Here is a 56,850-nt window from a genome sequence, read left to right as displayed (position 1 = left end):
TGGAATGTAGAAATTTCAACATCGCTTGAAAAAACTGCCAGCTAGCAACATCCCTCTCACTGGTAGGCGAAGTTATTTTTAGCCAATTACACGTTGAACCTGGTAGTTGGGGTTGTTAGCCAAGTTACCGTCATTAAGAAGCGACACAACTAATGTGTCTATGCTAGTTAATTTGCAATGTGTACCACTGGCCCGGCCATTTATTTTTTAATGCACCTTCTCAGATTAATTCACTGCATGTCGTGCCCAGGGCTGGACTGGGACAAATAAAAATCAGCCTGGGCATTTTGACTACAGACCAGCCCCCCAGGTATTGCAGGGAAAATCATAAAGCCTTTTAATGAAAATAAACACTGTTGTGACAGTGATGTACACCGTCTTGTTGGTATGATTTCTATACATTTTACATCAGATAAAAACTTAAAGCGAGGCATTTTTAATGAGAATAAGAAAGAAAAGTATGTGTCCCCTTTCCCTGTTAATGCCCTGCCTGGCCTCCTGGCAAAACTTTGCTAGACATGCCCCTGCACAGTTACCAGGTGTCAGGTGCTTAGAAAAGTATCCTGGTGTTATTTCTCTGTCAGAAACAGTTCATAACTTCAACTGAGCTATTTTTACACATTGGCCAGCACCTGGCCAATACACCACCTTTCATTGTTTATACCGTTACAAAAACTAAAACAAACAAAAAAACATTGGCCCATAAAAACAAAATTCACTATTGGCCCACCGGGCAAATGCCCGATATGCCCGATGGCCAGTCCAGCTATGGTTGTGCCATCAGTTAACCCTTAGCTTGCCAGCTGTGGCACGCGTGCCCAGGGTTGCCGACCCTGGTTGGGGTCCAAACTAGGTGTGATGCAGTCCTTTATGTGCTTTAAGACCAGCTTCTTGAAGAACTTTGCGACCACTGGAGCACTGATGGTGGTGGACTCGGAACTATTGTTGCTGATTTCAGGCAATGAGGGGCAGTGGCATGTGACAGGGAGAGGTCCAATAGTCTGGTGAAAACAGGAGCCAGCTGGTCGGCACAGGCTTTGAAGATACTCCCAGGTATTCCATCTCGGCCAGCAGCTTTTCTCTGGTACTGCTCTGCAAACCTAGTTTTCTTGAAGAGTAAATGTGTGAGGGCTGTGCTCAGAGAAGGCTGTGGCAGAGCGGTGTGCATGGTAGGTGTGTCTACAGTTCTCTCAAAGCGGCTAAAGAAGTGGTTAAGTTCCTCTGCTAATGAGATGTCCATGTTATCCGTATTTGTCCCATTGCCTTTGTAGTTGGTGATGTGTTTCAGGCCCTCCCATACCTTCTTGGAGTTGTTGTCTGAGAGGTGATCCGATAGTTTATTTGAATCGTCCGGTTTTGCTGCTCTGATGCCTTTTTTAAGGTCTGCTCTTTCTCTGATATACATATCGTGCTCCCCAGATTTGTATGCAGAGTTGTGTGCTTTTAACAATTCCTGAACTTTACTCGTCATCCAGGTTTCACAGTTGGGGCTGACCTGGACCTACTTTTCCGTGGTGACAGTGTCCATGCAGTGCATAACTCACCACTGCAGATGTGTGGGTCTATAGGTCGCCATGTTCGAAGACATGCCACTCTGTGAGGGCAAAAGAGTCCTGCAGCTGAGCCAGAGCTTCCTTAGAAAAGGTGTTAATGTTTCTGATGGTGGGCTTTGTCCTTTTCCTGAGTGGTGTGTATGCCGCGACAACGAGCAGGGAGAGGTGGTCGGGCATACTCAGGTGGGGGAGGGGAACAGATCTGTAGGCTTGCTTAATATTTGAGTAAACATGGCCCAAGGTGTTATTCCCTCTCATGTGGCATTTCACATGTTGTACAAATTTAGGCAGCACAGTTTTTAAGCATGCTTTGTTAAAGTCCCCTGCGATGATGTGTACTTCCTCTGGATATGTCCGTAGCTGTTCGGAGATCGTGTCGTTCAGGTAGGCAAGGGCTGTGCTAGCATTAGCGTCTGGTGGTATGTAGACTGCTGTTATTAGCACCGCAGGCAGTTCTCTGGGATGTTGTTGATCCACTGATAATCGCTGGTAACGGGGTTCTGGCTGTCATAACTGATGTTGTATAATTCCCAATGACTTAAGGTGAATTTGGCTACACAATAAGGGAAACAAAAGAAAAAGAAAAGGAAACAAAAAGAAAAAGAAGATCACCTAATTGGGGGCCCTTAAACAACTGCGACTATGTGCACCGCCATGTTGTACTAAAATCTACAAGATATTAAAAATTTATTTAAAATCATCTGCAATAGTTGACATAGAATTGTCAGTTGAATACTCCTTTTAGTTACCTTCTTTACATGTCTCGCAACTTTTCTCACAAAATGCTGCATCTATCTATCTATCTTAAAGAACTCCATTCACTTTCTTTCCAAGCTCTGTGTCAGGTGGCTTGTCATCTGTTACACACCCGAGAAGAAGATGATGGATCAGCAGAAGAAGAAGGCGATGGAGGAGGAATTGTAGAAGACCTTCCTCCTAGCAGTGGGAAAGTGAGTTCAGCCTCATAGAGGAAATAATTCAGTGCAGGCAAGAAGTACCCAGGTGCAGGGTCAGAGCATCGCCGACCAATCATGTTGGGTAAACAGCGACACTGTCCATCCTCTGGAGAACACCTGACGGGACAGGAAATCCCCCCAAAAGACAGGAAGTGACACACTGGAGGCTCTATGGTGTCAGTTATTAAGAGTCTAATTACTGCTTTTATGATGAATTTCCAGCTCACAACAGCGTGCCATACCTATAAGGTAATAAACTGTTTTTTCTGATTATTTTACTGGTATTCAGTTGGTGCTTCCTGTTAATTTTTCTTCTTTCTCAAACTAACCTGTGATTCAGATCAAACTGACTGTTGATCTTTATTCAATACTTTTTATTATGTTTCACACAAAATAAAGACAGAAAGAAAACATACGTGCTGCCGTGAGCTCCGCCAATATCACAGTTACAAGGTGAGCATCTGAACACAGAGTTTCCCAAACCCCAGAAATCTGGCTGAACACAAACACATTAAAAGACATTAAAATCAGACTTTTCTTTCACTCAGACTGGCTAAAATGTTGTGATATTTGCTTTAGAATCACTGTGTCCAGGCAATCATTTCAAACTAAGGACAAAATATAGTTTACTTAAACACTGTTTTATGCTTTAAAACTCATTCATCATTTATTTTGAAAATTCAGACAATGCTTGCAGAGTTTGAATGAGTTTTTATGTGCCTTCAAATCATACAGTTTTTGTTCTTCTTCTTCTTGCTGCTTCAGGAATGACCACAGCATTATATTTATTAGATAGTTTTAATGTGATTCAGATATTTTGATTTTCCATTGTTATCACTACCTACATCCGTGTTACCACATCCGGGATGGAAAATGCTCTCACTACATGACAGTAACTGATGTTATTAGTACTTCAGTATCTTCTTAGATGAAATTTGAGATTTTATTACTTGTGTTGTGGAACTGATGAGGAAACTAAATACTGGGTTTAATATTGTATACAAAAAAATTTGTGCAGTCTTTAACTGCCAGCGCTCTTAAGCCTGTTGATGCTGTGTATCACAGTTCTCTTTTTTATGACTAGGGGCAGTTTCAACAGCAACCACTCTATTTTCTATGACTGCCATCTCCAAGTCCCAGAAAATCCCATGGGGTCCACGAACTATAGAAATGTTTTCAGTGGGAGACACATTTCGTCATCATCATGTGACTTCTCAGTCTCAGCTGATTGCAGGTTTCCAACCTTATGAGCAGTTCATCTGCACAATGATTAAAACTAAAACCACTGAAGGAACAATGGGCTGTGAGCTCAGTTTTGTAAATGGCCTCCTTGACTCCATGCTCAAACCAGCATTCCTCCCTGTCCACGATACATCCTCACCATTGAAAGAGTGTCCACTGGCCTGTAGGTGTAAATAGACTGCAGCGTCCTGGCCTAACCAGGTAGTTCCTCTGTGTTGTGGCATCTGCTTAGCCAGAGGTTGTTTGGTTGTAAAAATCAGCACTTAACAGTGTACAGGGGTAGGCAACGCCAGGCCTCAAGTGACAATGTCCTTCAGGTTTTAGATCTCATCCTGGTCAACACACCTGAATCAAATGATTAGTTCATTACCAGGCCTCTGGAGAACTTCAAGACATGCTGAAGAAGTCATTTAGCCATTTAAATCAGCTGTGTTGGATCCATGGCACATCTAAAGCAGGCAGGACACAGGCACTTGAATCCTGGCATTACCTATCTGTGTACATTATATTCCTTAGGTTGGGATTATTATTTGTTTGAATTATTTCCCAGCTCTATTATCAATTAAATTTAATGAGGATGAAAGGAAGCTAAAGAGTAAATTACTTATTTTACAGATGTGGCCTACCAGACACCGATCACACAGCGGTCCACTTGCCATTGGGTCACATTCACAAGTTCCTGTTAGCTGATCACATGACCCAACACTCCCCAAAGGATGACACCTGCACGCTGAAACACACACACACACACACAGTCAGCCTGAAAGTTTCTGTCATGCTCATACCTTCAGCTCGTTGAAATCATCATATACACACAAGCAGGAGCTCCTTTGTTGAGAATGACAACAGGACAAATAAAGTTGTTTGGTCACCCTGACAACCCGTGGGGTCATCCTGCCTCAGGCTGAAGAAGCCATGTTTGCAGCGATCACAACGTTGACCCTCCACATTTTCTTTGCATACGCACTGACCGCTCAGAGCGTCACACTGACCGCCGCCACGTGAACCAGCTGGATCGCAGTTACATGCTGAAACACATCACCATTACATGGTATGACATCATCATCCCAAAGCTGTTACGTCATTTCACTCAATGTAGATTTATTTCTAAAGGACCAGATCAAAACAACATTATAAATTAAAGACCATACAATAATCATCATCTTGTTATGAGACAGCTTCCCTGAGAAACAAGGGGCTGATCTGTGTTGGGTAATCACCCTCCTCCTGAGGCTACAGTCATATCAACATAAACAGTGCTCTCGTTATTGTGCCATCAACTACAGATAGACAGTCTGCTACTAGTGTGATTGAAATTGGCAATTACACACATTCTGTTTGCGACAAAAGTTATGCATGATACCATAGCTGTGATAAACTGAAAAAAACACTACACCCAAATCTACTGCCATCTTGATCAGAAATGTAGTGCTATACTGGAGCCAGGAGTGGACTTATCGGTCCACTGGGACACCGGCCTAAGCGTCATTATGGGCTGTGGTGAGGAGCCCATTTGATGAGAAAACAGCTTATGGACCAAGTCAAATTCATGGACCAAGCACGACTCCATCAGCCACAAACTTGCTGAGATTTAATTACCAGAACAACTGTCTGTGAAGGTTCTCAGTCATCCAGGTCATTGTAGTCTAAGGATCTTGGAAAGAAAAGCGTCTGGACTTCTTTAAGTTGCTTGAAGATGTTTCACCTCTCATCTGAGAAGCTTCTTCAGTTCTAAGGTCAAATGGTTGAACTCTGGGATTCTCCACCTAGAATTGAAGAAGCTTCTCGGATGAGAGGTGAAATGTCTTCAAGCAACTTAACGAATATCTGAATACCTGTACCATAAACATATTTTACTATCAGCTTTCACTGAGTTAATGGAGACTGTTACTGCACCATGTTGGTAAAAGTCATAAAGCACTGGGTTTGACATTCAGACATTACTGTTAACATAGAAAATATCCCATAAAGAGCTGCATTCTGACAAACATCCAGCCGCACCACTTCAGCAATGAAAGAAAATAATAGAAACAGAAAAAGGTGAGACTCATTTCTACAGGAACAGTGAGAGCATGAATATTCAAAAAGTAAAATAACAATAAAAGCTTACGTATGCAGGCTTGTGGGTCATCCTTCGCTCTCTGCGGATCCTGATACAAAAAAGGTTGACACTGTTCACACTGAGGCCCCATCCTGTTGTTGCCGCAGTCATCACACACACCGCCGCTCACACCTCCAGTCGCTTCGTAACGAGCTGCATCAAAGTGACACGAGTCCGAGTGACTGTGGCAATTACATGCTAAGAAAGACAGAAAACAGCATTTTAAAGTATAAAAGTTATGGAAAAAAATAATCATGTCAACAAACAAGATACAGAGGTGTTTAAGATTATCAAACAAATTTAAGTATAAAACAAAGATAACAAAACGGAACACAAAACGCAGTTTCTAAATGAAGTGGTTTATTATTGGGGGGGGGCAATTCCAAACCATCATGGCCCTGTGTGATTAAGTGATTGCCCCCTGAACCTAATAACTGGTTGGACCACCCTTAGCAGCAACAACTGCAATCAAGCATTTGTATTAACTGGCAATGACACTTTTACAGCCGTGGAGGAACTTTGGCCCACTCATCCTTGCAGAATTGTTGTAATTCAGCCACACTGGAGGTTTTTGGAGTATGAACTGCCTTTTTAAGGTGATGCCACAGCATCTCAATTGGATTAAGGTCAGGACTTTAACTAGGCCACTCCAAAGTGTTTTTTAAGCCATTCAGAGGTGGACTTGCTGCTGGGTTTTGATTATTGTCCTGCTACAGAAACCAAGTGCGCTTCAGCTTGAAGTCATGAACAGATGGCCTGCTATTCTCCTTCAGGATGTCTTGGTAGATGGCAAATTTCATGGTTACACTTACCACAGCAAGTTTTCCAGGTGCTGAGAAGGCAAAACAGCCCCAAACTATCACACTATCACCACCATATTTTAATGAAGCTATAATGTTGCTTTTCTAAAATGCTGTTAGTTTTATGCCAGATGTAATGGGGTGCACACCTTTCAAAAAGTTTAACTTTTGTCTTGTCAGTCCCCAGAGTATTTTCCCTAAAATTCTTGGGGATCATCAAGATGTTTTCTGGCCAAACTGATACAATCCTTTATTGTTCCTTTTGCCCAGCCACCTCTTTGCTGTAAGAACAGGAAGTGCTGTTTAACATTCACATTTTAACCTTGTAGACAATAATGGTCAGAGGTTTATAATTTTAAACTCCAAAAATTCTGCCAGAAAATGAGATTGGAGTGTAAAATTTTACTGAATTTTATTCCTCCTATTCCTATTTTTAATTTGTATTAATTTATGTTGATAAATAATGTCAAAGGTCCAGCTGGTTTATTTCTAATGGGAGAGAAAAGGCAGAAAGCTAATTTCACTCAGAGATGGAGACAGATAAGAAAGAAGGAGAGAAAGGAGAGAGGTTAGAATTAAAGGAAGGATCCTCATTTAAAGCTCACATGGAAGTAGGGCTGCCACGGTTAGTCGACTAGTCACGACTACGTCGACTATCAAAATCGTCAACGACTGATTTAATAGTTGACGCGTCGTTTGAAGCTTTGTAAGATCCCAAAAGACGCAGGAATAAGTAGCAGGATTTAAGAGTGTAATAACGGACTGAAACAGAAGATGGCAGCACTGCATGTACAAGGATGCCAGCTGCCGTTAAACCCCGAAGAAGAAAAAGTAGCTCTGACCCAGAATTCATAGCGCAGCCCAGCTTAGTTTCCAACAATGGCGGCAGCTAGTTAGTTTTAATGTTACTCTTATTATTCTTTCTGGGTCACAAAATAAACGTTTAACATATTTTCAGGCGAGAATGTAGCTGTGTAAACCTCAAATATCTGCTCAGTTTATCAGGACACCACATATTTTCAAAAGCGCTCCGACGTTTTTGGAGACATCTGTTACCCACTAGCTCGATAGCTAGCCGGGGGCGAGGCTCACTAGAGCCCGTGAGAACACCGGCAAATCATTTTCAAACCCACCGCCGTCTTTCGCTACTCAGGTTAAACACGATATATGAGTCACTTAGATAACTTAAAAATGTTGTTGTTTGGCTTTTTTTTTTTTAGTGTTTTATTTGTTCCTGAGTAAATCGGTTTGTCTGAGATTAAAGTTATAGTTTTTACACAGCTGAATAAACATCAAGCAGACAGCTGATTATCAGAAGTGTGAGATGCTCCAGAATTTACTCCAGTGTCCTGTTATATTTTAGATAGCAAGGAGTTTATTAAACTTCACCGAAACAATCTGCAAATTTCATTAAAATTTAATAAACTATCATCTTGTCTTTATTTTTAGTTAGCACAGACCTTAAACACTTACAGCTGTAAGCTAATGATAGTTATATAAGAGCAGATGCTGCTGGTGCAATAAGCTGTATGTTTTACGTCCAATGGGTGATGATCTGATTAGTCGACTAATCGCAAAAATAATCGTTTGTGGCAGCCCTACATGGAAGTCCTCATGTCTCTGAATCTGTACGTGACACATGATGTTTGTTCATAAAGTTGCTGCTAAACAAACTGAGGCAGACTGTGTTATTTAAAGGCTGCAGGTTAGTGCAGGATGAACAGGAGAGTTTACTGCACTGTGATGGGTTCAAAGTAAAGAACAGTGTGACTGCTGCACAGTGGCTGTGGGATCATGGTCACAGTTAGCTTCCATCAATTGCAGCAGAGACTCACTGACTGAATTCATACCAACTCTATAGTGTAATATAAATACAGCATAAACAGGGTACTGTCAGGGTAGAGGATGGACTCAGCCAGGACAGGTCAGGAAACATCTGCTCACATCTGGTTGAATTCAGCTGTGTAAGAAAATGGACTGAAGCTCTCAGCAGAAATGGTTGTGATTGTTTTCCCCACACTGAGACATTACAGCTGATTTTATGTTCCCTACCTGCTGAATCCGCGCTGACCTCTTCCCTGCTTATTTCCTGTTTAAAGTCCCCCTCTACAATCGAGGCAACAGGAAACAGAGCTATTTTATTTTACTTCTTTTTCGCTGCTCATGTTCTACTTTTCTGATTCAAGGTGAACACATTTATTAGAATTAAAATGATTTGAATAAAAATTTAGACTGAAATAATGTATTATAATTTACTAATATTATTTTATTATAACATTAATAAAAAAAATAGGTGGTAGAAAGTCTAAATCATGCTTAAATTGTGCAAGGTTGTTCTATGACCACACACAGAACCATTTATTGTTACTGAAAAGTGCTGATATTCAATTTTAAAATGGGACAAAAAGCCATCAAATGCATCACCTGAGCTTCTAGTTTTGTGTCTTTCATCTATTTTAATTTAACCTTTGTCTGGATCTAAAATAGATCAGAACAAAATAAATAATTCAGTCATTAAAGTGGACATATACTTTTGACTTTTAACCAGACAGCAAAATTTCATTTCACATCAAAGGAATGTGTTTAAGAATGATTGAAAATCCCTAATAATCATATGCTATCCACAAATGTAAGCAATTCTACTTACTACTTACTCTAGTTGTAATTTGATATCATGTGAGGTATTCTGATATCTAAAATGAATCTGTAATACAGATGTAGGTTCTACAGAAGGAAGTTGACCTTCTGCTGCCTCAGCAAAAGTTCTTTGAAAGGGAAAACTGATTTCTTATTTTTTTATACGTTCAGGCTTTGCAAATATGCAAACATTTTGCAAACATCAGTTTGACAACTGAATCACAATGACATTTGTGTATTAGCCAAAAACCTAAAAATATTTTTGATAATGTTTCCAACAATCTCTTTTTTTTTAAATAAAACATTAAAAAGTGATACATTTATGTCAATTTGAGTTACCTCGGCAGATGTCTGCTGCACCCTCTCCTCCAGGCTTCCAGGGGGAGTCGTTGTGAAAATCCTGACATCTCTCACAGTTTTCTCCAGCTGTATTGTGCTTACAAACACATTGTCTGTGAACCTGAAATCAGAAAATATCTTTACCTGCTGAGCTCAACTGCAGTTTCAGGTGTAGTGTGATGTCGAGGGAAAAATGATGCATACACACATTTGATTAAAAATGTGCAGAGGTTATATTAGGACTCCATCTATTTTCCCCTGCTGGCCAGAACACCAGTTTTACCCAAAGACCACTGATTTGTGGATAGCAGAGGTCACACATGCATGATGACTTTTTCTAATTCTTAAGCCACAGCTGCCCAAATACATATAATCTTTTCTCTCAATTTTTGCCTTCATCTTTAATTTCTTTTTACTGACTTTCAAGTTCTTGATTCGCCTTTCAAAGCTGTTTGTTAAAAACAAAAAACCCAGCACGTTAACATTGATTAAATCACAATACAATACAATTTTATTTATATAGCACATTTAAAACCAAAGTGCTTCACAATAATGCAATAAGTCATTGTTATAAAATATTAACAAAGTACAAAAACAAGTACTAGTACTAATCCTAACAGATGGGAAGCACTAATCACTTTAAATAATCAAGTTAATCACTGAAGGACGAATAATTTCAGACCGGCTCTACTCCATACCATGCCAGGCTGGGTGAAAACGTCCCTGTGGACTCCAGCCATGGGCACACACTGGCTGGCGTGTCCGTTACAGAAACAGCTTCCTTGAACCACCATGTTGTAAACAGAATAGTAATATTTGTCCTGAGGGTTCCTGCGTTTTCGACTCAGCAGTGTGTCACCAAGTGTGAAAAGACGTGTGAAGTTCACCCGAATGTTTGTCACGGTGGTCAGATCTGAGGATGATGATCAGAACAATATTCAGTTTTACACGTTTCCCCTATTCCCATTAAAATGTTCCATTTGACAGACACATTAAAAGTGTCAGGGCTGCTGAGCGCCATTTGTTAGGGTCTATCTTCAGTCTGTCGCTGGGAAGTTTTTCCCAATGATGAATATGCAGAGAACATAATTGGAGATACATTTTCTGAATTTCAGGAGGGGGACTACGCCTCTAAACACGCCCCTTCCAGCTCTTATCTATATATAACCATTTATATATATATTTATATATATATATATATATACATTTCTACAAGCTCTTTTGTCTCATTTTCGTGCACCACTCTCCCTCTCCTTTTTCAAGTCTTTCACTTCTTCACTTCACATTAGTACATGAGGGATCTGCCAGGCCTAGGAGACGCCTCCAGTTCAACTCCAAACTGCAGTTCAATTCATGTTTAAGCCATTCACTATTATCTATTCAAAAAAAGCTGTTAAACCTCAAATAACGACGTGGGCCCAGCTAGTGAATGATACATTTATTGGAGGCTCATTAGACATCTATTGTACCTCTTGTTAAAGAGCGTAAACCCCTGAGGCAAAAAAATGGGTGAAAGACTAAAACCTGCAGTTCCTCTAATGTTCGCAGCACATTGGTCCCCTTAGGCTATGTTCACACTGCAGGTCTTAATGCTTAATTCCGATTTTTTGATCAAATCAGATTTTTTTGGTCTGCTCGTTCACACTACAAATAAAATGTGACAGCAAACACGCTCTAGTGTGAACCCTCAAAGCGGCCCGCATGCGCAAAGAGATGTCACACACAACGCGCTCCGTTTAGACCCAGAGCAAGCAATATTGTTTGACTGATGGACCTTAATATAAAGACTTGTTTCAGACCTTATGTTTCCCAATTTTGCTTTAAGTTATAAAGTTATTTTGTTATTTACATATGGCCTAGTAATTATCCTTATTGCTGTTTTAGAGAGGAGCGGTGCTTTAAAGGATAGCTGCAGATTTCTGTCAGAATCTGCAGATTATACAGTACAAATAAAATGTTCACGTTTCTCCAACGTTGTCTTCCCAACAGTTTTACTAACATCTACACTTGCTGGCCAGGAAGTGTCCACGATGTCTTCTCGTGCACTTCTCCGGTGCTAATAATTGGCGTCTGTCCTGTGTCAGTGATGTAAAAGACGGATTTAATGCGACATGATCATTCAAACTGCAGTCGCTTTCTAAAACATCATATATGTATCAGATTCAGCACCACATACGAAAGTGACCCAGATCGGATCTGTTCACACTGTCATACCATGATCGGATATGGGTCGCATAGGGTCAAAAAGGTCAGATTTGATGCACTTTCGCCTGCAGTGTGAATGTAGCCTTAGACTCCCATGTTAAAACGTTATAAAAGAAATAAGCCTGACCCCCCCCGCAGTTTGCCCCAGGGCAACTATGGTTTGCCTCCACCAGTGTGTGAATGTGAGAGTGAATGTATAGTGGAATTGTAAAGCACTTTGAGTGTCTAGAAAAGCGCTATATAAATGCAATCCATTATTATTATTATTACATATAAACACAGTGACAGCTATTTAGGAAAACCTCACCGTGGATGTTCGGTGCATGAGGGTTTTCTGTTTTAAAGACAGGATCAAGAGCTTTCAGGACCACCTAGAGGACAAATATAAGAAATACAAACATATTTACTTACACAGAACCAGTATAAAAAAGCATCATTAATGCTTTGCTGTTATATTACTTCATCATTTTATCATTCCTGTGAATTAGTTTCAGTTTTGTCTCAATGAATTCTTAAGACAAAGTCCAGAATGACTGAAGCCCAGGGGAGCTATAGAAAAAAGCTCATGTTCACACTGGCTGTAGTTACAATTGTTACCTCTCCAACTAAGGATGGTTCTGATCCAGAGTATCTGCTGTCACAGACAACGTCATCGATGCTCCTGGCGGGCGCAGTCGACACTGAAGGGAAATGAAGAGAACAGTCTTCTGCAAAGTAACGGACAACTGTCCAACTTCGCCCAAAATCCCTTGATCGTTCCACCAACATGGCTGCTGGCCGAAAACTCTGCACAGAGCAGATTAGCATTATTTTAATGTTTGATTAGGCAAATGTTAAAGGTGTAGGCTCTTTTCTATTCATACGACTTTTTGACTAACATTAAGTTAATTCCCTAAAAACATTAAATTCAGTACGCTTTAGAGGTATACCTTGAACCTGAGGACCAGGTGACTGAACTGGAACATAGTCTCCAGATTTAACTGGATGCTGACATTATGAACTCCTGCACAGAAGGCAAACACAGAGCAGACTTACAGTGTTGCAGATTATTTGTGATAGCATATTTTAACTGTAACGTTCCACAAACAGTAAGTCGTGTTTCTTTGTCACACACAGAGCAGTAGGGGTAGAGTTGCACAGCTAAGTGCTTTCTCTTACCCAAACACATTCTGCCACCTAAACAAAATGTTTTTTGTAACTAATATATTGATTTCACATAGTTTTCCTTCTCCCTCTGATTGGACAGTTTGTTGTTGCAGAAATACTCAAACTTACCAGTCTCCGACTGCCACCACTTCAGCTTTCTCTCGAGGTCAAAATTTGTGATGACATTCTCAATACGATGGCTGTTTGGGCTGTTGTAGCGATGATATGGTAGCCGAGAGTCACATGTGAAACATTTCTGCCCCTCCTATGAATAAACATAAACCAGCCTGATCAATGATTACCTCTGGGTTTATAATACTACAAGTAAACTACATGAAATATCATTACTTTAGTAGTAATGATATTTCATGTAGTTTATTGTAGTTAATTTCATTTATTAAGTATTTCAATCACCATAAAGGAGGTAATGCTTATTTCTTCATTATACCAACGCCTACAAATCATGGAACAGGCTATTAGCCCAGGCAAAAATAGCATCTTCCATGATATAACAAATTTATTTTGTTATTGATCAATGCAGAAGACAGAGTCATGCTTTAAGCTGTGCTTGAAGAGCCTGAACATACAATTTAAAACTGGATCATTGCCAAGTTGTCTGTTATTTTTACTTGTTCATCCTTTGAGCCTTTTCATGCTCGGGTGATTCACCAGTCAGAAGAACTTTGAATGCTGGAGAAATAATGCAAAGATTGACGATACATCAGAAGGAAAAGAAAATAAAGAGAAAAGCATACACGACGGGAGAGGTGGAAATGATCCTCAGGGTGAAGAGAACAGCGTCAGATAATAAAGACACAGATCTGAACATGCTTCAGTATGAAGACCAGCCAGAAACATCAATCAAAGAGAAAATGAGTTCAGCTGTAGTTTATTCACACACAGGCTGACATATCTTGCTTCACTTAACACACACACACACACACACACACACTTTGTGTGTATGAATTTTCTATTTGACCTCCAGATATCCGATGATGCAGTAATTTTGTGGTCCATCCAGACCACAAGTGGATGACGCTGAGAGCTGAGCAGCACGACCAACCAACAGGTCACCCAGCTGGGGGTTACAGGAGCTGATGGGGCATGGGTCCTGGAAGTCCTTGTAGTCCTGAAGGTGAACTGCTGGAAGGAAAGCTGCAGAGAGACAAACTGACCAAAGACATTTGAGGTATTGGACATTTCTTCCAGACTCGGGAAAGTAGGTCTTTTAACAGACATAAAAATAAAATAGTTGTCTGCAGTTTAAATATTTCAGCATATCGTTAAATCGATCCTTTTTTCCAAAGCGTCACAGTGAAGTGTTTTTTTTCTAAATTATAGCTTTCTAGAAGGAGAAAGGTGTTCACATTTTTGTTTTTACAAGAGTTATGATGAGAACTAAAAATAAGTTTAAATTTAATAGATTGGGAAGAAAAACACGTGACAACAAGAGGAAAACCTTCAACAAGTGATTGCATGTCTGCAAATCTTCAGCTAAAATACCTTGAACAGCACACCTGATCAACCTGACAACTGCTCCCTGCCCTGGCCATAACAACTTGGACTTTTCCTCAAAGAGGAGGTGCACCTGCAGGTGTTGGACATCACATCTCACAACATGAGAACTGCAATGTCACTTTCTTTACAGGAAGTTTTATTCATTGTTAGATTAAACATTGAATTCTAATGTTTTGTTATCCAGGTCATGGTAAAGAGTTTGAAAAGAAAGTGATTGGAATTGTCATGGTTTGCGTGAGTGCTGGGTTTTTTTCACAATCCTGGCATTTCCACCTCTGGGCAGAGCTGCCGCATCACTGCTGAAAGGCTGCACCTAAGCCGGCAGCCCAGATTGTCTGCTAGCCCTCATTAGTCGCGGTTATAGTTATTCCTAAATTTGACTTTCTTCTCACAGAAAATCTCCGGATGTTGCTGAGACTCACTGCCATAGCCTGCCTTGGTTCAATCGCTTCAACTCGCAGTTTCTCCAACTATGCTCACCTGCCTTGCTCCCCACCCAGCACTCTGACTTTAACAGATCACTCATTGGATTACCTTTGCACCTCACCCTGACCACCTACCCCTCTATGCTTCACCTGCGCCTGTGAAAAGACTTTGCAATTCACAACTTACACCTTGGATCAGCATCTGAAACCCATTCTAACACCTGTTTCCCTCATTTCAGTGAGTGAGAATACCACCACACCCTTTCCCTCTGTCCCACACCCCAGGGGTCCTGCACTGGAAGTGTCCAACTGTTTGCCATCTATAATCCAGTTTTGAGATCCTTCCCAGGCCCTCTTTTGGGATCACTCCTACTAGGGTTTAAATACCCAGGGCTCTCCACCATTTCATTTTATAACTGGAGACGCTTCTTGGATGCGAGGTGAACTGTCTTCAGGAAACTTAAAGAAGTCCAGGTGCTTTGTTTCCAAGCTCTAGTGATTTTAATGGTCCTTCCTTCACTGAGTGAAAGTTCAGAAAACATATGGCAGTGATTAGAAACTGAACTTACCGATGAAAAAGTGAAAGATCATGTTGTGCTGAGGCTGGTCAGGTAGATTCCACAGATCTCTAGCAAATTCTTCTTACTCTGAGCACAAAAACATGTAAACATCTTCATCACATTTATTGCTAAATTACTCATTTCGTGATTGCTAATCTAAGGTCAGTTTTATCTGCATAAACAATAAAATGTATATTTAACAAAACCAAACACATTTAAGGGAAACAAACAAAAATCACACCGATAATTTTTCATGTTCTTATCAATAAACAGTTCAATTCTGTTTTATTGATAGAGCAGTTCACAACAATAATCACTTCTGAATTGACTCTTATCCAGCCTCTTAACATTTCATTTGCTGTTGGCTGCTCTGTTAACTGAGTCTCTATCTTTACACTGTGGAGTCCCCTGGAAAAGTTGAAACAGATATTGTATTTTAATTGTGTTATGAGACAAACAATTCTAGTAAGCACATGACAAATATGTCATCATTAATGTCACCATATATGACAAAATAAAGAAAAAGTGATTTGTAAATAAGATAGTAATCTCATGTACTATAACTAGAAAATGGTTATGAAAAATCTGCTAACCTTCGATTAAATGCTAGTTCTTTCTTTTTTTTCAAACTGAATAAAAGAAAGTGGGGTATTGGTTGAATATAATATGCCTCCTCCCATTTAAATAAAAGAGCCTGACAGAGCAGTATGTTTTCACAGAGCAATCAAATGCAACCCCCTGAGGGGACTGATGCACTTTCACAGGAATGAAAGGAAAATGAAGTTTTGCTGAACATTTCAACACCTTCCATGCGTTTAAGCCAGTTTTATTGCACAAGTTCTTTATGGAGAGGCAAGTTATCATTTTGTGTTGTTTCTAAGTTAGCTTTATTGTCCCCTGCAGGGAAAGTGCTATGGGAAACAGAAGTGGATAGGTATGTTGGATCAGTATGTTCACAACATAGTAAATATAAACAGATTTCCAACTTGTTTTTCGAAACAGTTGGAACACTGTAAAGGTTAAAAAGGTAGGTAAAAAATTAATAACAAAAACAATTTTCCCAGGAAAAGGCATAATCCAGATGGGAGCTAGTGTTTCTCATCATTCAAACTTCTCCGTGATTTACATGTAAAACACTGACTTAATCGTGTTAGTGATGTGCAAAAACAAAGCTTTCTCTGGACTCCTTAGAATGCCTAACACGAAAAATACAAATACTCTAAATATTCATGCTCACAAATTTTGCACAAGTTAAATAGGATTTGCAAATTACATTTCAAGATGTGCGTGTGTGTGTAATGGAATGAAGTACTGAATATTTATCATGCTCCTGGGAATATTGTTTATAGGTATGAACTTAAAGTGATAAATATCTTGATGTGATCTGTCACACATCCTTATAGCCACAATCGATTAGAATGGTCTGACAGGACCTTGAACATATTTAAAAAGTACAATTGTCGAATGACAAAAACTGTCAAAAACTTGGTGGTAACATTTATATGTACACTGAAAATACCCACCAACCTTTAATTTCTACTTTAGAATAGTGAAACGATAAAACAAATTCATAGGTTCACAATTTAACACACCAACTATTAATTACCAATTATATCTACAACCCCAAATACATTTCAGTGCAGAGCAATTAACGCTTCACAAAATACTGTTTGCAGGCTTACAGTTCTATGAAATGCAAATTATTCCAGTTAAATTGAACAAATCAGCTGATCATATGAGGTACAAAGCTGCCTGACTTTTCTAACAGCAGGTCCAGTTTTGACTTAAAAGATAGTTGATAGACTTAATTAGAGTAAATATGGAACATACCTACTTCTGCCTCCATCGCAAAAGAAAGAACACATCTGGGCAAGTAACAGCACACCTGAGACATATGCAGCCTCAGGCTGTACTTATCAGTGTGAGAGATTAAAAAAAAGGCAAAGAGAGAAAGTGAGAAAGTCGGTGTGTGTAAGAGAGAATATTGCACAGGCATAACTCCCATAGGAGAGGGATTGGGAGGGTTTTTTATCTTCGCATTTGTCATGTTGTACCAGAACAAAAAGAGCAGGTAAAATAAAATCAAATTCAAATTTTATTTGTCAGTTACACAATCATACACAGCAAGACATGCAGTGAAGTGCTTATTAGTGTGCAATTCCAGACCAGTATAAATACAACTAGAGAGGGAAAATTTCAGAAGAAATTTTAAATGTGCCTATGCTGCTGCCAATGAGTGTAGTTTACCATTCATACGACTACAGGGAGCAAAGAGGCACAGAAAAGAAGACCAGACACCAGCGAGGGAGGATAAGAAGGACAGACGCAACAACATTGTCATCCCCTATGTAGCTGGTGTATCAGAAAAACTCAGGAGAGTTTTCTCCAAGCATGACATCCCGGTGCATTTCAGACCCAGCAACACACTCAGACAAAAACTGGTTCACCCGAAAGATAAAACGCCAAAACACAGACTTAACAACGTGGTGTATGCTGTACAGTGCAGCGAGGAATGCCCAGACCTCTACATTGGAGAGACCAAACAGCCACTTCACAAGCGCATGGCACAACACAGAAGAGCCACCTCCACAGGACAAGACTCAGCAGTCCATCTGCATCTTAAGGATAAAGGACACTCTTTCGAGGATGCCAATGTTCACATTTTGGACAGAGAGGACAGATGGTTTGAAAGAGGAGTGAAAGAAGCATCTATGTCCACTGTGAGCGACCATCTTTGAACAGAGGCGGGGTTTACGACACCAACTCTCTGCCATCTATAATCCAGTTTTGAGATCCCTCCCAGACGCCTTAACGCCCACTCACATCCTGGGCCATCTGACCTCAGGAATTCGCATGATAAGGTGGGGCCAGGTTTCACAATGAACACACCCGAAACTCTGGCTGATTGGGACCCACACCCAGTTTCACACCTTGGCTCAGGCGATTAGAGGATCATCAGGGGTCCTTTTGTCCCTCTGTGGGGGGTCACTCCCACTAGGTTTATATAGGGCTTTGGAGTTGACGTCACACCGCAATGCATTGTGGGAGCGCAGCGCCAATCTACGAATTAAAACAAACACACTGTGTTGGAACCACGACTACAAGAAAGATGCTTAAAAGCAGCTCAAAAGAGAATGAACTGTATAGAGACCGATTGCGTCCAGAGGCGAAGCAGCGGTACTTGCAGAAAATAGCGTGCATTGGAAATGTGGACCCGTATGAAATACGGCCGTGGAGTAGAAACCCCGAACACCTAGCGCTATTTTGTACCTTGTCTGTGGAGTCAGCGCGTACAAGTCGTCATTCAAACAAAGGTAAGTCAGCTCGAGTACTGCGAGTGAAATGCGTTTGATTTCCCTGCAAACATTCACATTAGTGCAGCATAAATTCATTCATGAGGGGAAATTACAGTGAGAACATGTGGAGGCTGTTAGAGGGATAACAGTGAGTTCAGTGCATTGATGTGACATTCTCCTGAAGGATTGTTATTCTTTATGGTTAAAGAAATTGCACTAATTTATTCATATTTATTATAAATAATCCTAATTACACATCTTGCTTACATGTTTGTATCCTGTGTCACTAAAAATACATTTTATTTTAGTTTTATACTTTGATTAATGACCTGCAGAATCTCCTTATCATATTAAGTGATTCATAATTGTCACTTTATGCTTTCTCCATCTCTACAGTGATGACATCCTTGCATTACATACTTTAGGTTCATTTTCTGCAGGCAGGTTTCTGACAGAACAGACAGATTTAGACTATAACCTGCAGCGTTCTATAGATGGACACATAAAGAAATGAAAAATGACATGTATGTGCTAACTTTCTAGACACTTTGTTACATTTATGATAAAGTAGATTAAACACATTTGTGTCGGCCTTGGCTCATAGTTCTTGTCTTTAAATGAACTTTGTCTGTGTGTGTTTCAGGTGCTGCACTCTAAGACTGAATGAACCAGCATTGCAGCCATGGGTCACTGTGAGCATCACAGGGAAGGTTGAAGTCGCCCACTGCACCTGTATGGCCGGAGTCGCAGAGACCTGCAGCCACGTCACTGCTCTTCTGTTTAATGTAGAAGCAACAGTGTTGATCTGTGGCACAAGGACTGTTACAGATGAACCTGCATACTGGGTTTTGCTGGGTAATATGACCAAGATACAGCCAGAGGTTGGCCATAAGATAGACTTCTCCTCTTCAGCTGCCCAAAAAAAGGCTCTTGATCAAAACATAAACAGACCATCTGTAGTGACAGGTAAAAGGAGCCGTCCTCAAAAAAGAAAACCCCCACCTGCTACTGTGGAGTCTAGATGTATGCTTGTAGTGCACTGCCGTGTAAATAATTTGCATTAACTGAATATGTACTGACTGAGTCCCACTGTTCAAAAGTTGAATAAAGAAACAAACTAAATTTTGCCTCTTTTTTTATTTTATTAAAACCACTTTATAGAACATCACATCAGTAACAGTGTAAAATAATTAAACTATTAAACTATCTTGTTCAGAGAGGGAGGAGGAACGTCCCCCGAAATATTTTTTAAATGGTGCACTGTCTTAATGAGTTTATGAATGATGTGAACCTTTGCTGAGAAGTCAGGATCATCTGACTGTATTTTCTTCTGTGGAGGTGCGGCCCGGTCCGTGTGTGAATAAAGATCAGCAGGTGAATTTATTAAAGTGTGAGTTCAGGTGAAATCAGAGAGGTGTGTGTTAAAGAGTGTGTAACTGCCCACTGTGACGTCACATCCACAGTGTGTCATCAGTGTTTGTGGTCACAGTGTTTGTTTTCATATTCAGGTTCTCGTTTAAAGTCTCTGTCGTTCACACGTTACTGTTAAATGTTTGAATGTGAGTGTGTGCCTGTGTAACAGCGCCCTCTAGTGGACGAGCTGGCCTCCTGCACTATGAGCTCTCCAGACAGGAATGAGCTTTGAGCAGCTCTATGTAACCCTGGTAAACATAGCTGTCAATAAATAAAGCCTGCTAGTAAAAACAGTCATAAGAAATAGATTACAGGTGATAAATAATCAATAAATAGATCATAATGGTTAAAAAACTAATTAAAAAACATCAACAATGATGCAATTCATGATATAGTGTTTCATTTGTGTTTAAAAACATGTGAAAGGTTAAACTTGCTGCTTCACTGTTTTTGTGTTAATTCAGGTAAAATGGGTAAAATATGTGTTCAGACTCTTATTACAACTATAATAAGAACATAACTGAACGGGACTTGGTGAGTAGTGTTAGTGAGATGAAGCTTCGTGATGAACTGAAGCTTCTATCCAACTGGTCGATTTATGGTTTGAAGCATTGTGATGATTCATTTGCTCTACTGCGCCATCAAGTGGACGATTCTAGTGAAACAGGCTCTGTGATTATAATGATGTGATGTGTAAACCTCTAAACTGAATATATACATTCTTTTCATGGTTATTTATCCCAAATATTTTCTCAGTGTGTCTGATACAAAAGAGAAAGTGGAAACTTTTGATATGATTGTGTAACTGTTAGGGCTCGGTATCGTCACTGATTTCTAGAATCGATTCCACGATTGGATTCTGATCATGCATCACTACATATCCATATTTTTATATCTATAAAAAGAAAGCTGACACTTGCCAGACTTTATCAAAGGTGTGAGCGTCACAGCAGAGGCCTTTGTGTCAAAGTAGCTGAGGATAAAACAGAGAAACATGAAGGTGATTTTCCTGCCCTGGATTTTATAAAAATATTCTGCAGTACATCAAAAACGAAAGAAAACCATGAATCAACATCTGAACATTACCTGATGCTGCTGAAGTGAAACAAGGTTACAGAGGTTGGATTAGAGACACAGCAAAAGTTTCTAATTTTTAAAAAGTTTAAATATGTTCAGTATTTAACAGCAGAAATTAGGCTTTCTTTTTGGAAGTAAGTGAAAGGAAACAAACAGCGTCCGACAGGCTGTAAACAGTGGTAGACTTGTGCGTAACAAGCAAGCGAATAATGCAGAAAACAGATTTTTAGACGGGATACAGAGAGAGAGAGTGTTATGATCCAAGCAGCCAGGAACACAGGCACAAATGTAATCTTCAAAAAAATGGGTTTTATTATACGCCCAAAAAGGACAACATGATTACAAAAATTCAAAATAACAAACAATAAAGTTTTTAGGAACCAAGTGGGCCCATAAAAGAGGTTAACTTAACAGAATGCTACTCAAAAGTCACTTAACAAAAACATAACTCAACAAACTGCCCTGCCCAAATGAGAAACAGCTCCAGTTATATAGCAAATGAATAAACCATTATATACACCAAAGGTGAAAACTAAAGAGATAACAGCTAACCATCATTCAAGAAGAACCCCATTCCCCCTGCATGATCACAATAGATGGTCCAGTCCACTTTATTGGCTTCTGCATTTAAACCAGCTCCACCCTCAGCCTCCTCTTTCAGCCAAACCAGGAAGGACTGGAGCGGAGGTCAGGTAACTCCGAAAGAGCAGAAATATAATCAATATAACATACCTATATAAAATAACAAGCAATGCAAAGCAAAGTCTATGCCACCATTTGGGCTATAGCTTAGTGCTGTCATGCATTACAGGTAAACTCAAAATATCAAATTAGTTAACTTATGATCACAGAAGCTTTAGAGCATAACGTAAACATAAGACAAAAGACCAAATGAATATTACCAAGCATCTCAGTTGTGTGGTTGCATGCATCCATCACAGAGAGAGAGAGAGCGAGAGAGCTGTGCATGAAGTGTGATTTTTATCGTGCTCGAAGCGAAACAGCAAAAGTCAGAGTGAATCCATGACGATGTTTATGTGAAGCGTAGTTTGGATCTTCTTTTGCTGCTGCTTCATGTTGTGTTGGGCTCTTGAATAAAACTCCTGCTCAAGTGATAACGTGGAGCAACAACAATCTTTAATGCAGTTTTTCTCGTGGCTGTTCACGTGCCAACCCATTTCCTGTTTGTGGGTAAGTACTGCCGCCTAGTGACGCATGCATGTACATCCATATAGATTACACCACAGTTCAGTCAATATTGTTTGGACAGAGATAAAAGCTGCAGCTTCAGAATCAGTGCAAAAAGGGCGTAAACACAAAACGCGGACCGGCCGACGGATCAGAATCAGCGAGCTGTCGGCTTTCAGCCACAACCGTGTCCGTGCTGTCGGGTGAGAAAGCCACATCTCACTGATCCTGATCCGTGATCCATAAACGCTTTGTGTTTATGTCTTTGTGCACTGTAAAATGTAATTCTAGATGTTTGTTATTTCAACATATTGTTCTATATCAGTTTGACGATAGATGACTGAAGTTGTTGTTATAACATAGAATTACAAGTTAAAATTGCCTTTTATATCGAAAAATTTTAGAAAAAGTAGTACTAGAACAACTTAACTATTTCCTGGATAAAAATGCTGTTATGGACACTTTCCAGTCTGGTTTTCATAAATTGCATTCCACTGAAACGGCCTTACTTAGAGTATCCAGTGATATGTTGATGGCAGCAGACTCTGGAGAGCACACCGTGCTGGTCCTGCTGGATCTCAGCTCTGCTTTTGACACTGTAGATCACAGCATCATGATAAACAGACTCGAGAACTTGTTTGGGATTACTGGTGTTGTTTTAAAATGGTTTATATCATATCTGTCTGAGAGATCTTTTACTGTTTGCATGAATCATGTCACGTCAGAATCAACAGTTTTGCCGTGTGGGGTACCTCAGGGATCTGTCCTGGGTCCAATTCTCTTTTTACTTTATGTATCTCCCCTAGGCCAAATTATTAAGCGCTATAAATATATCTCCTATCATCTCTATGCTGACGACATCCAACTATACTGTTCCTTCAAAATGTCTGAGTTTTATAAATTGTCTAATTTAAGTAATTGCCTGACAGAAATCAACAAATGGTTATATGACAATTTTCTCCAACTAAACTCTGATAAAACAGAAACTCTAATTATTGCTCCAGACCACATGGTCCCAGAAATCAGACAGCATATCAGCTTCTTAGACCCTTCTGTAAAATCAAGCCTTAGAAACCTCGGTGTCATATTTGACATGTCGCTCGAGCAGCAGTCTAAGCAGCTGGTCTGAAACTGTTTTTATCATTTACGGAATATTTCTAAACTCAGACTAATGATATCAAAGCTTGAACTTGAGATGATTATTCATGCTTTTATTTCTTCTCGTTTAGACTATTGTAACGGCCTTTTTACTTGTTTAACAAATCGTCTTCAGACTGTGCAGAACGCTGCAGCACGTCTCTTAACAGGCACCAAGAGAAGATCGCATATCACTCCAGTCTTGGCCTCCCTGGGCTTTAAGGTCATTAGATCAGAGACTGCTGGTGGTACCACGCACTCATTTTAAAACTCGTGGTGATCGGGCCTTTCAGACGGCGGCACCACGGTTGTGGGATTCTCTCCCACTGTCTCTTCGCTGCACGGACTCCATTGATTCTTTTAAGAAACAGCTGAAGACATTTTTATTTAGAAAAGCATGGATGAATTTCTTCTTATGCTGTTTTTATAGTTTTATTGTTTTACATTGTTTTATTTACTGTTATATTGTTTTTATATTCCCATTTTCTGTGTTGTAAAGCACTTTGTGATCTTTATCTGTGAAAAGTTTACTTACTTACTTTAACCTTTGTACTGTTTTCTTCAGTTAATTTTGGAGTTACTACAAAGAGTGAAGATATAAGATGATCTGTCTGCTGTCACTGGGTGGTGCTGAGATCTGAATCTGAGGACAGCTCCTGAATCATCACAAACTGAAATATAAAGTTTATCTCAAATCTGAAATAGAGCTGATCCTTCTCCGTCCTCACACACTCGGGATCTGAAGTTGTTCAGTCCTACAGTTCTGCCGACAGCTGTTTATTTTTTATTTGTTTTAAAGGCCTTACTAACACATTTTCTAATATCATGTTTACCTTTGAGTTGGTGATGCTTTATAAATGGACATCTGCAAAGATGAGATGATGGAGCAGGTTTCAGTCGAGGTTCAGTCTGCTGCTGCATCCTGGTCACAACATACAGAGGTGTTATCAGCTCAGTATTGAACAAGAAATATTAATGTTTCAAATTATTTGTCCTAAAGGATGCAAGCTGTACAGAGTACTGCACATGTGACTTTGTGAACATAATTCATTAAAAATAATTTGGACAGTTTAACCTGAATATTTGTAACAAACTCAGTAAAAAAAAAAAATAATAATAATCAGGGGAAAATGTAACATTTTAACTTAAGCTGCCAAGCGGAAGTAGTTGGTTTCAGTACATAAGTATCGGGCTTTGCTATTTAATCCGTAGCTATTGACTAATGAGGGGTTACTGAAGTGCCAGGTTTTTAAAAGTTGGCGTTAATGTCGTTCCACATGTGGAAAGCGACAGAAAACATGCAGCTGTTTGCTTCTGCGCAGAACTGATTATTAAATATGTGCAGAGTCCAGCCTGTTGCTCTTACAGTATAATACTCATAATAAAAGCACAGTAACCGTGGTTAGTCACTGAGCAGCCCGGTGCGTTTCTCTTGATTTCTTTAGTCAGGGTAAATTCATTCACCTGCACAGGTTAGCTAAACAAACAAGTTTCCCCGACAGCCGAGTGCTCACCTAACACACAAATCCTGATTTACAAGTAAAAAATATTTATGACCACAATTTGAGCCCATATACTCTCTCTACCAGAGGCGGAGCCAGACATTTGAAACACCCGGGGCTTAGCCCTATGCATGTGGGATGTATTTTTTTTTTTGGGGGGGGGGGGGGGGTTAGAAATGACTGAAAGATTAATTGGCTGAGTTTTGAGTTTTGTTCAAAAAAGAATGACTTCATATAGGGGAAAATATATATCACATGTGCAGGACACCTTAAACTAGTTTTTTAATTAAGCAGCGAGGCAGAACAAAGTCAGGCTGTATCAAGACACGAGGACTAAACCCCGATTCAACCAGACCCAGAACTGATCCGGAATTAAAACAGGACTACAACAGTTCAAAATCAGGACTATATAGGATTTAACAAAGACAGAACCAGAATCAGAACTAGATGATAGCAGCACTAAAAATCATCATAGACCTGCACTACACTTGTTTTTTTAATTCTACCAAAGTCCACTATTTAGATTGAGAAAATTTTATAATTATTCAGCCTTGTTGTGCAAACAAGCTGCAGAACTTAATAAATATATAATTTGAAAAATAACAAACCTAAAAAGAAACACTAGGTACGAGATACATGAGGACCTGTGATACGGTGATACTCTTGGTAAACAACCATTTGACTAACATGTGAGTCTCACCTGCTCTTGTTCATCTCTGTCCTCATTCTGCATCTCCCTCTCTCCCTCTCTGTTCCTCTCTCTCCCTCTTTGTGCTGACAATCATCAAATATACAGTTGAAATTATTATTGATTATTTAAGACCTTGAATGTGAGGAGCAGGATTTTGGATTCATGTTCCAGTTGATGCATCAGAGTCAATCTGGGATCCAGTGTGGAGCACATGGACACTTTTAAGGCTTAAAGAACAAACCGATGATTCGATTAGATACTCGGCTCCATCTCTGGAGTCACGGCCACCAAAGCTTTGTTTCTGCTAACACTGTAAACATATACAAATGCACATTAATAGTTGTTACTGCAGAAAGAGAAAAAGAAGCGTCAAAGACAGGAAGGAGATCTGCTCCACTGTGGAGAGAGCTGCACAACTTTGTTCCTGCAGAATTGTCACACAGTCAAACTGATAATTCTTCATTTTTCATTGATAGTTAAACAGACTGGTTCTTATAGCTCTGAACGTGCTTCACAGCACAGCAGCAGCAATTGTGTGTTTCAGGAAGAAACAACGTTACAATAGAGCAGACTCTCCTGACACTGACAGAAAACACCGCGTCTTTACATCAGTGCTGACCACGTCCTTCCAGTTTCATCTACATGAAGCATATATAAATAAAACAGCGCTGACTTCATGTCTTGTTCTAGGACCGGGACACCGACCTATTCTTGATGCTGATATTGAATAAGTGGTTGACTGGTGTGTGTGTGTACCTCTAAAGATGTCTCTATAGATGACAAATACATGACTGTATACATGAAACTGACAGCAAGACGTGGGAAGGACACGGAGGCAGAGTGAGAGTTACCCTCTGAGCACTGATGAAGAGTCCGTGGATTATACTGCCAGCCAGGCCCTGGCCTGCTCCTGTCACTACCACCTCTGGTTCCTCCAGCAGGGAGCTCACAAACCTAGAGACAACACACAATGTGGAAAATGTTACAATATTCCCACAAAACAAAACACTTAAATAAGAACATGTAAAACCTGAAGACACCAAAACTATAAAATAAGACCACCAACATGAGCGAGAAAGAAACGTGTGAACTGACTGTGATCCTTCAGACGCCGTCTTTGTGAAACGTTAACAGATTCATCGTGACAACCTGTTACTGACTAACTATCTATAGTGACGGTGAAGACTGTTACATGTTACCAACAGCACAAACAAAGCTGTCAGTGAGCGCAGCTCAAACTCTGCGACTCACTTCTTCAGTTCATCAGCAGCCTCTCCGCTGTCGTCCTCAGGAACGGAGAACTTGGCCTTGAGCGAGCGAGCTTGAGTGATGACTGTCTCCATGCTCAGCAGCTGGTTAATGAAATCCTGCACACAGGACAAGAACAACTGTCTGCTCAATCCTGACAGCATGAGACCCCAAGACTACGTGGCAACGTTATAGGCTGAGTCTCGGGGTGTAAAAGGCGTGTTTGGAGTCACAGTGGATACATGGCATACTTAAATGTACTTTGAGAAAGCCAAGAATGCTTTTACACAACAAGACTGTCCAATCAAGCAAAACTAACATGGTGGGGTTTAGCTGTGCAGCTGTACAGTGTTATTCAAAGAAAAGGGGCTGTATGGATACTGAGTGCTAGTGAGAAGAACATTTTTATATGTGAAGAAGTGATGATTGTTCTCAGACTTTAGGACAGTATTAAAGCAGGTGTTTAATGCACCTAACGTGTGATCAAACTCAATAATAACAATCTCAGTCTCTGTTTTCGATCACTGATAAACACATCCGATATCAGCAGAGTATAAAAGCTTTGAGCCCAGGTGGGAACAGCCGAAGGAATTACCTAGGTTTAGAAAATAGTTAGCCATCACTGAGGAAGCACTGGAGTTTGTTACTCCAGCTCCCACTACAATCCCACTGCACCACACCCCTGTTTTCATGGTTCAACCATCAATGGCCATAATAATTATCAGCCAAGTTCTCAGCCATGGTGCACACTGTCCAGTCTACGTACACCTCATGTACAGCACATACTCAACTACAACAAAAACACAGTTAACAATCAATCAATAATTTATTTAAAAACAAAACTTTTTTGGGTGAATCTAATGATACTTTCTTTTAAACTGAATCATTTGTGGAAAGTCCGGTCGAGTTTTCACTGACCTCTAACTTCTTGTAGTCCTGGTTGGGGGACTGCAGGAGCTTGCTCGCTTGAACTGTAGCTTGCTGAATGGTTTTTTGCACTGATGGAATATCTTCAGCAGACTCTGAAAGAGAAGAAATGACAGTGTTTCCAGAGTGACAGAAAGCTGTGATTAAAAGAAAGACCTGCCACGTTTGTAACCTCAATTACTGTTAACATGAGAAAAAGCCTAAAATCGAGTAAACCTGCAAACTATTATCTTACTAATACAGATCCTTTTGAAATAAACAAAACCTTCACAACATTTTATAATAATCTTTACAGAGATTAAAACATATCCACAAAGTCTTGATGGATTATTATTGGAGTTAATTAATCCAGCTATTTCAGAGGATCACAGAACACATCTGCAAATAGAACTAAGCCTTTTGTCCAGGAATATACCCACATGTGCTTTGGCACAAGGAAAAACTCCCTTTAAACAGGAAGAAGCCTTCAGCAGAGCCAGGCTCAGGGAGGGGCGGGGCCATCTGCAATAACCGAGTACAATAACCTCAGTTTGATCTGAATTAAGAAGCAGAAAGTTAGCGGCCATCCAGGTCTTTGTGTCTTTAAGACATTCCTGCAGTTTAACTCATTGGTGTGTGTTATCTGGCTTCATGGATAGATAGAGCTGGGTGTCATCTGCATAGCAGTGTAAATGTATGCTATGTCTTCTAATGATGCTGCCTAAGGGAAGCATGTATAATGTAAACAGAATTGGTCCTAGCACTGAACCCTGTGGAACTCCATAATAACCTCAGTGTGTGAAGAGGACTCTCCATTTACATGCACAAACTGGAGTCTATTAGATAGATATGATACAAACCTTCACACATTCACGTGTTATCAGCACGGAGCGTCTCTGTCAACCTCTGGAAGTAAAGCTTTTAGTAAGTGTCATAAGATCAAAATACATTTTTTAAAGAAGTGAAACGAGGACATTATTGTTGCTATGTTTTGTATTTTGTAGTCCAGACTTAATCAGAATTAATTTGCATACAACCTGGATATGCACCAAAGCATTTCTGACCTGCTGAAACATTCTGGGATATTACAGAATAAATGAAAACTAGCTTTCTGGTTTAATTAGAGAAAAGGTCTGAGTATCACAGCAGGACGTTAGCTGATTGAGGTTTCTCCAAAGTACTAGAAAACTCTCCTCAGTGATGTCCTTACTAGTGTCTCTCATTGGCTGTCTCTAGACTCAGAACTGGTCTTAGCAGTATACCGTCAACTTAGAGACGATCCAGAAACTAAGACCTGTTATAATTATACGTGAATTCTCATTAGCTAAATTAATGGTTGCACTGCAGGTGTCAGGGAACAACAGCAACACGACTGAAAGATCTTTAGCTTCTTCTAGAAACCAAATCAAATTATGCCCTGCTCCAGATGTGACAGTCTGAAGACGAAATCTAGACTTTTCTGTATCCTGGAATAATTATCAATTTATTGTGTGTAGAATAAAATAAAGAGTGGGTTTTATCTGATTTCTGATCATTACTGGAGAAAACTTGACTGAAAGAAATTCATGTTGGGGAAACTTTCCAGGCTCCTTTCACAGTGAGGGTTGGGTAGCTAGTTAGAGTAAACAAACTAAATCACATTTACCTGCATTTTAACTCCAGGGTCATGTTCTACCCATCATGCCTACGCAGCCCTGAAAACATCACGTGTCCATCTCTGATACTTATAAGAGCTCAAAACTGGCCCAAACCCTGATGGAGTCCAAGGGCCTGCAGTGCAGAACACATCTTGAGCCCAAATCTTGGGGGGCTCAGGATTTGGGCTTTTTCTGCAGCTCATGGGCTGCATTCACTGAACCGACCACAAACTCATCTGTGCACCAAAGTACACAGTGAGACGTCCTTTACCCTCACATCACTGGACACTTCCAGGTTCTGGGTTTCAGTCACTCTATACCAGTGGTGCCCAAATCTTTTTGCATCACAGCTGTGATACAGAACGGCTGTGTGGGCGGAGCCTGTTTCGTTTCAGTGCCGAAAAAAAGGGGTTGTATTTTGATGTAATGACTGTGTCGATGCAATCAGTCATTACATCACTCAGCTCAGGACTGAGCTGTCTAGACGCCAGCGTGTATCATACAGTGCATCCACTTGCAGCCCTCCTCGTTTCCCAGCCGTCGCGCCCCCGTCTGCACATCCCCACACAGTCCTCACGTTTCTGGCAGGAGCCTGTCTGCAGAGAAGTCATTCCTTTGTCACTATCAGTGGCTTCATCCACCTGCAGAGGAAAGCAGCTAGCATGCACCTTATCATTAAGCACTCGATAGGCAACTTTACAGGGGCAGAACACAGACGCAGTTTTAGCAGAGACACTGTTGAGCACGACGGTTTAGAAGTGTGTGTCTGAAAAAGCCCTCTGACTTGTCTTTGTGCTCTGGATATTTGGCGTCTTAGCTTGTTAAGCTTTAAACTGTCACAAACTTGCACTTTAAGACAGACACGCTGCGGCCTCTCCTCATCACCCACCGCTGCGCAGGTATGCTTCATCTTATCTTCTTTGGTTTGGAAACATATTTGGTGATGCTTCATCCTATGCTTTGTGTTTGTGTGCGAGCCCCGTCAAAAGCCTGTGCATTATGCTGGCAGCGTCCAAGATTTCTACTTTTTTATTCATGCAGCTTCTGGTTTTTTTCTCCATTAACATCTCGGGTTGCATTTCATTTTCTTAGTACTTATTTTAATATCTTTAGTTTTTTGTATTTCGGTCTTACTGTAATTTACCTGCTGTGGGCTTAGAGTTATTTTCCCTGATTTTATTTCATATAAACGTGTTTTTCAACCAAACGGTGAGGACTTACCTTCTTCCTTCAACTTCAGAATAGTTGCATGAAGTATACAGGGCAGGAGGTGACGGGCCAGGTCTGCAGGTTTCTGCATCGCCATGTAGTGCAGAACCTAAAGACAAACCCCCAAAAAGTTTAGTTTGCCTGGCTTCTGTTTTCCTTTTGCTCTTTCAGATCAACAGAATATTTTTGCACAGCCAACAGGCTGCCTCTGAAGAAGACTCCAGATAAACGGTGACCTTTCTCTATGATGGTTATTCACAGAGGGACCAGTTATACCCAGATCTTTAAATCTGTCATAAGACTATCAGTGAGCATTATTTTTAACTTTCTCTTTTTGGATAAACAATGTCTTTAAAAGACAGGCAACATTTTCAGTGATGGTGCAAACTGGAGCGCCGAGCTCTGCTTTCATATGTGCAGGAAGAACATGCAAACGCTTGGCAGGGACCTGCCCGGGTCCAAATCCAGGACCCTCTTTGGGTGAGGAAACAACCCCAGTTACTGTTTGTCCCTTTCCCATAAAGCCGACCGGATCATTAATAGAAGCTGGTTTAAAGTTGTTCTTCATTTAACACCATCACACCACAGAGAGCTGCTGTGTGTCAGTTAAACATTGTGTGTGACAGCATCAGATCCTTTTTCATCAACATGTGAAAATGCTTCAACATGTCTGTGAGCACAGATCTGTGTTAAACTGACTTCTCCAACATACATGAGCCAAAACGGTCCCATGGCAGAAGCTGATCCTGAAAATCAGCAGAAACATTCATGAAAACACTTTGTGATCCACTTAGTAAACACGTTTGGCTTAAAAACACGCATGCGGCAAAACGAACGACCTGCTTCAGACCTTCTCGGCCTCCTTGGTGTCATCAAAAAGTCTTTTTTGGCGTCGTGCAGGTGTGACCCTGGCAGTCTCCCAAGCCTCCACCCACATGTTGCCTGGGATCTTCATCCTGGGACTGAGTGTCCCCGTCACCATCGTGTTGCCCTTCTCATCGACCACTTCCTCTTCTACGTAATCCCGAGGTGAATACCAGCGCACAAAATCCTCCAGGACACAGCCGGGGTTGGCTGCCTGTGGACAGAGACACAAACTCGTACTTTAAATGAAGTAATGTGTAAATATATTCACTGACACCTCATACTGGCACTGACGACTCGAGCAGGGCCCACTCACGACACCACTGCATTCATGGACCCAAGCACACCAGGCTGTCACTGAACATAAAATGTCATTTAGGCATCAAAACGATTTCCTTCTGTTCAGGACTGGAAGTAAATACGTGTGATCTGGCAACAAAAATGTTTTACTTTTTTGTGTAAGAGTAAATCTGAAAATCTATGAATAACAAATCAATTGTATTTTAGTATTAAAACCAGTTCAGACTGAATAAAGAGCTCGTCCACACTGGATCAGAAACATAGAGACATGGTGGGAATAACCAACACTGTAGATTCAGGGCAGCTGCAGCATGACTTACACTGTGTGCTGGTCATTATCACTGCATTACTGCCTCAGGTCTGCAGGTCTCTGCAAAGACAAGGTTCAAATAACCTCTGAAGATGATTTATAAAACTGCAATGAGCTGTTTGAAAACTGACGACCACGTGATCGTCTGGTGATCAGAGGTTTCTGCACTCACGTAGCTTCTCCCAGCATGACTGCATCCATCATGCCACACGTGTCAGTGACAGAGTCACAGCTTTCCACAGCGTAGGCTGATCAACAGTCCTCTTATTTCACACTAGTTTACTTGTAAAAGCCTACATGACATTTTTTATTAATTCATTAATATCCCATTCATTAACTGCACAGAGAAGACGTCGTTTTCTTTAAGCTAACAGTATTATTAAAGTTCTTCATGACTGGGCCCAGTGTCCTCTTTATGGTCACCCTACCACAGCGGTACTCTCTGTGACTACTGTGTGTGTGTGTGACTGCACAGTTATGTTCACTGCAGGCAGTTCACACACACACACAAAACATCCTGAACAGTAAAACTAGCAGACATGTAGCAACTCGAGGGCACACTGACGCTAATGTGTGTATAAGAATTTCTTTTATTTATGTATTATTCATATTATGTTATTGTATAATGCCTTGGTGCCACTGGATTTTAGCATGTCTCACACTCATGCAGTTACACAGATGGTGGGAGTCTGGTAAGGAAGTTGGGGGGAAGCAGAACTCCACAGGAAGAATCTTTTGTCTCTTCGAGGACTCTGGGAGGCAGCAAGGGAGTGTGGACCTTAAGGTGTGAAACAGCGGTGCACTGCCTTTTGTTCCTGAAGAAGGTTTTTTAACTGAGAGCCACGCTAGGCTCAGGGAGACTCTGCTGACCGTCTGCCCCGCGATCATGCAGGCTCTCCACCAAGCTTGGTTTTCTGTTCTTTGTTTTGATTAAAGAATGTTAGCTACCGCTCGTCTGCAGGCTTTATTTAATGGAAAACTTCCACAACATGTGGCTAATGCTAAAGGCTAACGGGTGGCTGTAGCTCATTAGCAGGTCATCTACTGATCAGAAGGTCGTGGTTCACTCCCTGGTTCCTCCAGTCTGCAGGCCAAGTATCCTTGGTAAATGGCCTGTATTTGTATAGTGCTTTACTAGTCCCTAGGTTTACACAACCAGTCATCCACCCATTCACACACACATTCACACACTGGTGATGGCAGCTACATTGTAACCACAGCCACCCTGGGGCGCACTGACAGAGGCGAGGCTGCCGGACACTGGCGCCACCGGGCCCTCTGACCACCACCAGTAGGCAACGGGTGAAGTGTCTTGCCCAAGGACACAACGACCGAGACTGTCCGAGCCGGGGCTCGAACCGGCAACCTTCCGATTACAAGGCGAACTCCCAACTCTTGAGCCACAATCGCCCCATAGCCAAGATACTAACCCCAAGCTGCTCTCCGATGTGTCCGTCTAAGTGTGGATGTTAGACAGGAAGCACTAAGAAACTTAGGAGACAGCTGACCCAGAGTGTGTCCGACTCACTTTGAAGGACTCCATGTCAGATAGCAGACAGGCACTCTGCATCCGAGCACGCAGGTGGGTACCTTCAGCTGATGTGCCCAGTTTGGTCAGTACCTCTGACTGCTCTGCTAACAGGTCCTCTGTCATTGGAGCAGGTTCCTGAAAATGAAACATGATGCACAGATATCAGACTCAGTCAGCTTCAGCTGAGGTTAATAACATTTCTGTGAACCACTTATATGAGATCTGCTTTCATGGTTTTGTCACACAAAGGTCGCCTCTGTACTGTTACAACCGCTTTCTTTTAGTTCTAATTATTAACTGCAGGTCTTTGAACATGGAGCGAGTGGGGTTGGGTTAACTCTGACTCTAAACTGCCCACAGGTGTGAATGAGAGCATAAATCAGAGGTGTCCAACTCCAGGCCTCGAGGGCCGGTGTCCTGCAGGTTTTAGATGTGTCCTTGATCCAACACAGCTGATTTAAATGGCTAAATTACCTCCTCAACGTGTCTTGGGTTAGGGCTATCCTTTGTTGCTAGTTAGCCTGACCTGTATCCCCAATGTTAAGTTTGTACATTGTATGTATGGTCGATTAGGTCATCTCAGTTGCAGGCAACCAACAAATAAAGCTTATCCTTATCGTGGAAGTTCTCCAGAGGCTGAACTAACCATCTGATTCAGGTGTGTTGACACAGGGTGAGATCTGCAGGACGCCGGCCCTCGAGGCCTGGAGTTGCCCACCCCTGGGTTAAATGTTTGTCTGTCTCTCTGTGTTCGCCCTGCGACTGGCGACCTGTCCAGGGTGAACCCCGCCTCTCGCCCTATGGTATGGGATAGGCTCCACCCCATGTGACCCGACTATTATTTTCAACATGCTGTATTTGGAATAAATAACAGCATATGATGTGTTTGCACAGTGAGGCAGTGACTCTGACCTGTGAACATAGAGAGGCTCTGCAGAGTTGAGCAGAGTCATGTTGTTGTAGGGGTGCAGCCTGCCCTCAGCTCTGCCCTCAGCTTGTGTCGCCTCAGTCTCGCCCTGGTCACTCAGGCACTCGAAGAATTCCTCCTCGCTGTCACTCCACGAGTCCCAGGATTTTCCTTGAGACATCTCTCTTGTTGAACTGGAAGCACTGGTTGCACACTCTGGTCCTTGGCGGCTCTTCTGGCAGGCACCTGAGACCCTGTGTTCCTTTTCTTTCCCCTCGGGTACCTTGTGAGATTCATCTCTGGCCTTCTTCCTTTCGATACAACAATTCAGCATCTGTCCAGGAACAAAAACTCTTTTCACACATGGAAACATAACACTGCTACTTGTGTTCAACAGACAACACGACATAAACAGGTGTTTGGGAGTTTGAAGATGCTGTATCACACTGAGCATCAGCTCTCAGAATTCATTTTTCTCTTTATCACCTAAACATCGTTCCAATTATCAAAGTTAACACAACACTTTTGATAAACCACTGGAATTAAAGTTGCAAGTCTACAAATGTGCATGATGTTGTTTTTTGTCTTTTAAATCGTTCGATTAGTCCTTGATCTTTGTGCACTTTGTGTGGCTACCTGGAACTTCTGATGCAAAAGACAACAGCGAAGATCAGGAGCTCCACCTGCCAGCCTGCAGATTAGGAAGCACAGAGATGGATATGAGTGAACACCAGTGTGTTAACAGAGAAACAAATACTGCTTAAACAATTTCAAGCAAAGTTTTAGTTAGAGCACGGCACAAACACTGCAGGGGCTTTTGTGCCTGGTATTATGTACTTGGATTTTTACATTTTGGTCATTTGTCTGTTATTAGAGACGGACGGAGATCCAACATGACTGACAACAAGACCAAAGCCCGATTCTAAAGTGTCGGCTCAGCTGGACAAAGTACAGACATCCAGCATTTGACTTTATTTATATGGCACAGGATAAGAACCACAGAGTGCTTCACAATAATATGAAACAGCACAAATCTAGTTCAAAGCCAGGCTAAATAAATGAGTCTCAAGCTGCTGTTTATAAAAATAAATGCAATCAAGGCAACATAATGATGGAGGCAAAGCACTCCACAGCCTGGGGGCCCCCGCTCTGACAGATCCATCTCCTCTGGTCTCAAAATGTGTTTCTGTCTTCTGTCTGTGTCCAAGTCAACAGTCTAACGAGGTCCCACAAATGTCTGCAAATAGGTTCTGCTCTTCCACGAAGTCCTTTGAGATCCCGACTGAAATCGGCTGGTGCCAATATCTGCTGAGTGTTGGCCACGAATAAAGCAGCAATAACAGAGTTCAACGAGAACAACAACTTTTCATTATCAGTTATTCTTCACTCTCTCCACAGCTGATGGACCAACAGCAGCAGCACACAGAGGACAGTGGTACCAGATACTTTGTATGCCGTCACCATCTGACAGAGGAGCTCCAGGGCTGAAAATATATCCTCAACCTCAGGTTCAACTAACGAACTGACCCAGTCACAGACTTCCAGGGAGGCTTTGGAGTATCATTCCCAAGTTCAAGCACAGCCCCTAGTCCCACTTCATAGAAAGGGAAACCGCTACTGTAGTCTGCTTATCCCGAGGTGGGAAACCAGGACAGTCCAACAACATCCACAGACTCAGTGGGACTCGCACCTCCAGCCCAGGAGTCCTGCCACCAAAGAGTCATGTAACTCGTCACAGACCTCGCCAATTAATATCAAATCAACTATCAGCTGGTTCAGTCCCAACTGATGGTCTCATTATTCAGGTTTCACACAAGAAACGTCTCATGACGGGTAAAAACAACGAGCTCTCTCAAGACTTTTGCAAAACATGCTGGTGGCAGTGGTCACAGTAGAACTACTGAAGGTTCCAGCGCACTTTTGGTAAAGTGGAAAGAATATTATTTCACCATAAATGGGCCACGACCAGGTGCTTCCCACAAGATTTCACACAGACCAGTGAAAAGAATTATCAGAAGAGTCAAGGCCCAGTTATGAAGAGCCACAGAAAGGCCTGGAATCAGCAGGTACGACTGTTTCAAAGAAAACAATATGTGCGCAAGAGCCACAGAAAAAAAGAGAAGCGTGAAGTGTGTTTAAAGTTTGCTGAACAAGTCTGTGAAACGCTGGCAGAATATTATCATCTGCATTCATAAAGTATCCACAGGCGTCTTTGCCTGCTCTCCTGTACACTCATGAGTTCACACCTACCTGCCCCTCTAACACCATCGTTACATTTGCTGATGATGCGACAATCATCAGCGGAGAAGACGGCGAACAGGCAGGAGGTTAAAAACCTGACAGGCTGCTGCAATGAACACAAGCGTCTGCTCAGCGCCATCAAAACTAAGGAGATGTGACCTCAGCAGAGGGAAACACGTTCCTCTCCACATCAAGCAGACTGTGTTCAGCGAGTGTCCTCGTTCCTGGGGACTCACGTAGCTGAGGACCTCTCATGGTCCAAAGTCAAAGACTCCACCTCAGGATGCTGAGGAGGAGGAGGAACCATCTGGAGAAGAAAGTCTTGGTGGCTTTTTTACCACAGCACCATAGTGTGTCCCCACCTACTGCTAACAGCTTGGTATGCTAACTGCTCAGTGGGTCATTGAGACAGCACAGAAGAATAGTGCCTGTCCCTTTCCTTCCCTGGAGGACATGGTCAGCACTCGCTGTCTCAGGAGAGCCAATCAAATCTCATCTCATCCTGGACAGCACCTGTTCAAGAAACAGGACAGCCAGGCTAAGAAAACAGCTTTTCCCCTGGACCATCGATCACTGAACACTAAGCTCAGTGAATGGACCGAGTGAGCCTCCCTCCTACCTGAGACACTCCTGTGTAACATTCAGTATAATGTTCACTAATGCTGCCAAATGTAAGCTTACATCTAATACAAAACACCAGCATAACACGGGACAATTACACCCTCCCTCCATGGCTGCTGCCATCCAACCAGTGCAATACTCCTCTGGTTAAATGGTAAATGGACTGGTTCTTATATAGCGCTTTTCTACTCTTCTGAGCACTAAAAGCACTTTACACAACTTGTGCATTCACCCATTCGCACAAGCACATTTTTCTAGGTGCTTTCTAAGTAACATTCTCTCTCTCTCACACACACACACACACACACACACACACACTCCGATGAACGCATCGGAGAGCAATTTGGGGTTAGTATCTTGCCCAAGGATATTTGGCATGCAGCCTGGGGGAAGCCAGGAATTGAACCACCAACCTTCCGATCAGTAGACGAACCGCTCTACTGCCTGAGCTGCAGCCACCCTATTTTATTGCTATTTTATTCAGTTTGACGAATGAATGATGAGTGTAAGCAGGTAAGAATGTATGTAAGCTCTGCTCCAGTGTAATGCATAGGTACAACAATACGCTTTAACTTTAATATAGTTTGGTCACTTAATTCAATTCAATAAAACTTTATTGATCCTGAAGGCTGACCCCGATGGAAATTGGGTTAAGGCTGCCGACCTTTGCCAGCGCCATCTTACCCTTCTGACCATACATACATGACACAAACATCACATGGGGAAGACAGGTCAGAGAGGTATAACAATGGAAAATGCACCACATGAGGAAAGATAAGGAGAAAAAAACAACTCCCCCCAGACTGAGCTCCAACAGGGAGATCAGTCTGAGAACAGAAAAAATCACCTCTGCACATGAAACACATGACAAGCAACAGGGATGGGTAAAGGGTGAGAGACAGCCAGTGTAGACAGTACATCCGGGCCTGCGTGCGCTGGTCTCCTTGATCCACCGTCAGCATCGGAGGGGAATAAGCGTCGAAGGCGTTTGGAGGGGGAGGGGGGAGGAGTGTACATCTGCATGTGTATATATGTCTGTGTAAGCGTTTGCGTGTCCAGAGTTCAGCTGAGACAGTGTCCTCCTCCCTGCCAGGCTAAGTAAACAGTCTTCCAGCCAACCCAGGTGGCCTTGCATGGAGTGGGAAGAACAGTCTAAACACAGTCGTTATCAGGGAGTTGTTGTTCGGCTCCAGCCTTGAGCCCACGGCTGGGGCCGAAGGGGTATCCGCATAAGTGATGGAGGTTTTTACTTTAGTGCGAACAGCTCATATGAATTTCAAAGCTGTTCTAACACTCCGACACTGGTCTCTCAATCTCCCGTTGGAGAGCCGTGAGCTTCTCCATGATGTTATCAAACTTGCGCTCCGTGATGTTGTCATTCTTGTGCTCAGAGAGCCGATTCTGAGAACTCAAAGACACGACGTCGTAGTCTCACTCCCAGCGCTTTATTTGTTACGCCATTTTTCTCCACACCAACAACAACCCTTCGCGGGCAACAGTACTCTCGCAGTATAACAGAAAATAACAAGTTAGTAACGACCGCAGTCAGCTTCTCCAAGATGTGATCCAATTTGCACTCAGAAGTCTTATTCTGAGTGTTCACAGCAGCCGTGCGTTCTCCAAGATCTTATCCATGCTGCGTTCAATGAGCCCATTTTGAGAAACTCACGCCTCTCCCCATCGTTTGAATCCCAGCGGGCAGCCTTGTGGGGGTTTGAACAGCCGGTTCCGCTTTCTTAATTCTTCCATAAGTCAGGGCCAAGCCAGCTCCGATCAGCCAGAACCCTGTTACCATGGTTCCGAATAGGTAGATATCTTCAGCACTCAGGCTCACCCGAGCCCAGACTTCTCGTTGAGAAAGGGGTGTCAATTGCATTCAGGGAGCAGTTGATCCAATCCATAATTCCTCTTTTAGGTTTTAGAGAACAGACTGTGAGAGACTGTTCCAGGGAAAAGTAATACAAAAAACACGAGACTAGACAAGGACACAAGAGGCTAAGCAGGGAAGCTAAGGGAGAGGAGAAAAGTGCGACTGCCTTTGTTAAGAGCAAAACTCTTTGAATGCTGTAAACACACCGTGTTTGGGTGGCTGCATCCCAAAAACACCACAGCAACACTGGAGGTGGGAGCATTATGATTTTGATGTTCCCAAAAAAATGTGTGATTGCTTAGAAAACTTATGCATAAAAACCTTATAACAAGCTGCAAAAGGGACTGAGCCATTAAATCTAACTCCAGGAAGGATGAATGGAGACATTGTTGATTAAAATCTGCTGCCATCTACCAGGATGATGAAGATGAAACAAGGATGGATGTTTCAGCAAGACCATGATCACAAACACAGCCAATGGAAACTGTTGGTTTCAGAGGAATCAAGTAAAGCTGCTGGAACGGCCCAGCCAATCACCTGAGCTGAATCTGTGGGAAGGATCCACGGAGCATTCGGGATTTATAGACTGTTTGTGTGGTGAGTGGGTCAAAGTCATGAGCAATGATGGGACTGGTTTCTCCATACAGAAGCTGCCATGAACTGTCATCACCAACATTTGTATAAAGTAATAAATAAATGTCTGTGTGTTTAATGTCCCTGTGTTACCGACATCTGGTGATAATTTCACATCAAAGCACCTTTAGAAATATATTTGCTTAGAGAACTGCTGACGTGTTCAATACTTATTTTACCTGCTATAAAATGAAAATGTTAATATGTGTGACATCTTTAAAATCAAAGCAGCACGAGCCTGTGAGGTACCCACCCACAAATAACATGGTTATTTTCCCACCGGTAACGCAACTCAAGGACAAACTCCTGCCAGAGGTGTCCAACAGCCCGCAGCCCACCGTAGTAATAGTTGAACAGACACACACACAGAGCCAGACGGTAGGTCAGACTGTCACTGGGGGCCGACTTCAGCTGGTGGAAAAGGTTCTACAACGAGGGAAAAGACCATGAAATCAATAAAAATCCTGACAAAGTACTGACAGCACTGAGCCTGTCTTCACTCTGAAACTTATATTGGACCTGACCTGAGTGTAACCTTGAGTGTGCGAGTGGTGAAGAGGCAAACATACATAATCAGAGGTTTTCTCTTGCTCCGATGTCCCACTGGAGTTGGACAGCTGAGTGTTATTCTTACAGTCAGACTTCTCCACAGCAGCATCTGGAAACAGAGACACAAACACAAATAAATAAGTCTGTCATTTAGAAACTCTGTTGTTTTATAGATGTTAGAAGAATTAAACAAGTGCAGCTCACGTAGTCATCACTTCATGATAAAACACAGGATGCTGATCGCTCAGTGGCAAAAGCAGGATGTGACCAGAAGTAGACAATAAAAATAAGAACGCTGCCTGATATCCTGTTTAAGATGACGCTCTTGTGCTTTACTGAGCTGCTGTCAGATGGGATCAATATCTGTGGCCAGCACTCTAAGACATAAATGCAATTACGGCTGTAGTTTTAAGATTCAAGGCTGTCTTAGCTCGAGCTCGAGCTGCTGAGTGTGACGGGCTCAACAGTAACCAGGAAGGAAAAACTGTTTGTGAAAAGAAGCAGAGGAGCCACATCAGTACGAGTCAAACTACCACACGCTCCGAGGTCTCTGCTGCTCTGAATATCACGCTCACCGTCTCCTAACACGGGATCCACACCTCTTCTGTCAGAATCAGTTTCCTCATAAAATGAGCTGAAACCATTAAAACTCAGTCAAGTATTAGTCAACTCCGACTAGTTAATGCCTTTTAAACAGGTTACATGATTAACTCTTACCAGAAGGACAGAATTGAGTATCTCGGTGTTAAGGGGCGACTCATCGATGCGTCGATGGCGGCGAATGTGCTTCCGGGCACTGTGCACCATGTTGGAGACAGACAGTTTGGAAATGGGCACAGTTGCTGCTGGCTCGGTCAGCTTGGACAAAGCAGAGCTGATATCACTGTTTTCTACAGACGACAAACACATCCAAGAGTTTCTGTTCAATTGCTGAGGCCCGGGTCAGCACAGATGCCCAGATCTCCCAGTAAGCTACGCACGTTTCCAGAATGCAGTATGGTCACTCAACAAGTAAAGCCAGGAACCTGACCTTTGCCCTCATCTTCAGCGTATCCTCTTCCAGGAATCTCCTCTGTACACTCAGTCCTACAGCAGAGTTTAAAGAGCTCTGTCACAGCCTCACCTACAGGGAACACAAACAGTTACTGACCTGATATTTTCTTATTCAAACTTTTCATGAAGCACACGCTTCAGCACAGCGAAGCAGGACAACATCTGTGTAACATTTTCTAAATCATGGACGTGGCAACAAAAGAAAAGTCCACTTTACATCACATGTAAAGTGCTTGGGGCTGTCATGAGAGGCGGGGCACACCCTGGACAGGTCGCCAGTCTGTCGCAGGGCAAACAGAGACAGACATTCACAACGTGGGAAATTTAGAGCCCCAATGAACCTGTCCCCACTAACTGCATGTCTTTGGACTGTGGGAGGAAGTAGGAGGCCCACACAGAGAACAATGAGGAAAAAAAGACACTTTATTTGTCCTTTACTATGTTCTTTCTATCGGAAGCTTGATTACATCCGTCTTATCTGCTGCGTATCATTTGATGCATGGGTGCAACGATACACAAAATTCACGGTTCGGTTCGGTTCGATACTTTGGTGTCACGGTTCGATATTTTTTCGATACAAAAAAAATGTTCATGCCTTTTTAATTTGTCATTTATTAAAATTATAAATATATATTTTAACTCAAAAGTACAGTTTTTAAATTTAACCCTAACCCTTGTACGTGTTTTTTATTTTGACAGCGAATGCGCACCTGCGGACCACTTATGTGCAGCCCTGGTTATTTAGCTCGTCATATTGCAGCCACAGAAATTCTTTTGTCCATGAAACCATAAAGCTGCACTTTCTTTTTGCCTTATAGTCTGATTTGTCATAACTTCTCCGTTTTGTGGTAAGCTTTTCTTTGGCTGTCACTTCTTCACCCTGACCTGTCTTATTTGGCTCAGCAGAACTGAAATATATATCTGTCTGTGAAGGTTCTCAGTCATACAGGTCATCGTAGTCAAATATATATATATCCTGCTGCTTTTACACACACACTCACATTAAGCTCAGCGATTCTCTGCGCGATCAACCTCTCACATGTTTAAGCTGCGGGAGATTTCACTTGTCATGTTTGCATAGTAAGCTAACAATTAATAAGACGATGTCAGAGGAATCGTTCGACTACTCCGCCTAGGCTGCACTCTTGAGCCTAGGCGGAGTAGTCGAACGCAGATTCACTGAGCGCTCAACACAGACAGCATCGTCAGAAAGAAAGTTAATAAAATAAATTACAAATTTTGTATTGTTCGATACATATGCGTACCGAACCGAAAGCACTGTATCGAACGGTTCAATATCGATACGAATATCGTTGCACCCCTAATTTGATGCATGAATTTTAGCCTCTTGGCTTAGAAATAGTTTCCTCTGTGCTGTTTGGACAAAAAACAAAGCCATAAAAAGTCTTCACACATCACACAACAATGTGTATGTTTGTAATGGATCCAAGTGTATTAGCAACCAGAAAAATACAACATTAAGGTCAGTGCACTTAATGCACTGACCTTAATGTTGTATGTAGCGGTGTGTTTGAAATCTGTACTGACTAGTAAAACCTCTGTGGTCTGCCCCAAAGCATCATGGTCTCTGTCCCCGAGTGTCCCACTGATCAGCTTAACTTACCCAGTAAACACTGAGGATTTTCAGCCGTCCTGACTCGAACTGACCAGTGAGGAGCTTGAAGAGGGTCGAGGTCACTGTTGGGTGATAAACAGAGTAAACAGTAGAGGAGAGTTTCTGATACACTTTTAGTTAAAGGGTTTTTATAAGTAATGAGTCATGTTTGATTACATGTGACGTAGTCCTTCACCAGTAATCAAGATAATTACACATGTAAGCATTTCCTTATGTCACACTCAGTTTGTCCCTTCATGCTTGTTAGACCTGTGCCAGCTCTGTTTGGGCCTTACAATCAAACCCATGTACGTTTACCCTTTTAATAAACTGCTCCACCCATTTCCTACTTTATGAGTGAAATATGAAGCAATGCAGTGTGTACACGGATGCAACACTCAGTGCTCAGCGCAGCGTTTTGTGTGCTATAGTGCAAGTGAACAGCTCACTCCCATCAAAGCTTTTCCATTGGATCGTTAACACAAACACCAAATGTCAGGAGGACATGCGCCTCAAACTGGAGTTGTCTTTCTAGCCCGGGTACTGTGTTATCCTTGTCTGTATACCGAGCTTCTTATTAATAATCAGCTCTGCACAGGAGCAGAAGCAGAGTCCAGCCTGTTGCTCTTACAGTATAATACTCATAAAGAAAGTACAGTAACCGTGGTTAGTCACTGAGCAGCCCGGTGCGTTTCTCTTGATTTCTTTAGTCAGGGTAAATTCATTCACCTGCACGGGTTAGCTAAACGAACTTTACAAAACAAGTTTCCCCGACAGCCGAGTGCTCACCTAAGGACCTAAGTTACGGATTAGCTTACACACACATTTAACTTACCGAAAATAATACGGTGGGGCCTCAGGTCCTCCTGTCTGGTAGTCCAATTTACTGAAGAACACCTCAGGCTGTCACTTTGAAATAGCCGGTAATGTAAACGCTGGACCTCTCAGCATCTGCCATTCCCGAACAGACACATGCAAGTTTGTCCGTGACTGCAGCCGCGCTGTACATTTATTTCTGTTTCAATATTTTTTTCAGTTTCAATATTTTTTTCGGTTTCATTTCAAGGTGGCATCGTTCTGATCCCATACACACACAAATCCTGATTTACAAGTACAAAATATTTATGACCACAATTTGAGCCCATATACTCTCTCTACCACAGCTGCCTTTGAACTTGCCTGGCCAGGTCTGAGTCCAGCTTTGCTACTCCTGCCAGGTCACATGACACAGGGGTGTGCTCTGATGTCAGCAGGCAGGTCAGTGGAGCCCTCTGGTGGTGGATATATGGCAGTGAAACAGGAGGAGGCCTGAGAACAGACAGCAGGCTTAACTAGCAGGACAAAGTAGCATGTAGTACTTGAAGGAGTCATCACAGCCAATCAGCTCTCAGGAAAATGGAACATCACATAAATATTTCTCTTCTTTGATTTTCATCAATGTATTTCCTTTGATAGATTTTCCGTCAACACTTCTGCTTGATTAGAAGCTCATAGGCAGTTCCTGTCACTCTACAATAAAACAATGTAAAGGCTGCCCTCTCTGCCCTCCCACTAGCTGACACAAGTAAACTGTGCTAAGATGCCCTACATGGACTAAGGTTCTTGGCCACACACATATAGATTTGCTTGGCTGTAGAAATCCATGCCATGAAGCTCCCAGCGCACATTTTTGATGCTTCTGTCTGTGGCAGAGCAGGTTTGGAGCTCTGCAGAGCCTTGGTGACTTTTACTGACTATGCACCCCTACCCATTTATTATGGGTAGGGGTGCATAGTCAACAAAATAGTCAACAAAATATGTAATTTGACATATTTTGTTGTTTTGTGTGTGTGTTTGTCTGTGTGAAGTTTTGATGTGTATGTGAAAAACACAATTTTGAAAACACTGGAAAAAGACCTCAAGACATGTTTTCCTTTACTTTCTATGAAACAAAAATTCCCACCAAGGCTTTTCAGTGTGAAATTTAGTGTATAGAAAATACCTGTGCCAGGTTGTCTCCATCTAGTGGTGAACATGGCCTCACCACTACATCAGGTGAGCTTTTCACTGTGCACAGTGACACAAAAGTCATTTAACAATTTTAAAAAAAGCAATGTTACAGATTCAGTAAGAACTGAAGTTTATCATAATCCTTCAAGTTTCACTCAGTAACAGCAGCTTTTTATTATTGGCTATATTTTAGAGTCACATTTATATGAAATGTCAAACAATCACAGAGTGACACTGAACTAAACAATCAATGCCATGTGAGTTGTTCTTGTTTGTTCTTTATCTCGGATTTATTGTAAGCAGCGGGAGTAAAAGCTAAAGAAAAATAGTAAAGATATGAATGAATCTCTGCTCTTACAGCTTTTATTGTGCCATAATGTCTGCTTTGAAACCGTCCTCTTGCTCGTCTCTTGGATGCTCACCTCTTCTTCACCTGTTCCTTTCACCAAACTGCTGCACTCTCGTTCTCTGCTCTCGCCTCCTCTTCTGATTATAATTAGATGCAGTCAGCATGTGCCAAACAAACTCCCCCCAAATCGATCATGTTTGATATGATGATGACGTTTTTAACATCTTATTTATGCACTTGTTGGGTGGGAAAGAGTAAACAAAGATGGGGCATAGAAGCAGAACTGAGTCCTACGTGTGGAGGGACAGTAACTGTGTGTGTATATGTAAGCATTTAAACACTGCAGAGAGTCAAATTAACAGTAACACTATTTTGTCTAAGTCCGCCATTGTAGAAATTCATTTCACCGAAACAATAACATGGCGCACAATGTGACAATAAACGTATAAAACACAAATTCTTACCTAGCAGGAGAATAAATAATCAGTATTTTAAGGCTACTGCATGTATAGATGTCACTGCTGGCTCACATAAGCTAGCTCTGAGACCCGCCAGAGTTTACGCCACAGTTGACTGTCGCGAAAGAGTCGTAAATCACCGGCATTGTAAAACTTAAAATGATTCCAGGGCATGTTATAAAACACCCAATAGATGTACTGGATATTAAACGGTATCAAACGACTAAATAGACTCAATACTTGAAATGTGCAATTCACTTGTATTTTTATTTTTATTCCTATTTATTCTATTTATCCCCTTCGTATATTTTATTTATATTGCCTCTGTATTTATATATATGTGTGTGTGTATAACTCTGTAACTTCTGTCGGTGCTGTGCTTTTTTGGAAATCGAATTTCCCAGAGGAACCCACCCGAGGGATTAATAAAGTTCTATCTTATCTTAAATGAACACAGGGTTACAATTACATGCTCACGTCGTCACATCGAGAGTTTATTCATTAATCATCAGAGTTCAACAATGTTACATCCAGTTGAAAACAGCTTCACTAACGCCAGCAAAACAGGCTAACAGTATATAAGAGCACAAAAACAGCCGTGCTTATCGACAGCTCGACATATCCTCAACAACTCACCTCAGTATGTGTAACCCGTTCATGTGTTACGCCTGTTGTTCTTGCGTTGTGTTCTGGCGTGAAAGTAAGAGGCAGGAGACAGTACTGGGTCTTTGGCTCTTTACTGCACATCTGCAACACAGAAACATGTGTCTGATCTGTGTGTGTCACGCGACTGCCAGTACACCTCTCCTCCGGCCATGCTGAAAGCAGCTGTGTCTGCAGCTTCATTAACACTACAATAATATAATGAATCAAATACAACAAATTGTTTTAAAACATTAACTTAAGCTCTCAAAAACAAAAAGCACAAAATAAATAATATGTCACTGAAAAAACATCAAAAACAACTTATAAGAACAATAAACAAAATAATTCAAAAACAAATAAACAGTCAGATAAATACAATTCAATAACCAGGACCCAATATTCTGGTACTTATAGTTCAAACATTATACTTCAGTACAATTATATTAATAACCGCCATCTAACAGGCAGTACAACACTGTACTTATAAAAACAATGACTGAAAGACTGCATCTCCAAAACATAAGAACATCTCCATATCTGCAACACAGAAATATGTGTCTGATCTGTGTGTGTCACGCGACTGCCAGTACACCTCTCCTGACGAAGGAAAAAAGAGTGCATGCTGTTAAAAAAAGACTGCCGCGAGTAGCCGCTAGCAATCAGGCTAACTTAGCATGCTAGCATTTTAGCTGCGTTCTCGGCTAAAACTCATTATAAGTGTATATTAGTGAACTCCGCCCTCCACAAAACTTATCCCGAATGAGTCTCTTAATGACAAACAAAAACGCGGCGGTTTGGCTGTATTCACATTGCAGCTTGGGATCTGAACAAACTTTAATTAGCTGAGAGCAACGTGGCAGTGACTTACCTCCGGCCATGCTGAAAGGAGCTGTGACCGGGGCACACATGCACGCGCCTACGTTACCACGCAGCGCACACACACACATGAACGCACTATACACATATGCAGCATATTTATTTTACTTGGTTTTAGAGTTGGAGTATTTACATATTGATCTGAAATATTTTGCTGCTGAGCAGCAGAGCTCCAAAGCGTCCCCCTGTAACCATGGTTACGCAGATGCGTTCCGACTGTCACGTCACAGAGGAGAACCTGTTTCAAATGTATACCTGGATCAACCTGCAATCAGTTTGAAAAGTTTTCTGCTGAGATCCGCAGCTCGACTTCCTGGCACCCCGGGATAAGATGAGTTGCTGTGTTTTTCACGGAGAAAAAATAATTAACATGGAATAACGTCAGTGTTAGATGAAAAAAAAAAGATGCAAGCAGAAGAGGACAGCAGATTGAGAAGAGATTTCTTCAAACGGTAAGGAGCTTCTAACAAGTGATATCTGATAAGCTTAAATCTTAAATCTAATGTCCAGATTCATGCTAAACTTTTCTGATTACTCCGTGTATCTGCACCGTTAGACTTTTCATCGCCACTTTACGGTAACATACTGGCGTCACTGCTGCCAGCGTCATACCGTGACGCCGTGTTACGCTAGCTTACCTTTCTGCAGGATGATACCGTTTTTTGCTGGTGTGGTATAATACTCTTGGACAAATTATGGTAACGCACCGTAGCCTTTTTTACGGTATCTCACTGGCGACAGTTATGTCAGTGAGATACCGTTATGTCGTTATGTCGTAAATTACGTCAACAAAGTAACATCATACTGTGATTAAGAAATTGGTATACTACCGCTTATTCACGGTATGTCACTGTAAGCCCGCTGCAAGGTAATAAACTGCAATATATTAACCAGTAACTTACCGTTATCACGCATCATCAGTACCAAAAATATTCATCTCTGCTAGAGGATACCGTGTCCCAACAGGCGGTCATTTACTCTTTTAACAGGTCGTAATTTACCGTAATTTCAGTTAACAGTAACATACTGTAAGAGACTGGAGGGTTCCAAAAAAATTGGATGGATGGATAGACACACACACACACACACACAAAATATAATTCATGTGCTTTGCACCACTTTATTTCAATTCTGATTCTTCCCTGCTGAAATACACATTTCCAAAATCAAAAACTGAAAAGAACTGAAAACATATTTTCATTGAGGAAGCACTTGTTTTTACTAAACCATGTAATCCATTATTTTCTCAGATGGTTGTACAAACAATAACGATATTATGTCATATCCATATCATGGCAGACAACACATGCTCAAGTGTTGGGTTTCCTTACTTATATTTTGTAGGGTCTCAAACCTACAATGTGAAGTGCCTTGGCATTCATTTTGTTGGCACCATACAAATAAACTGAATTGTAATGGATATAATATCAAGCCCCACACGTCTGCCTTTATATACACTTTGTCCAAAATACTGGCTCACACGACCAAATCATTGCACAAAACAGGGTCCACAAGGACATGGATGAGCGTGTGTGGTGTGAAGGAACTTGACTGACCTGCACTGAACCCTGATCTTGCTTTGTGGACTGAGTTCATTGATTTGTAGGGTGAGCCAATACATGTGACAATTAAAGTGTAAGTAGCTGAAATAATTTTTAACAAACGGGTAAAAGAAGGTTAGCACTGGTGCTGCACAGCAAGAAGGTCCTGAGTTCAATTCCACCATCAGGTCTTTCTGTGTGGAGTTTGCATGTTCTCCCCGTGTTTGCGTGGGTTCTCTCCGGGTACTCCGGCTTCCTCCCACCGTCCAAAGACATGCAGCTTGTGGGGATTGGATAATTGGATAATCCAAATTGCCACTAGGTGTGAATGTGCGACACACTCCTCTCTGCACTTCAGTTTTAAAACCCAACATACTTCACACCACAAAACTGAAACAAATCACAGCTGTATTTATCACTCACTCACTCTGCCGACTGAAGTGCCGGTCTTACTCATGCACGATTTGTCTCTTCTATATCAAAACCCAGCCAAACATCAAACATTCACCGTAGTCATTCAAAACCTTATTTGTAATATTATAATCAGCAAAATCAGCGTTTTAATTACAGGCATGTATCATTGTTTGCAACTCATAATTATAAAGCTCTATAACACGCTAAACAGGAAGCAAAACTCGTCTGTGCGCGTCCCAGCAGAATGTGCACACACAGTCTAAAGATAGCTCGCAGTGCTGCAGCTTCACGTCACACACAGTCTCACAGCCAGCTCAACCAAAGCTATATTAATTTATATTACAACAACGTCTTATATTTACAAACACTGATAGGTGCTAAAGCTGTTAGGCCTAACCAATTTCGAAAAAATTTAACATAACGGGTCTAACCGAAGAAAGCTCCACTTTTTTGCAGCCACTTACCCAGTATCTGTTTCTACAGTCTCTGGCCTAATCCCTAAAGTCCCTAACTCAATTTAACTGTGTCCAAAAAAGCACAAAGCACCGTTTCAGACGGTGAAGTGGTGAAGCCACTTACCGGTAGTTGTTCTCGACTCCATAAAATGATATTATAATTCAACACATCTTACAGGCACACCTGTCCAGGTGTGCCTCTCCTTCCTTTCTTCAAAAACCTTATTACAAATACAAATGAATTACAATATCACAATTTTTTGATGCATTTATTAGTTTATTGACTTGCCCTAAGGTTGGTGAGCCATCTTGCCGAGGACTGCAACGAGGATGCTGCCCGTTGTGGCAAGATCTAATAGGATGCGCACAACGTTGGCAACGGAGGTCTGTGCTCCTTCCTCATGCCTCACCTTATGGACATCATTCAAATTCCTTTCAAGGTTGTCCATCTTGGCAATGAGCATTCTATTTTGCTCTATGAGGACGTCAAGACGCTCAGCTATTCTCTCCATTGGCTCACTTTGGAGCTGCTGCGGGGCAATGTCTCTATTTATGGACTCATGTGGCAACTTTAGTGATGTCACTGCTGATGTTGTCACTGTTGGTGTGACCTCATGACTCATTCATGCTATCTGAACTGTGGTGTAATTATGAGGTCACAGGGGGACGTGAATTTATTCATAAAGTTGATAGAGAGTTTGGGTCATAACTCAAAGATGCAATGATGCAGTCAAATAATTTGGAATTAAATATCTCTGAATCTGGTGTCCTTAGGGACTAGTAAAGCGCTATACAAATACAGGCCATTTACCATCTGTAAATTACAACATTTAGAGGGTTCTGACATCACAGTCATCTTTGTGACATCACATCCAGTCTCTCTGTTGTGATGTCAAATATCAATGCCAGATTCGCTTCTCTGTTGACATCACAGCAGAGAGATGAATCTGGCATTGATATTTGACATCACAGCAGAGATATGAATCTGGCATTGATATTTGACATCACAGCAGAGATATGAATCTGGCATTGTTATTTGACATCACAGCAGAGAGATGAATCTGGCATTGATATTTGACATCACATCAATACACGAGCTGCCTCATGTTGTGCCTCGTGCGATCGAACATTGCAGACGACCACACAGCAAGAACGAACCATGGCTGTTGGTGTGTGCCTGTTGGTGTGTGCCTTCGCTCCCTCTTCACTTGTGCTAGACCCCCAAAATGGCGGATCGGGCCAAAATCCTTTCCAAGCCCACCCCCGTGACATCACGCTCCAAAGCCCTATAACTGTGTCCAGGTGTTAAATTCATCCATGTGATTCAGCAACACTGTAAAATAATATTCATTTCTTCGGTAAGAAGTGTGTGTTTCTAAAAAAAGCTAAACAATTCTCAGTTATCGACTGGGAATGAAGAGATTATAAATATATTCGAGAATGCATATAGAGATGGACCCTATCAAAAAATCATTTACAAATTATATTGTTCACTGATCAATCTACGGGGTCATGATACAAGATATGTTAAAGGAAGATGGGAAACAGAGAGCAATCTATTCTTAACAGGAGAGGAATGGGATGGGATTTGTAGGCAGCAGTGGTCAGTAACAAGCTCCCCCTCGTGGAGGGAATTCAGCTGGAAGAATGTATTTCGTTATTTTATTACCCCAGCCCAAAAATCCAATTATTCTCAGAACACAACATGCTGGAGGCATTGTGGACATGCAACAGCAAATCATTTTCACATTTTTTGGGAAGGTCCCCGTGTGGTTCCATTTTGGAAGGAAATACATAAGGTCATGGAAACAATCTTCCAAAAGAAAATACAATTTCATTTTGCATTATTGTACCTAGGCAACCTAGAGAGTCTTAATCTATGCAAACCGGATAAGTATTTGTTCAGTGTGCTGTCGGTAGCTTGCAAAAAGGCCATAACTCGCCTTTGGATTAAAGAGGATATTCCTACCATAGATGAATGGATTGATGTGATATATAATATTTTTGTTATGGAAAGAATAACTTTTAGGCTAAAGTGCCAGGCGGACTCTTTTGAAGAATATTGGTTGAAATGGTTGAAATATGTACAAAATGGGAGGCCCGATTTTGTATAATGTCATTGTATTTCTTGGTTTGTTTATTCTTGTGTTTTGTTTGGTCTTGTTTTGGTCCGTTTGTCTCTTCTGTTGTTGTTCGGTTTGGTTTTGCTTTCCCCCTCACGGTGATTAAATTGAATTTGTTGTATATGTTGTATAAATAAGAAAACTAATAAAACATAAATAAAATAAAAAAAAGTGTGTGTTTCTGTCGTCATTATTTTACGCGTCGGGAGTGAGAACGGGTTGATTTCACTCACATGTGCTGTACCAGTGTACCTGCACATGTGATGTGACAATAAGTGATTTGATTTGAGAGTTCAAACTCACTGCTGTAATAACTTATAATGATTAATATAATAACTAGAATATTGGCCACATATATTTACACTGACTTTAGTCTCATGAACAACATTAGCTAATTGTTCAGGGCCCTAGAGTGCGACCAATATGGTCTTGTGATAATAACAGAAACAGATGCATCTATGTCATTATCTTTGAGCTTTTAAACTTAGCATAATTATAAAAACATGAGTATAAAAGGTGTTAAAACTCTGATGCCATCTTGGAATACTGCACTTTGTTCATGTCATTACTCATTACAACATTTCTCTCTTTCTAATCATACATCTAGATGTTATGTCAACACACATTTAATCTACATTATAAGAGTGCCTTTGTGATAAATGTGTCTTTCATTCTTGAATTAACTGGTTAAATATTTAATCTAACTAAACCATAAAGATGGAGTCAGAAGACAACAGTCACCTGAAGGGGCTGAAAATTGTAAAGACCCTACAGAACAATCAGTAAATGTGAGTAAATCTGTGATTCTGCCAGTAACACACTGGGTTCAGTTTGGAGGTTGAACTCTCACTCACCAGGATTGACAGCTGTCTGTGCCACAGTTAAACTCATGCAGTGCTAATTTAAAAACTCTCAAATGTTTTGGACAATTTATATTTTTCTATCACAAAAAATACACGTCTTCATTGAAATAAACACACAGAGCAATTAATATATATTTTTAAATATAATTTTTCTTTATTTTAATTAGCAAGTGAGGGCAAAATAAAACTTAACATAAATGAGAGCAGAGTATAGTTATTATGTTATAAGCAGCCAATCAAGGTGGACAGGTAAGCTGCACCGAAGATGGGGCCCATTATGGCAAGACCTAGACCTAGACCTAGACCTAGACCTAGACCTAGGTTGCCAAGGGCACTCTGTGGTGCTTTCTCACGCCTCCTTTCCTTTCTGAACTCCCATTCAAGGTTGTCCATCCTAGCACTAATCCTTCTATTTTCCTCTATGAGGAACTCTAAACGCTGAGCTATTCTCTCCATTGGCTCACTTTGGAGCTGCTGCAGGGACAAGGTCCAAAACAGCGATACCTGCTCCACGTCACGGGTTCTATTTATGGACTCACCTGGCAACTTTAGTGATGTCACTGCTTATGTTGTCACTGTTGGTGTGACCTCATGACTCATTCATGCTATCTGAATTGTGGTGTAATTATGAGGTCACAGGGGGACGTGAATTTATTCATAAAGTTGATAGAGAGTTTGGGTCATAACTCAAAGATGCAATGATGCAGTCAAATAATTTGGAATTAAATATCTCTGAATCTGGTGTCCTTAGGGACTAGTAAAGCGCTATACAAATACAGGCCATTTACCATCTGTAAATTACAACATTTAAAGGGTTCTGACATCACAGTCATCTTTGTGACATCACATCCAGGCTCTCTGTTGTGATGTCAAATATCAATGCCAGATTCGCTTCTCTGTTGACATCACAACAGAGAGGTCGAGTCTGGCATTGATATTTGACATCACAGCAGAGAGATGAATCTGGCATTGATATTTGACATCACAGCAGAGAGATGAATCTGGCATTGATATTTGACATCACAGCAGAGAGATGAATCTGGCATTGATATTTGACATCACAGCAGAGAGATGAATCTGGCATTGATATTTGACATCACAGCAGAGATGAATCTGGTGTCCTTAGGGACTAGTAAAGCGCTATACAAATACAGGCCATTTACCATCTGTAAATTACAACATTTAAAGGGTTCTGACATCACAGTCATCTTTGTGACATCACATCCAGTCTCTCTGTTGTGATGTCAAATATCAATGCCAGATTCGCTTCTCTGTTGACATCACAGCAGAGAGATGAATCTGGCATTGATATTTGACATCACAGCAGAGAGATGAATCTGGCATTGATATTTGACATCACAGCAGAGAGATCAATCTGGCATTGATATTTGACATCACAACAGAGAGATGAATCTGGCATTGATATTTGACATCACAGCAGAGAAGCGAGTCTGGCATTGATATTTGACATCACAACAGAGAGACTGGATGTGATGTCAGAAGGATGACTGTGATGTCAGAACCCTCTAAATGTTGTAATTTACAGATAGTAAATGGCCTGTAAAAAAAGAGGCAAAAATTAGTTCGTTTCTTTATTCAACTTTTGAACAGTGGTGCTAACCCTAAGCCTATGATCATAACTCAAAGACGCAATGATGCAGTCAAATCATTTGGAATTAAATATCTCTGTCAGGGCGCCCCAGGGTGGCTGTGGCTACAATGTAGCTTGCCGTCACCGGTGTGTGAATGGGTGGATGACTGGATGTGTAAGGTGCTTTGGGGTCCTTAGGGACTAGTAAAGCGCTATACAATTTATCATCTGTAAATTACAACATTTAGAGGGTTCTGACATCACATCCAGTCTCTCTGCTGTGATGTCAAATATCACTGCCAGACTCGCTTCTCTTTTATGATGTCAAATATCACTGCCAGATTCATCTCTGTTGTGATGTCAAATATTAATGCCAGACTCGACCTCTCTGTTGTGATGTCAAATATTAATGCCAGATTCAGGTACTCCACTCCTTCAGACGTACTCAGACTAGAACTTCTGTCCAAGGAGCTTTAGACCTTTATTTTATTGCTGCAGCCACCAGTGTCGTCCAGTTGGGTGGTCCTTTGCTCTTCTTTCTTCAACCTCAGGGGTTAGACAACCCTTCAGTCGTTGCACAGATCAGGGGATTATTCTGCCCCGATTTCAAACAACAATCTGTGTATCCTCCGGTCCGGTGTATCCTCCAGAAAAAGGAACAGGAACGTGTCCCCCTTTTGCCCAAGAGCCTCTCGAACCTATATTTATCCAAACAGATGGGACCAATAATGCTTCACTGAGTCAGAGACTTTAATGTCTCTTCTATGTAAGAATGTCTCGTGCTGATATACCTGCAAACTTGACAACAAAGGTTTTTCAGACTACATGTAGCTGTCCTCTATGTCAGCTAACACATTTACATTTATGTCACACTTATTTCTGCTTTCCCATTTTATAATTATTACTTACATTTTGATTAGATACCTTGAGTTTGTAAATGATCAGATTACATAATTGGAATACAATGTATCCAATTCAGGGTTGCGGGTGGATGAAGCCTATCCCAGCTGATACAGGACAAAGACAGGCTGCCAGTTTATCGCAGGGCTAACACAACATGTGTAACAGAAAATCCACTTAAATGTTTGATATTTCTTATAATAATCATAATTATGACTATTATTTAAAGGTTTCTTTATAAATACATTTTGATTTTTTTATAACCTCTAAAATATAAACCTGAGCTGTTTCAGATTCTGACCTCTGACCTCACTGCAGCTCCCTCTTGGAAGTATGTCTGCTTCTTGTCCCCAGTGTTGACCGCCTGCCCTTGATATCACGTACTGTACCTGAGGAACAAAAAATACAAACACTTGCCTTCATTTAAGAAGTACATTCATACAGAGGTAATCTATGGAAACACACTAGTTCAACCTTTGGGAGAAATCAGTTCCTGTGAAACATTTCTGTAAATGAACATCATGTGGAGAATGAATGAAATGAGTTCTTCAGGTGACTCAGCAGTCCTACACTGACAAATGAAATCTAGTTAAACTATTAAGCATATTTGCTCTTCTGAAATCCGTGTTAAACAACAACAAACATAAATTAGTAACAAAAATACAGCTGAGTAGAGGCTTTACAAACCAGTAGCAGCCATAATGCTAAATTTTAATCTTCAAATGTTTCTGAGCCGTCTTCAACCTGCTTTTAACACATTAAAGTCCCACAGTCAATGCAGCCTGACTCAATCCTAGATGTTCAGCACACAGAGGTGCTGTTTAAAGTTTAGTGATAACCTGAGTCACTGATCATTTGCAGTATTACAGAGTCTGGCAGTCTTTGCATGATTTCCACGTCACTGTAAGTTTCTAGCTGACTCTCAGGTGTGACAGGTGTGCCAGCAGGAAAGAGTAATAATAACCAGCATCCTGAGGTTTGTCATACAGGATTAAATTTACAGTGGCTTTGTTCACACAGCTGGGATTGTATTTTACACTGACCCTGGGTCAGTATAAGTATCATACAGTTTAAACGAAGCAGTGAAACTTGCACATATTTATTACAGATGCACTGAAGCTAATCGAGATATTTGCTGTCAACCTCTTTTTTTATTAAAACCACCTTATAGAACATCACATCAGTTACAATGTAGAATCAATGTCATTTATAGTTTACAAATGACAAAATGTTTACACAAAATCATGACAGTGTTTACATGATATCACCCACTACTAACATTACTTTATTTACTGTATCTTTTGAAAAAATACAGCAATTTTAACAACACAAGACTTAAGAATATTTAACAGGAGCAGGTTTCATT

The 56,850-nt window shown here is 41.3% G+C and overlaps 2 protein-coding genes across 2 annotated transcripts; both read right to left on the bottom strand.

The window, feature by feature from the left end:
• Positions 1 to 534: 534 nt before the first annotated feature.
• Positions 535 to 18,530, bottom strand: LOC146645969 (laminin subunit beta-4-like). The gene is made up of 14 exons (XM_085391687.1): positions 18,372 to 18,530; positions 15,492 to 15,569; positions 13,959 to 14,149; positions 13,109 to 13,244; positions 12,763 to 12,836; positions 12,431 to 12,619; positions 12,141 to 12,204; positions 10,327 to 10,541; positions 9,629 to 9,749; positions 5,862 to 6,050; positions 4,624 to 4,779; positions 4,378 to 4,481; positions 2,926 to 3,005; positions 535 to 2,626 (listed from the first exon to the last, which is right to left on the bottom strand). The coding sequence occupies exons 2-14, from the start codon at positions 15,511 to 15,513 to the stop codon at positions 2,407 to 2,409; spliced, it is 1,761 nt and encodes a 586-aa protein (XP_085247813.1). The 5' UTR covers positions 15,514 to 15,569; positions 18,372 to 18,530; the 3' UTR covers positions 535 to 2,406.
• A 2,818-nt stretch (positions 18,531 to 21,348) lies between these two features.
• On the bottom strand, positions 21,349 to 44,289 carry LOC146645968 (rab3 GTPase-activating protein catalytic subunit-like). Its single transcript, XM_085392183.1, has 19 exons — positions 44,251 to 44,289; positions 44,116 to 44,183; positions 43,290 to 43,363; positions 41,643 to 41,735; positions 41,330 to 41,502; positions 41,146 to 41,233; positions 40,633 to 40,721; positions 40,317 to 40,489; positions 35,335 to 35,389; positions 34,664 to 35,032; positions 33,789 to 33,926; positions 31,637 to 31,864; positions 30,799 to 30,895; positions 27,953 to 28,056; positions 27,038 to 27,153; positions 26,638 to 26,740; positions 25,796 to 25,869; positions 24,427 to 24,515; positions 21,349 to 23,052 (listed from the first exon to the last, which is right to left on the bottom strand). Exons 1-19 carry the CDS (start codon positions 44,287 to 44,289, stop codon positions 22,934 to 22,936), a joined length of 2,289 nt encoding a protein of 762 aa, XP_085248309.1. The 3' UTR covers positions 21,349 to 22,933.
• Between the last annotated feature and the right edge of the window lie 12,561 nt (positions 44,290 to 56,850).

This window comes from Rhamphochromis longiceps, linkage group LG19 (genome assembly GCF_057381845.1).
Source record: "Rhamphochromis longiceps isolate RC_006_pf linkage group LG19, R_longiceps_female_GT1.1, whole genome shotgun sequence".
Taxonomy (NCBI): Eukaryota; Metazoa; Chordata; class Actinopteri; order Cichliformes; family Cichlidae; genus Rhamphochromis; species Rhamphochromis longiceps.
Note: the sequence above shows the minus strand (reverse complement) of the source record. Positions and strands in the feature narration are given on the sequence as shown.

What these genes read in the sequence shown, in the direction of transcription:
- LOC146645969 (XM_085391687.1), bottom strand. Translation starts at nt 15,513, where the DNA reads ATGATCTTTCACTTTTTCATCG. An exon ending in TGCAGCAGACATCTGCCGAG is followed by an intron (nt 6,051 to 9,628) that starts GTAACTCAAATT and finishes TGTCTTTCTTAG; the next exon opens with CATGTAATTGCCACAGTCAC. An exon ending in TGACCCACAAGCCTGCATAC is followed by an intron (nt 4,780 to 5,861) that starts GTAAGCTTTTAT and finishes GATGTGTTTCAG; the next exon opens with CATGTAACTGCGATCCAGCT.
- LOC146645968 (XM_085392183.1), bottom strand. Translation starts at nt 44,289, where the DNA reads ATGTACAGCGCGGCTGCAGTCACGGACAAACTTGCATGT. An exon ending in TACTCAATTCTGTCCTTCTG is followed by an intron (nt 41,234 to 41,329) that starts GTAAGAGTTAAT and finishes TCATTTTATGAG; the next exon opens with GAAACTGATTCTGACAGAAG. An exon ending in CTGACATGGAGTCCTTCAAA is followed by an intron (nt 31,865 to 33,788) that starts GTGAGTCGGACA and finishes CTCTGTCCACAG; the next exon opens with GCAGCCAACCCCGGCTGTGT.